The 50,831-nt window shown below is 41.7% G+C and overlaps 2 protein-coding genes across 9 annotated transcripts; both read right to left on the reverse strand.

Annotated features, from left to right (window-relative positions):
• Window positions 1-11,769: 11,769 nt before the first annotated feature.
• fech (ferrochelatase) lies at window positions 11,770-34,194 on the reverse strand. Of its 6 annotated transcripts, none has more exons than XM_080756117.1 (12): window positions 33,967-34,194; window positions 30,876-30,969; window positions 27,793-27,912; window positions 26,383-26,531; window positions 23,407-23,541; window positions 23,154-23,260; window positions 21,477-21,575; window positions 20,427-20,534; window positions 18,334-18,498; window positions 16,812-16,871; window positions 13,597-13,758; window positions 11,770-11,879 (listed from the first exon to the last, which is right to left on the reverse strand). In XM_080756117.1, exons 1-11 carry the CDS (start codon window positions 34,031-34,033, stop codon window positions 13,624-13,626), a joined length of 1,239 nt encoding a protein of 412 aa, XP_080612243.1. In that variant the 5' UTR covers window positions 34,034-34,194; the 3' UTR covers window positions 11,770-11,879; window positions 13,597-13,623. The 6 variants fall into 6 exon arrangements, with proteins under 6 accessions (XP_080612243.1, XP_080612242.1, XP_080612244.1 ...); XM_080756116.1 differs by having other exon boundaries at window positions 11,770-13,497; XM_080756118.1 differs by having other exon boundaries at window positions 11,770-13,758; window positions 26,383-26,528.
• A 1,620-nt stretch (window positions 34,195-35,814) lies between these two features.
• On the reverse strand, window positions 35,815-50,435 carry LOC308309490 (asparagine--tRNA ligase, cytoplasmic-like). 3 transcript variants are annotated; one of them, XM_080755362.1, is made up of 15 exons: window positions 50,280-50,435; window positions 48,301-48,398; window positions 47,159-47,224; window positions 45,515-45,607; window positions 45,093-45,182; window positions 44,522-44,600; window positions 44,284-44,354; window positions 43,889-43,975; window positions 43,326-43,547; window positions 42,312-42,511; window positions 41,810-41,945; window positions 41,321-41,434; window positions 39,801-39,932; window positions 38,292-38,423; window positions 35,815-37,521 (listed from the first exon to the last, which is right to left on the reverse strand). In XM_080755362.1, exons 1-15 carry the CDS (start codon window positions 50,320-50,322, stop codon window positions 37,390-37,392), a joined length of 1,695 nt encoding a protein of 564 aa, XP_080611488.1. In that variant the 5' UTR covers window positions 50,323-50,435; the 3' UTR covers window positions 35,815-37,389. The 3 variants fall into 3 exon arrangements, with proteins under 3 accessions (XP_080611488.1, XP_080611489.1, XP_080611490.1); XM_080755363.1 differs by having other exon boundaries at window positions 35,816-37,521; window positions 48,301-48,383; XM_080755364.1 differs by having other exon boundaries at window positions 35,816-37,521; window positions 48,301-48,383; window positions 50,301-50,431.
• Window positions 50,436-50,831: the final 396 nt, after the last annotated feature.

Raw genomic sequence — 50,831 nt, forward strand, 5'->3', positions numbered from 1 at the left:
CTTTCTTTCCTCTGAGACATTGCAACAGGCACAAAAGATGTAGTTTTTAATTCTTGGTGGTGCAGAGCGTGATGCTCTAACGACGGCCACATGTAAAAATATGAATAGAAGCTCATGGGAAGGTACGGCTGCTCCTGTGCGAATAGACTTCCTGGGGAAGCGTTTGCAGCATTGTTTGTTTTGGACCACATTGTGGAGTACAAAGGGGTGAAGTTTACAACACTTAGTGGTATCCGATTTGTCATGTATATTGTACCCTCAATATATCCCCTCTGGCACTACAAGTGGGCCAAACCAAACATTTTGAAGTGTTTGCAAAATGCGCCTTCTATCCAGGTGTGATGGAGACGAAGTTCTTTGCCCTCTCTCTTCATTTCTCTCTTCAATTCCATTATTTTCTTTGTCCCTTTCTCCCTTAAAACGGTTGAAAAGCTTTGTACGACGACAAAAAGAGACAAACGTTTGTGGCATGTTGAGTGTTCCGCGCAGACCGTGCTCTCCTTACCAAACTGTTGCAGATATACCTCATAGACACTAGTTGTTAGGATGATGTTATTATAGCGTATGTCATAAATTATTCACTTCCTCTTCTTCATCATTATTATTATTTCTATTAACTGTGACTTTAAAATGAAAACAAGCAAGCGTGGGTAACAAAAGAAGCTTTATACGGTTTTCATTTATGATTCTCTGTTTTGTAATATTTTAAGAAATGCGCTAAAACCAAAAATTCTCTTATGCTCTCTCTCTCTCTCTATCTCGCTCTCTTTCTTGTTGATGTATAACTATCCCTCTCTCTCCATCTCATCTGCTGAGAATGGAGGTTTTGTTTTATTTATTTAATTGCTTTTCTTTTTCCTTTTTCCTTTGGTCACACTGGTCTTAAGGGCATTGGGAACACTGGTGGTACCTATACTTTACTTCTGCCTGGAATAACACCGCCATTTTTATTCCACTGGCTTTACTTTTTGTATACCTTAATTCAACCATTTGTGAATCAATTTACATGCATCATTTTTTATATATATAAAAAAAGAAAAAGTTCCTTATATTATTTATTTTTTAACCTCTTTTGTGTTTCGGTGTAGCATTTTCAGTCAGTGAACACAAAGCGCTATAGCCCAGATTTTATGCATGACTATATTTACAGTTAGCTAGCTCTGTGTAATGCATTGTGATTATGGTTACTATTATGGTTATGGTTACTATGATTATATTATGATTATGAAAATAACTTCCCCTGCCATTTAGAAATCCATGCACTACACCGTTCAAAGATAACTGCATGGCATCTCCCACTTTGTGTGATAGGCTATTTGATCAGTTGTCATACAAACCGTATAAATCTGCTTACACAGAAACAACTTCATGAAATTTGCTGCTTACACCGTGAACGTGTTATCCCTTTATTAACTCTGGGAGAGTACAAAGTAAGACCCTTACGCGTCCATTTGGTTATGCTTGTACTCTCTCAGAGTTATATTACAAACATTTTCTGTGTGATTCTTGCTCCCTAGAAATTAGAACATTCATTTGTATATACGCTAGATACCGGAGGCAAGTTTTATCGGTTGTAAATAAATACCAAACAGATCCTCCCAGATCAATTGAGATCATTTTGAATAAGTATTATGTGCCCAACTATATCACATGAACCCATTGACCCCAAACCCCAAGACCTGAGGACTATTTTACAAATGTATTCTAAATCAGCTAAAACAGTTTTCTGAAAAAGGGTTGCTATATCAGTGGTGCTCAAAACCTTTTCAGGTCAAGGACCCCCAAACATTATATGCAAATGGCCACAGACCCCCATCTCAAAATATCCCAAACTATATGAATTCAAAGATTTGCACATCTTTTTAAGATCTTTGAATAGCCAGAGTATAAAATATGGTTTATTGATTAAAATCTAAACTTACACCCGGTTTTATTGGATTAAATTACTACAACGTGCCCAACTATATTATTGCAAAGTCAATGACATGATCAAGAACACACACTCAGAATTTCATTATGTTCAACTAGCACTATTCCATGTATCTACTATACATGATATGCTAAAGAAGTGTAACCTGCTGAATACACATTGATGGCTTAAAGTGTTGGGTGTTGTGACAGTCAATGCCACCCCCTATCAAACACGGAAATGTGACAGTGGACAATTTATGGCTTTTAAAACTTTTTTCAATACTGTACCTCAACAAAAAACTAAGAAAGAAAAAAAAAAGACCATTGCTGCATCAAAAGTAATCAACAAAGTATACTATCAAAACTGGTCAGACATTGCCCAAATAGTCAAATAATATAAGAAAGAGGCAGAAATTGTGGGAAATATCCAAACTACACGCACTGCGAGGCGTTGTGAGCTTGTAGATCAGCTATTTTCACAATATTTATTTGTAGAACCGAGTTAAACGAAATTGAATGCCTGCACTCCTACATATCCAAGTGCTCGTCAGGATTGGGGGGTTCCCAGCTCAAATATGATAATTTTGGGGGGGTCACGGCCTGAAAAGGTTGAGAGTGGTTGAAGTACAGGATATTAATATGTAGAGTCGGTATGCAGCCTGATAGTCTGAGACATGTACTAGTGTACTAGCCTGGCTTTGGCCAGACTCATATCCTCCCGGAAGCGTCAGTGAATCCACGTTATGAAACTACTATAGTGTACCTGTAGGTTGTCTTGGCTCAGCGTCCTGGCGCCGTGGCTGAGTGGGCAGAGCGGCAGTCTGGTGGTCAGAAGGTCACCGATTCTCCTCCCGGACTGTCCATCCTTGAAATAAAAATAAAAAAGTTTGAGAAGCACTGAAATCCAAAGGAGGCGTGTGTTTGAGTTGTTGTGTGCTGTCAACTCATAACGCCGGAGTTGATTCAAAGGCACACAGTCCAATCAGGTGTGACGTCGATTGTGAGTTGATTCATTGGGGTTTAAGCCACATGAAATGTAAACAATTCACCAGCCACCGTCACTTGCTTTTGACAAAACGGATGAAGGAAGGGCCATAATATTAATACCTTCTGACATTCTTAATTGATGGAATACTTATTTAACTTTTCGTTTTTTAAAGGTGCCAAAGAACTTGAGTCAAATCACCATTTGGGGAGCGGGGAATCACTTTATTTTTCTTTCCTTTTATGTTTACATTCCTCCAAACCCGCCAAAGTACACAATTCTTCTAAACGAACTGCCCCACTACTGCGGATGCAACTGAATAACTGTGAAGATATAGCGCTTTTTTTATTATACGCCAAAAAGAAGCTTTATTCCAAAGACCAACAACTTTGACCAAATATCCAATAGTACACTGTACCCTTAAGACCCCAAGTATCCTTTCATTTATTTCTGCTTTGATTCTTTTGTTTTGTTATCTTCTTCTCAATCTTGATTTCTTTCAAAGTTGTCGTAATCATGTCTTAATAAAATGATTTTTTTTTGTTGCATTGGTTGGAACAGGAAAAATGGAAGTGATTGAATACCTGTGATGTGGAATTAAACGATGATCAAAAACCAGAAGGCGATACCTGGAGAATTCATGTTGTTCCACTCTGTGTATAAATAAAGAACAAAAATAAAGAAGTCACAATGGTCTTATCCATGTACCACTTGTTCCCCTGTCTCATTCAATCCTGAATCCGTCCACTTCCATTATAAGCGCAATCTAGTAGGCCCAACTAAAGTTTTCAAATAATAGTGGAGTAAAAAGTACAATATTTGTCACTGAGATGGAGTGGAGTAGAAATATAGAAAATTGGAAATAAAAGTAAGCCTTTACCTCAAAATTAACTAGGCCTAGATGGACCTTGAGTCTGCAATAAAGAGACTCATTCATTTACATACACCACTGTAAATAGCTGCAGCCCCTTTCTGTTCCTGTACACCAGAGGTTCTCAACATTTTTCAGATCGAGTTCCAAAACGTACATTTAATGACTCCTCTGGAGAATCCAAACTATATAGCTGCACTATGTGACCTTTCCTCTTCTACCCCAGATTTCAACCCCAGTCTGCTGGGCAAGCGCTGAAATTGTATCAGACACGCAGGGCCATGCAGAGCACTGAGGCGGCAGGGGCTCAAACCCCAGAAAAGGGCACATGTTTGTCAAATGTTTGTCTTGATGGGCCAATGGCCCTTATTGGCCCCCCAACATAAGCACATTATTGGCCCCCCACATAAGCCTTATTGTCCCCCACATGCCCTTATGTGGACAGAAGAATATAAAAATAAATTATGATTTTTAGGGAAGGGGCACTTTGAGGAAGCCTCAAACATGTGAGGTTAGATTTGTGTGGGGAAATAAAACATTAACTTTTTACTCCATGTAAATACATTAATATGTAGGCCCAAATCATTTATTTTTCATTAATCAGCCGTTGTTAGAACCTACATGTACTCAAGCAATTGGCTCAAAAAGAAAGGCCAATAAAGGATGAACACCACAAAAAGGATCAAGGGGTTTTATTTTCTTACCCCCACAGGAAGTAAGGCAAACCAGGACGATTCAAACTGAGATCAATCGCTTCAACGGAATAAACTGGAACTCAGATCAATAAGATACCAGCTCAGGAATGGATGAAAATCAACCTAGAAACCTGGAGATCCCGGTCAGGCCAAATTGAAAATAATACAAGTCAACCCCTATAAAGGCTGTCAAACCAGCACCCCTACTTAAAAAACAAACAAAAACAACCTCTAACAAAAATCTACCGAACGAAAATTACAGGATTATCGGTCATCCTCACGTCAAACTACGATAAGACTGTGAGCCGTAGCCCTGGCTGGATTTATGTCTGACTGTATACTGAACTGAGCAGCTTTTAAAGTTTGGTGAGGTGCAGCAATCAGGGATGAGCTGCAGGTGGTGCAGCAATCAGGGAATGAGACGCAAGTGTGCTAGCCTGGTAAAAGAGGAGAGCAGTGTTGCCAGCCCGGGGTCATGCAAACCAGCCTAAAAGAAGACGAGATTAACGCCAGGGCTCCACTGGGCGCGTCTGCGTCGCGTCAGCGTCACCGTCACAGAATGTTCCCTTTTTAATCAATGAAGGGTGGCTCCACTGCCCGCGTTGTGCGTGCGTGCCGCGTGCGTGCGTCACCATTCAAATTGAACCGGTTCGTTTTTTGACGCACGCGTCGGAGACGCAACGCGACGCAGACGCGCCCAGTGGAGCCCTGGCGTAACACATTAGCACTATACTACCTAATATATTATTTAAAAATAGCTAGTGAACCTGCATGCAGGGGTCCCTGGCACAAAATGTGCCAGCAGGGATGGGGATACGTGTACAATTACTGTACATATTCATTTTGATATGAAAATGTTTGAGTCACTGGTTTAAACAACATTTAGGAAACAAGCCCAAATAAGCAACAACACTTTAGAAACATGTCAAAAACAGAAAAGCAATACGCAAACTAGAAACTATACCAATATTTACAAGCAACTTTAAGGAAAAACAAGCCCAAAGTCGCTTATAATAACATGGCAACACTGGAGGAGAGGCCAATTAAATAATTAAAGACAGACCTGTGTCTACAGTAGATGAGACTGTAGGTGAGACATGAGTCATGTCACGTGACCTGATGTATTTCTCAAATCTGATCTTTTGGCCCGGCAGTTGGGGACTGCATAAGTCTGACATTGGTTTATCAAACACAGGATAAGATGTAAATTCCTTTGTGCAAGCACATACCTAAGAGTGTCGTCGTGATGAATGGTAGAATGTCTTGATGTCATCCTGCCGTCTTGGTGATGAGTGGTGGTGAATGGTGGGAGCTGGATACGCATCATCAGTAGTGTATCCTTGGATCTTGGGATGTTTCGGCCCTAACACTATACACCCTCCCCAAGGTGGCCAGCTACAGGCTGATCAGACCTGAGCTTGCGTCAATCCAGACTCGTCACGAGAAAGAGAGCCATGCATGGCAAACTTCTCGTGGGACTATGCATGGCAGGGGCGTCCTATTCCCTGAGTCAGGCCAAAGCTGACCGCATACCTCCTGGCTTGCTACTTCGGTGCCCAGCAGGGGTCTTTCCTCCTCATGAAAAGCCACTGGCTGCTTCTTTCGGCTGCCTCCGATAAGGCTTTGATGGCTGAGCGCTGCTTCTGGCCTCTGACTCCCAGGTCTGCAAACAGTCTGCATCCCACCTCTACTGGGCGGACCTCAGCGTTCCAGCCACGGTGTTGTGCTTCAGCAGCAAGCTCGGCATAACGGAGTTGTTTTCGCTCATAAGCCTCATCCACTCTGTCCTCCCATGGGGTACTGTGAGTTCGATGATGTAGACCTTTTTTAGAGAAGGGGACCAGAGCACCAGGTCAGGTCTCAGGGTGGTTGTTGTAATCTCTCGAGGAAAAACCAGCTGTCGGCCAATATCAGCCAGAATCTTCCAGTCACGGGCTAAGCGTAGCTGGCCTCGCTCAGATGTTGTGGAGCAGCTCCTGGTCACCTTAGCCCCCTCCCGGACAAAGGTAGTTGTCCGTTGTTGGTTGGATGCTGGTGGTGGTAGAGAGTTGGTGGCAGCTCGTTTGTCCTCCAGGGTGGATGCAAGGACCTTTAGGACTTGGTTGTGACGCCATGTATAACGTCCTTGGGTGAGACTTTATTGGCACAGTGCACACCGTTTGAGAACCACTGCCAGCTTCTTCAAAGTGGTCTTCATGTGTAGGCTACTTTGGCAGTAAGTGCAGTGTGGTGCTGTGTTGCTCTCAGCAGTGAGTGCAGTGTGGTGCTGTGTTGCTCTCAGCAGTGAGTGCAGTGTGGTGCTGTGTTGCTCTCAGCAGTGAGTGCAGTGTGGTGCTGACATGCTGTGTTGCTCTCAGCAGTGAGTTAGCTTCACACTGTGGCAGTGTGGTGCTGTGTTGCTCTCAGCAGTGAGTTAGCTTCACACTGTGGCAGTGTGGTGCTGTGTTGCTCTCAGCAGTGAGTTAGTTTCACACTGTGGCAGTGTGGTGCTGTGTTGCTCTCAGCAGTGAGTTAGTTTCACACTGTGGCAGTGTGGTGCTGTGTTGCTCTCAGCAGTGAGTTAGCTTCACACTGTGGCAGTGTGGTGCTGTGTTGCTCTCAGCAGTGAGTTAGCTTCACACTGTGGTGGCGTATTGCTAGATCAAAGTCTTATTGATGGTTCCCACTGAAGCAGTCTGGTCTCCTGAAGCGCTTTTTGGTGAGATATGATGTTTTCGCCTCAAAGAGACACACACACACGCACGCACGGTCGCACAAAGAAGTATAAGAAAGAGAGAGAGGTAGGTGTTAATGCCTGTCTCTCTCTCTCTCTCTCTCTCAAGCTAATGTATTGCTCCAGTGTCTCGCGCCTAAATAGCAGACCTACAAGCTCACAATGTGATGCATGCCAAGCATTGCGAGCTTGTAGTTGTGGCACGTGACACGTACAGTACCGTCAAATTGGGCATCACACCTAGCTCACATCCCTCTCTCTCGCCCTCTTTTCTCCCCCTCTGTCTGTCTCCCTCCCCCTAGCTCCCCTTTGCTCCCTCTGTCTCCCTCATCCCTCTGTCATGCAGAAATCAATGGTGGTCTTCTCTATTAGAGGTCACAGGGTGAGGGGTGCCGCTGTCCCCAGCTTTTCAATTACCAGCAGGAGCCTGCAGTCTGCTGCTGCTGAGAACACACGCACGCACACATGCACTCTCTCTCTCTCTCTCTCTCTCTCTCTCTCTCTCTCTCTCTCTCACACACACACACACACACACACACACACACACACACACACACAGAGAGAGAGAGAGAGAGGAGGAACATGTCATACAAATACAGGGGCATGATGTATATATAGATACAGTAAATGTGCGCACAGCCACACACTGTCTCTCTCTCACACACACACACACACACACACACACACACTGCATACTGTATCTTGTACGGACAAATATCTGCACATACTGTACATGCACTTTGCACACACACACACACACACACACACACACCACCACACGAGAGGAGAGGAGAGGAGTCGAGAGGAGAAAAAAGAAAAGAGAAAAACAGAAAAGAGATTAGCAGAGTGGAGTACAGAATCACAGGGAAGAGAAGAGAGCAGAGGCCGTGCGCCCCCCAGGGGGCTGTGGGGGTCGCAGACAGCCAATCTCTCTCAGCTTAATCAACACAAGCAAGAGGTGATTGGAACACTGCGGGGGATGGGCAGAGAGGGGGGCAAACGGAGAGGGGGAGGAAGATGGGATGGGGGGCAGGTGGGGTGCAGGAGAGATGGGAATGGATAGCGGGAGAGGTAGAGGATGGGCAGTAGATTGGAAAAAAGATACGAAAAGTGGTTGAGGAAAAGAGGGATGGGAAGCGGGCGAGGGAGGGAGGAAGGAGAGAGGGACGGCTGGAGGGGAGGTGAAGGGGGAGGGGATGAGACTAGGGGAGAAGAGGGAGGGATGTGTGTGAACCACTGGAGGCGTAGAGAGAGACAAGAAAGAGAGGCCAATGGAAAGATGAGAGGAGGAGGATCTCAGGAATGGAGGAGATGGAGAGAATGAGGAAGAGATGGATGAGGCAGAGAGAGCTGGGATACCACGCTGACAGTCATACTGCACTGTCTGTACATGTATAGGCCTTCTGTACATACAAATAGAGAAGTTACCATTAAATAAACACATTAGAAAAATTGCTGCTACGTTGTTCTTTGTTCTCTCTCTCTCTGGCTTGCACGCACGCACGCACAGTATTCATTTATATACTTATTTATATCAATAAATATAGTTTTGTAACCTATATACCTGGCTTCAAAGTTGTAATGTAAATAAGCTCTGTGTATTTCCTTATGCTAGAGAGCTGTGAATTGAATTGTGTGTGTGTGGGGTGGGGGCAGTGGGAACCAGTGGTCCAGAGAAGGGAAGGTAGGTATAGAAGATTAGAAAAAAAAAAGATGGAAGAGGAGGAGACAGGAGAGAAGAGGGGGAAAAGCAAGGGAGAGGGGGGCAGGGTGGAATTGGGGAGAGAGGACAAGGAACGAATACGAGGTCAGTTGGGGGGGGGGGGGTACTATAGGAAAGGAGGGAGGACAGGAGGTGAATTTGTGTGTGTGTGTGTGTGTGTGTGTGTGTGGGGGGGGGGGGGGTAGACTAGAGGGAATGCAGTAGATTGGTTGAGGATGAGAAATGTGTAGGGTAACAGAAAACAAGAGCCAGAGATGGGAGGGGTAGAAGAAGGGAAAGAGAGAGACAGGTATAGACACCAAAAAAGTGAAACAACAAAAGAAAGAAATACATACTTTTGCGAGGGGCTAATAGAAGCAGAACTAAACTGGGGAATGCGATAGGAAAAATAAATAAAAGGTTTGGCCTCCGACAGGGCCTGCGCATTGTCACCCGTCGTGTTTCTGATTTTCATGGACAGGATCTCGAGACGCAGTCGTGGAGGAGAGGCTAGGTGGGCCGAGGATTGCATCGCTGCTTTTTTGCAGATGCTGTGCTCCTGATGGCATCATCGGCCTGTGACCCTCCAGCTCTCACTGGATCAGTTCGCAGACGAGTGTGTATAGCAGCCGGGATGAGGATCAGCGTCTCCAAATCTGAGGCCATGGTTCTCAGCAGGAAACCTGGTGTATTGCTCGCCCCAGGTATAGTTAATGAGGTGAAGGAGTTCAAGTATCTCAGGGTCTTGTTCACAAGCGAGGGGAGGTCAGAGCGAGAGATCAGCGAATAAGAGAATGTGAGCGGTTTTGCGGTCGATGTACCGCACTGCTTTGACCAAGAGAACCGAGCCATGAAGGCAAAGCTCTCGACACTCCAGTCAATCTTCATTTCTATACTCTCACCTGTGGTCATGATGAAGTGTTGAGTCATGGGTTAGACTAAGGTTGCAGATACAGACATGAGTTTTCTCAGATGGGTGGCTCATTTGGTTGAGGACTTAGTTCAGTCATTCAGGAGTGTCAAAAGTAGAGCCGCTGCTCCTTTGCGTGGAAAGGAGCCAGTCAAGGTGGTTGGGGTTAGTAAGGCGTAAAGGACACTTACTCTAGTCTGGACACGTCTCACTGTGAGGCCACAAGGCAGACCAAGCACCAGATGACCGGATTATGATCTCCACGCTGATCTTGGAATGCCTCTGGATCCCCCAGGATAAAGTTGTTAATGTGCAGTGGTGGAAAAAAGTAGTGCTTTGTCTTTGTTGTACATCAAATAGTGAAAATAGCCAAGATAATAATTCACAATGTGACGCGTTGGGAGCTTGTACATCTGCTGGTTTCTCCACATTAAAATAAATGACACAAACAGTTTCATTATTTTCACTGTAGCCACTTTAATATCTCAAAAGGAAGACTTATGCTGTGTATAATTCCACGGATACTACCACAGATGTAAAAAGGAGAAATGGTTTGTGAATTCTAAACAAAACTAAAAGGAATTAATAAATACATTCTCAAAAAAGTTATAATTATGCTAAGCTGTAACACAGTGGTAGCATGTCTTTATATATGTACAAACAAAAGCACTTCATCAAAGCGCTTTGATGAACTAAAACATACATGACAAACCCAAAACTTAGTACAGAGAAAAGCTGGTTAAAAAATAAATTAGAAAACAATGTTATGTTTACATATTGGAGTCCTTAGTGTTCATTTCAGTCCGAATAGAGAACAAATGGAACCAATGATTTTTCTGTGTGTAGAGGGTATAGTCAGTTAAGAGGACGTGGAAATGTCTCCTTGTTTGGAAATGTAGGCATTTATAAATCCCAAACCCTGTACAAAAAGTCAGCCCAACCCATTCATTATCAATGGGACAACTCCAATGATATGATAGTAGCCTGGCCCAGCCTGTGTGCTTCCTGGTCAAGAGCGGCGGGTGCCGGTCGAAAACAGACAGTGGATCCTATTGGCTCACTGAAACTTTGCCTTTACAGTTAGTTATTATGTTGTGGCAACCATATGGTATATCGTTGCTGTCACGCCTGCCAGGCTCTTATCTCCATATTTTTCCTTCATAAATTAGCACTCTTTTTGACAATACTACAGCATCACAAAAACATCAATGGTAACAGAGAGTACTGATCTGATTCTCTTGCTAAATATGAGGTGTCCAGAGCTGTCCACTTGACAGAGATGATATACGTATACATATTATGAACAGATTTTAGCCACAGATGGGGTGATTTAAGCTTGTTTCAGCACAAGATGAAGTTTCAAAAAGCAACCCAGATTACCTGATTTAGCAAACTACACTATTTCACATTGTTCATTTTGTCTCATGTGTATTTGTAACCGACAACTTAATTTGTGGCAGTTAATGTTGCAGAAGCTATCAATGTATTCAGCCACACTAGCCAATCCAATTTATCTTACATCTTAACGCCAACTGCTTAATATACTTTAACCAAATTCCAGTGAAATCACCAGCTGAAGCCATTTAAAAACAAAGGAAGTGGTGCCGCGGGTTTGATTTCTAAACAAAAGGAGACAGCTCAGAAAGAAAACCCTGGCACTCATCCAGAGAGGAGAACAGACATTCAGCAGTTTAGTTGTAAAGGCCAAGGCTTATGAGCACGGCACGGTTACAAGAGGTGGGGCAGGAATTATTTAACTTCCAGAGGGCTAATGCTATGAATGATTCAGTTGAAAGTTCACTGCTTCCCTTAATTCTGTGTCTGTGTTAATTAAGCAGTGTTTCCTATGCAAAGTGCAAACAGGGTTTCCTATGCATGCTTACACAGGCAGAGCATAAAGGAATGTAAGCAAGGGTGTAGAAAAACGAAAACTGAACAAATATAATAAATAGTGAAATGATTTTTTTCCTGTAGCTTTGATGAAATTGTGAAATCTTTGTTTGTTTGTTAAAATATTCTTGTCCTAATGGAGGGGTGGGTCGACATAGGACCAGGGATGAAGGCCATGGCTACACGACACTGGGCTGGCCATCTGACCATACATGAAAGAAAGAAGAAAGGGGTGGGGTTTAAAATTAACATATTTTGTTTAAGTTTAAATCACTATATTCTGATAGTAATCATTGATACTTGATAGAGTGTCTGTTCAATAACAGCGGTATCCCTGTCTATCCAGCTCTTTAGTAAACAGGAAAAAAAAAATCAGGTAGATGGCAAAATGTCAGCCAATCAGGAGAAAGTAGCCATTTATCAGCTCAATTGTTCCAGATCCAAATTTGTCTGCTCATTTCTTTGAGTCATTACTTAAAATTCCACTTGTTTAATCTGTATCCTGACTGCATTCTCCATCCTGAATATTTGGTATCCCGACCTGAAAATGATGTTCCGTTTAATAAAAAGCTGGAGACATGGAGACATGTTACTGAACCAACTCTATAGCAATGAGTACTATCACAATATAGAGCTATTTATCACTTATTTAACCAAAGAAAACGTACCCTACCTTTAACCAAACAAATCAATTTAATCAATGAAAAAAAACTAAAAATAATTATTTAATAAAATAATGAATCCCAATTTTGGCCAAATATGTGAAAATCTGTTGTGCAAAAATAGTGAAAATAGCAGATGTAGAAGCTCGTAGTCATCGACGCATTGTGAGCTTATAGATTTGCTATTTTCAAAATGTTTCCACGACACCATTGTATGAAATAGGGCATACGTCGTTAATCGGTTTGCTGAAATATATACATTTCTTTAAAGATTATTAGAAGACAAAAAAAAGCTGCTTCCAAGTAATCTACAGAATAATCTCTAAGGAAATAATCGATAGTTGCAACCCTATTTGCAATTCAGCCCAGAGCCGGTAAGAGGTGTGTAAGTCGATGTACAGATTGTACAGTTAAAGCCGACGGGAAGAATGGGATTCCACTTGGCGGCGACGCAGCAGGTCATTTATAACACTCTCAAACAGCACATGACAAGATGCTTTCCAGCCTCCGGCCTTCCTCAGCCAAAATGGATCTATGATTCACTCCACCACTAAGCAGGGTACAGTGCACTGCAAAATCACAGTGCTTCTCAATGCGGGGGTGCAGCATATCTTCAAACGGGGGTCCGCAGAAAAATAAAAATTTAATCTGGGGTGTCCCGACATGAAAGCGGTTGAGAACTACTGGTTTTATGTGGTCAACTCTGAGTGTTAAATTACCACTCTGGATTAAGCAGGGTATGTCAAAAGTGAAGGCAGAGGGAGAGAGGGGGAAAAACACGGAGCAAATGTTTTGTCGTCTACACATATCTGCCATCTACATAAAGAATGATCATGAAAGCATGATCATGAAGTCGTTGAATAGCTTTAAATTGTTTTTAAAGGGAGGGTTGTCAGTTGTGAGTCGTGTGTCTCGGTCTGTGTTGCTTACGTATGTTAGTTAGTTAGGCGGGCACGGCTGTATATGCATGAGCTTGAATGTGTAAAAGTGTTTGGGTGTGTGTGTAATGTATATTAGAGCAGTGGTTCTCAAAGTGGGGACCAGGGACCCTCTGTGTTGCTTGAGGAGGAAAGGTCTGTAACTCTGAGAAGGTACAAATGGAACCAACACAGGTCCATTTAGGTTCCATTTGCACGCTCTCAAGAGTTATGGAGGGTCCTTGAAATAAAAAAAGGTTTAAACCTGGAAAGCATCCGTGCCATTTTTTGATTTTATTTGTACATCTGCTATATTTGAACTTTTTTTAGTTTTTTTAACCTTGAAAGTGTGAGAAGACCTAGTGCGTTAGAGTTTCTGGTTGGCGAAAAAGGCCTTGGCAGCTCCACAGGTGGGGTTGGTGCACAGCGGGCAGCGCAGCGTCAGCTGGCGAGAGCACGGCTCGTTGGCGCTCAGGTGTGACTGGACCAGGTCTGCCAGCGCCTGCAGGGACCACAACAAAGACTCATGATGATGGATTAACACTTCAGTGTCTGTGAGGTCTTTCTGACCCGTGAAGCTCTCAGAAGGTTCCCCTTCCATGACTTCTCCTAAATATTCGATTCAAATCATCTCTGTTGGGTTTTTTTTTCTGTTTTTTTCTGTAAGCATACAGAATTACCCCTGTCACCCTTCCTCCCCCACGGAGTGGACACACCTCCAGACAGCCCATTGGTCAATTAAAAAAAAGACAATGGCTTTATTTATTTAAGCAATATTACACAAGAGGGTGTGCTTTACTGTCAAGGGTCGGAACTTGCCGACCCTTGAGTGTAATATTGCGATTAAACAACAGTTAGTTTTTATTTCTTTATTTTTACACGTCAACTTAATTTCATTATAACTAAGATATTCGCTAAAAATATATATTTGTTAATGATGTTGTAGTTACTAGACCAACAATGTTCCAAGAAAATCGCTAGCATAGCAACCCAGTCGACTCCGCTCTGGGACATCAGCACAGCTGATTTTTATGTTTTGACTATGTGGCCCATCGTACTCGTTTAAGCACGGCTAGATGGCTACTTCAACCAATCCAATGTATAATGCTAGTTTGACCACTTCAAATATTCTTTCATTTAACCAATACCATAGCCAAGAGCCAGAAACCTATAGAAATAGTGCAACGGTAGTACTAGTAATCAGTAATAGAGTAACAGGAATGTGTGTAATCAGTAACAGGGTAACAGTATTAGATTAACAGTAGTAATACTGTAGTAATGTGTGTAATAATCAGCAATGGTGTCAAGAGTGTTGCCGACAGCTGTAGATTGATGAGTTTCACAGAGACAACAGAAGCTCAAACCTCACCAGGAAACAATCCCTCAGTAACTACCAACTAATCATCCCCACCATATTGATTCACACACACACACACACACACACACACACACACACACACACACACACACACACACACACAAACACACACACACACTTTGACCAGCCAGTGGGCCAAGCAGTTCAGTTCTACTGTAGTCAGCTCAAAGATTTCCATTGATCTGGAACCTTCCTTTAATAAACTACACGTGCGCTCACACACGAGCGCGCGCGCACACACACACACACACACACACACACACACACACACAGTTACTGACTGTGAAGAAGCAGACCAGTGGTGGGAGAGGTTTCAGGGTTGAAAATAGAGAGAAAGATGGCTGAATGGATGGAGAGAGAAGAGTGGAGTGGAGGTACAGCAGGATGGAGGGATGGATAGACAAGAGGAGGTAAAGAAGGATGGAAGGACGGAGAGGAATGGAGGTAGAGAAGGGTGGATGGACCTCTGTCACAGGGTTTTCCGGAGGATGTATTTTATTTAAGAAATATTACACGAGAGGGTGATCTTTAGCGTCATTAACCCATTTAGGCCTGACCTCCAAATTAAAAAAAAAAATCTTCTAAATCCTTCAGTTTTCTGAAATAAATATTTTCACGATTTTTCAAAAATAGCAGTCCTACAAGCTATGAGCTTTTAGATCTGCTATTTTTCAATAGCTAAATTATAACAATGTTTAAAACACCAAAAGGGGTTCCCGCCCAAAATGGGTTAATGCACTTCTGCGCTGCTTACGGAACTCGCCGACCCTCGAGTGTAATATTGCGATTATACAACAGCAAAAGCAACTAAATTTCATTATAACGTGGATATTCGCTAAAAAGAGAGGGGGCTCCGCATTCATTGACAAGCTCCTTCTTCTCTAGGGCTTTACTTCCTTCTGAGTAACACATCCACTCACCTCTCTTCCTCTCCACAGGGTACCTGTCTGTCTGTCTGTCATGTCAGGGAGTCATGGATAAAGGTGAACGTTTCCATCATACACATGATGAAGCCACGTCGGTAGGAAGGGAAACTAATATTTGGCGAATCAACAATAATCAGTAAACTACTGATAGAACAACAGATTTGTATGAAAATCAACCGATAATCACTAGTATGTTACTTAGAATCATCACTCGAATGCAATCGAGCCAGTAGGGTCGCCTGGAGCCTACGGGCTGCGGAAACACGTTGTCCGACGATTACTAACCTTAACCGTTTCCTAATTGCAGCAAGCATACATGCAGTCGGCTCCAGGCGAGCCTGCTGGCTCAATAGCATTCGAGTGATAATTAACCTACTGGTGATTATCGGTTGATAAGTGATAACATTCGAAGCAGGTGTTCTTTTTTTTCCCGCCCCTTGGAAATGCAGGTTCCACAGAGATTGCAGACTAATATCTACACAGTGATAGTAGTCTGGCCATGCCAGGCTGCTTTTCAATGTGTTATGGATGAAATAAATATCCAATGAAAAAGTGAACACACACACTTGTAATTCTGGTGCAGTGCTGACTGCTGAACACAGGCTACTAGAACAAAATCATTGGCCAGCGGAAACCTTGCATGTCCAATTATTTGAAGGGGAAAAAAAGGAACCCTAGAACACTAAACACGGGTGATTTTCACACAGAAAATTATATTTTTGTAATTTTCATAATGTTGCTGATGTCTGAGAGGTGGGACTGGGTGGGTCTTTCAGTACCTTCATGATGCTCAGTGACATCATAGAGGGTAGGTTTGTTTCCCTGGGAATAGAATTCAAAAGGTGCTGAACAAAAAGATACGTACAGGGAAAAGGACACTGTTTTACAGCTCCCAGGGTAAAAAAGTGCAACGTTTCGGACCACAACAGGTCTTTGTCAGGTATGGGTACACAAAACAAACAAGGTTTGTTACCCTGCCCACATCCCTGCTTTTTTCTACAGGCTGGTGTTCGGGTGAATTTTTCTTTCACTGGACCAGTCTCACATGTCCCAGGAATGGGACATCACCAAAGTTTTTCATGTCAAGGACCCCCAAATTGACACTAACCACTGCTCTAAAGAACACAACTGGCCATGTTCATGATGCTGCAATAGTGACTCCTAGTGGTGTGTGTGTGTGTGTGTGTGTGTGTGTGTGTGTGTGTGTGTGTGTGTGTGTGTGTGTGTGTGTGTGTGTGTGTGTCATCATACCCTCATGAAGAGAGGGTCCCCGTTCAGTGACTCTGCTCTCCGAATATTTTCCACCCCACACTGAAAAGAAAAAGAGAGATTAAAGAGATTACATTTGTATTAATAAAGATTATCACCATTATCCACTTCAAACTAGAAGCATAAGAGTTTAAATTGAACACTACAGTGTAACTGTAAGGTTCCTGGTGTGTATTATTTTATACTTTGGCTATATAAAAATAGCCGTTATACAAGCTCACTTCAATTCGTGCCACGCTATGAGCTTGTAGATCTGCTATTATTTAAAGATGCGTGAACATTTGTACAAATGTTTGAATTTATATTTTGTAAAGCGGGGAGGGGGGGGGGACTGTTATTCGGTCTTGATAAAAAATAAGTTAATTAAGTCCTTTGAGCGGACTCTGACAGGTATAATGGATAGTTATACTGTCTACATACAGGTTCTACATACGACCACTGATACACAGTGGATAGAGCTAGGGAAGTGGAGTAGACACTGTGTGTGCATGCATGTGTGTGTGTGTACTGGCTAGGCACCAGCATAATTGATCTGATTCTGTGGTCACCCCACCTGTGCCCTCAGACTGTCTGACACACGGAAGGACGAACGGACGGACAGACAGACAGACAGACAGACAGACAGAGTGACAGACAGACAGGGCATTGGACTGGAGCCGATGCAGCTGCAGTGTCGATTTCGTCGACTAAAAATGTCTGTCGACTACCTATTTTCACTGAGGAACGCTAAATAAAAACCATCTAAAAACTATGACTTTATAAATATGACAATTTTGTCAACAAATAAAAACTAGACTAAAATGTTAGGGAGGGACTAGTGGAGTTCTACTATATCTCTTGAACTAAAACACAAGTCATTTTATGTTTGGTTGCGCTCTAAAAATAGCAGACCTATCAGATCTACAAGTGAGCGATTTTCGTTCGTAACTACAGTGCAGAGGGGCGTTGCTCTCAATATAGTGACATCAGTTTCTTCCGCTGTCTTCTACCAGGGAGAGGAGGGGCGGAGGGCGGCAGGGGGGTGGGGCTCTGATCAGTGAACCAATATTTCTCCTATTTGCTCCATGCGTGCCTGCCCGCCCCTGCCCGAGAAAGCACTTTTCAGCATGCAACCAAGTCATACATTTTAGTCGACCAAATCAACTTTATATTTAGTCAACTAAAATTAGACAAAAAGGAAAACATCCAACAGTTTGACTGCGGATCAGGACATTCCCAACGTAATCACCACATTCCCGTCTTTTGTTTTCATTGTTTAATTGTTTGATATATGGTTTCCAGCGGACACAGTAGGACACGCAACACGTTTGGATTACGTGACCGGAAGAAAAAAAAGGCAGGCAATGGCCTTGGCATCTTCTCCTCCACACAGACAAACTACCTATAACAGCCGAAACAGAGCAGAATTTGACACATTGGTTGGCTCTGCTCTTTGTCATGCCAGCTATTGATAGGCCACTAGCTTGTGGTGTCACACACACACGCACACAGGCTGACCCCTCACCTCTTCCCCCAGCACCTGGCTGTATTCTATGTCCAGTTCGTGCAGCGTCTCGATGTGGTCGGACGTGAAGGCGATGGGCACCAGGAGCAGGTTCTTCTTCCCACGCTCACACAGGCCCTTGATGACAGCGTCTGTCTGTGGTCCAAGCCACGGCAGTGGGCCCACCTGGAGGACCGAGGCAGGGGGACAAGAGGAGATTCAACTCTGTTCAAAAGAACAGCCTGCAGTGTGCTACACCGGCAGTCCGGCACTGCCCCCTTGTGGTGATGTGAAGTAAAACAAAGCACCCCCCCCCCCACACACACACACACACACACACACACACACACAACAACGAAAGTTCCTCCCAGAATGATGCATTGTATGTATATATATTATTTGTGTATTATCACAATTATTACAGTATCAAGTCATTTTATTTTATATTTTTCAGGGCTAGAATAGTCAATGACTACCGGTACTCATTTAATTAAAAGAGCTTCAAACACTTCCTCATGCAGTGCACAGCAGTGGTTCCCAAAGTGGGGTCTGGGGACCCTAGGGGTCCTTGAGGGAGTTCGAGGGGGTCCCCAGCTAAATCATAGTTTGGAACTAGGGATGTCCTGATCAAATCGGGTGATCGGAAATCGGAGGTGATCGGGATCAATAAATCGGATATTTTCTTTTTTATTTCAATAAAAAAGTGTGTCTAAATAGGCTTGTGTCTAATGTAAATCTCAAAGAAAGATGTATAAACAATGATATTTTGTGAAAACTGTCATGTATATGCTTGATGTTTGTCCTCCTGGGGCACTATAGTTACAGCAGTGGCAAACACTTGGGGCTGTATTTTGCGTGTCTTAAGTACCAGGTCTTATTCCCTAACTTGAGTAAACTAAAGACCTGGAGGTGTGATCAATGCCATTTGGCTATTCTGAGTGGCCAAATGGCATTGATCACGCCTCCAAGTTAGGGAATAAGACCTGGTACTTAAGACACGCAAAATACAGCCCTAGGTCTCAAAGATCATGACAGTCACAGAGGTGTGAAATAGACCCATGATGAAAACAAAGTAATGCAACCTCCACTATGCATGATATGATAATGTCCTGTAGCTGTAGTAGGCCTACTATCGATCTCTGAATGATAGCCAAAGCACTGCTTTCTCTACAAGAGTTTTAACTTTTACTTCAGTTCCATAAGCTGTAGTTCACTCAGTCTAATTAAACAATAGATCATTATTTTTGCTACGATTCCCTGGTTTAATATGACATGAAAAAAAAAATCCACAATGACAGTCCTTCTATAGTTCTAATAAAAGTAGTCACATATTTTTGCCTTTGAATAATTGAAAGGCAACAGAATAGACTAGACTAGAGTGACATACATTTCTCACATGGCATAAGTGTTGTATAAAATATATAGATTAGATCGGGAAAATCGGTATCGGCATGTCTCAAAATCAAATGATCGGAATTGGATTGGGGGACATCCCTATTTGGAACCAAATGGACCCTTATGGGTTATTTCTCTTGAATCTAGGGGGGGGGGGGGGCACTGCACCGTCCCGTTCAGTCCCTGCACGTGCACGTCAAAAGATTACTGCCACCACGGCGTGGTACTGCGTTCTACGAGCATGACACCACTGTGGGTTTGTAACTCTGAGATCCATTTGTACACTCATGGTTAAAATAACATTGATTTTACGATATAAATTGGGGTCTCAGAGATAAGAAATGTCATTAAATGGGGGTCTGTAGACTAATGCATGTCAAACTGAGCCCATTGACTGATGTTTATTACTACTAGATAATATACTTACTGTACGTGTACATCACTGTAAATCTTATATAATATACCAAGTACTTATTTTCTCCATGGCATGAGTGCTCCTATGCAGTCATTTGTTATTGAGGTACAAAAACGACCTTTAATCCTTTCAGTGGTAGATTTTCGTGAGGTGCCATGTCTATCAACAACCACTAGATGGTAGAGTGGGACAACTTATAACTTGATCAACATGGTTAACATGGTGTGTGTGTGTGTGTGTGTGTGTGTGTGTGTGTGTGTGTGTGTGTGTGTGTGTGTGTGTCATAGATAGAGAGAAGTCTTACCTTAGACTGCCAGACCAGGCGGTAGGGGTTGCAGTGTCCTAGTCTGTCCATCACTCTCTGTACTGTAGCTCCTACTTCCTGAGGGTAGGGGTCTCCTCTGTTCACCACCTATAGTAAACACATGCACAGTGAGTACAGTAGCACAAGGACACCTTTTTTATGTTTAAACACGAAAATGCTACTCAAACATCTGTTAGTGTAGCTGTTGTAGTACTAAGACAAAGCAACTTTATGTGTAAAGAACACTCACAAAGGTAAGTCAAAGTGCTTTACATAAGGCACCAAAAGTGCATTTAAGAGCATATACAAATACAATGCGTTTAACCCATTCTGGGCGGGAACCCCTTTTAGTGTTTTACCCCCTCAGGCCGGGAACCCATTTTTGGGTTCTGTACAGTATGTACAGTATTAAAAAAAAAAAGATGCTGCTATATAAATATAGTTTTTCAGAAAACTTAGGTCAGGCTTTAGAAGGCGTTTTTAGAAGAGCCTTAAAGAGAAATACAGAATAAAATAAAATAAAGAAATAAAATAGCATAAAAATAAAGGTTTTAGTTTTTCTACTGGGTCAGGTTGTAAACGGTATTGATCAGCAGTAGCATTTATTTCTAGTTTCTTCTGTTACTTACAGCCATGGGTAATGATATAGTTGATGTTACTTACAGACCAGGGAAAATAATATAAAAAATGGCAACTAAAAAATACGGGGAAGCAGCTTTTTGCTTCTACGGGCCGTCGGCATGGAACAAGCTCCCACTTTACCTTCGTCAGGCAGCCTCTGTAGACATTTTTAAAGCTCAGCTTAAGACCCACTTCTACAACATTGCTTTTAATTGATCTTTTATTTTTTATTTTTGTTATTCATGTCATCACTGTATTGCATTCCTGCTTGTTCTTAATGTTGTTGCCTTGCTTTTCTTTTATTCTCCATTTTTCTGTAAGGCACTTTGAGCTGCATTTCATGTCATGAAAGGTGCTATACAAATAAAGTTTTATTATTATTATTATTACAGACATGGGTAATGAATATATATAGTTGATGTTACTTACAGACATGGGTAATGAATGTGCAGAGAACAGAATGACCACCTCATCTCTCTTGTCCTCTGGGAACTTCAGCAACTCATTACGGATATGTTCTGCAAAACACTAAATATACAATATATTCAATGTATACATGTTCTATAAAACAGGGTTCCCACAAATGATTAACAATGAATTTTCTAAACTTTTCCATAACTTTACCAAAGCATTTTACCCCATTTCAAGGCCCATAGCAATGGTGCAACTACTAAGATGCAATTCTGGTTAAGTGCAATTGTGGTCACGAGCCCTGTTTGCCTTTTCATGTATTTCCTCATGTTTTTCCTTCTTCATGTGGGAAGCCATTTGCACTTGTAATTCATGGGTTTATATTTATACTAGAAAGGTCTGTTCTTGATTAATTCTGTCTTGCCATTTATATTACATATTGATAAAATAAATCAGTAAAGGGACTTTTGGGGTTACAGAAAAGTTCATCCATTGAACTCAATGAACAAAAGGTTTAACAAAAAACAGGTTGACAAACTTGACATAAAAGTTCTCTGACCTAGTGTGTTGCCTACAGCCTTAACCACACTAATAATGAGGCTCTTAAACATGTGTCCTATCAACGCAACCTGGCCCAGAAAGACTCGAGCGAAGTTGTCATTTGACAAAAAGAACAGTTCTACAACTAAGCTAAGAACATATCACGGTGCACTGGCATGTTAGCTTGTAGATCTATTAATTTTGTCGCATACTGTACATTAGGTCACATGTATGCGTTTGTTTTTGGGACACGTTTTTTTACATACATGTCTGAATGTTTTTACATCAACCAATGTTTTTATATTAGGTAAACACAAGTCCCTTCCCTTGTAGTAGTGAGCTGACATCCATGTATGGGGAAAAAAGTCAAACTTCAAAGAAATTCGAAGGTACTCCGCTCAGTTGAGCATTAAAAAGCCTTTATTGTTGTTATGGCTTAGCTAGGCAAAAGGTTTTGCCTTTTCACACTTGGATGTCAGCCCACTACTACAAGGGAAGGAACTTAAATATGTTTACCTACTATTGAACCCTCTCCAATTAGCACCTGTTTTCAGTTATTGATAACTGCGGCCCACGCAGCGCTTGATCTTCTCTCTGTTCAATGTTTGTATATATTTTAAGACGTGATGCATTAGAAACTGAAAGGGAATGGGCTGGCAAATTTGTTGTTTGTATACTGCAGTTGTAGTTGTCTATATTACCTATTAGACCTAAAGGGATTCATATTTATGTTTGATTTCTGTTCATTCTTTGGTGGAAAGAATGTTTTTGAAATAAAAACAAAGTAAAAAAAAAAAAATACCTGAAAGGGATCGCCACCCGTACATAAACAAAGTAACTGATTTAGTGCAAACCAAAAAGTAAACATGGCTGTTCTGGGCTATAAATAACAGGCGCAAGGCTAGGCAGTTAATATACCATCCTTAGTTATTAAATTAACTAAGTCACTACAGTAAGTACTGATCAATTGTTGATGAGTGCATTTATTTTGTTAGACGTTATGACTGTGGACAGTGTACTTTACCGCCATTATTGCCATGACAGGAACAAGGGGCATGCACAGAGTTCTTTAAGCATCACAGAATGTTCTCTAAACTGTGTGGTGTGTGTGTGTGTGTGTGTGTGTGTGTGTGTGTGTGTGTGCGTGTTCCTAACCTCAACCAGTAGGGGGTGTGTGGGCCAACGGTCGATGACACTCCAACGCATCTTTGGCCGGTCGCCTCTGTTTTTGTAGTGGCGATAGATGGCGTTCAAGCTGCTGCCTGTTGAAAACAACAACAAAAACAAACAACTATTAATCTACAGATTTATTTTTTTACTATATTCATGAAATGCTTTTGAAAAATGTCGTAACTGTTTTAAATTGATAAAGAGTTGTGATTTTTTTGGAAACATTTGAAATAATGACCTGTAGTGGAGCAGCTGTACTGGGGGTACTGTGTGAAGGCTACTGCTCGCTCTATCCCGTCTTTCTCCATGTTCTCAATGGCTTCTTCTGTCAATGGATGAACGTACCGGAAACCTATATAAAACTTATGAGGGGCTGAGAGGAGAGAGAGACAGACAAAAGTATAAGACAAAAGTGCAGTGGAGAACTGGAGGCATTTCTGTGGCCGCTAGCCTGCTACTGATTTAAAAGATTTTACAGGGGCCAGTTTCGAATTGCAGCCGTCCGTAGGTGCCCTTTGAGAGCGGTTTTGAAGGAGTCAAGGGATTCACATGTCTTAATGACTGTTGGTAGGGCGTTCCACATTTTGGTGGCATAGGAGCGAAAATAATTTAGTCCCTTGTTTGTGCGGAATCTGGGTTGTACATGGTTTGTTACACTCCCTCTGGTGTTGTGGGTGTGGACTTCGTTTACATTAAGGAAGTATTTAGACAGGTACATGGGTATCTTGGTGGTGTATTGAATCTTGTGGACCAGACCCATTGCAAGATGCTGTACTCTGTCGTCGACACTAAGCCATCCCAGCCTGTCAAAGTGGGCAGGGGTGAGGTGGGTTCGGGGGGTGAGGCCAAGTAAGAGCCTGTTTGTTTTGGGAGGTCTGGAGCCTTGTTTTAAGGGCCTTTGAGGTGCTGTGGTACCAAGAGGTACATGCATAGTCAAAGAAACCTTGTACGAGGGCTCCTGTTAAGGTCTTCAATGTGCTTTTATTGACCAGTGAGGAGATCCTGTAAAGGAATCTTGTTCTTTGATTGACTTTTTTATTACGTTGGTGGCCATTTTATCACCGGAAAGATTGGCCTCCAGGATGGAACCTACTGTAGGTAGGTAATTTCATCTTTTCGTGTGATAATATTGTCACCCACTCTAACCAAGAAGCCATCTGCCTTGTTGAGATTACTATTTGATCCGAAGAGAATGGATTCAGTTTTTCCCAGGTGTAAGGATAGTTTGTTATCAGCGAGCCAGGTGCAGATTCTACCGAGTTCAGAGCTGAGGGTCTTTTCAACCAGCAGTTTGTTCCTGTCCGAGACCAGCAGTGCTGAGTCATCTGCGAACAGGAACAAGTTGCAGTCACAAGCTGATGTCATGTCGTTTATATATATTAGGAACAGTAAAGGCCCTAGTATGCTTCCTTGTGGAACGTCACAGCTCACTGGGGGGGGGGGGGGGTGTTCTGAAACCAGATTGGAACTCGTACTCAATTTATTAGTGGCAAGATACTTTTCAACCTGTTCATAGACAATTTTTTCCATCACTCGAGATGGAGCTTAGAATAGAAATAGGGCGGTAGTTGCCGGGTTCTAATTTACTCCCTTTTTTGTACAGGGGGGTTACTTTGGCCAGTTTAAAATCTTTGGGGACCTGTCCCTGTTTGATAGAGAGGTCTACTATATGGGTGATGACTGGAGCTATGGAAATGGCTGAGTCACAGTGGCCGAAAATGATGCAAGGACCCAGACAAAGGTGTTTGTTGAGTTTGGTCTTGGTTGATAAGGGCGCATTTGTGTTATCAGCGACATGTATCGAGGGCGTGTTGTGAGACACTCCTCCATATCACTATCAGCCACACACAGCCACACACACACACACACACACACACAGAGGTCTGGATAAATATTCGTTTCTGATCCGCTGGAAGGTGTGGGTTAAAACAGTTTGAACATTAAGACCTGAGGCCGATTCTACAAATGTCTTCCAAATCCTAGCAGTTTTCTGAGAAACAGAAATAGCAGATCTACAACAGACAGATTGCAGATCATTTATTGTCGAGATTTGGTGTAAAGGCACAAAATAATGGGGGATTCTGGTAAAGGTGTAAGTGTGTAAGTGGTTAAAAAAAACTTCCATCCAGTATCTCAGTTAGTTATAAGCATTTTGATGTAGCCTGGTTAATTTTGATGTATAAACAATTTGATGGATTTAGTGAATGCCACCATTAACCATTGGCTACAATCCATCACATTAGCACTTGTCTAATCTCTCAAGACAGATTGAGAGCTCTGCAACTGAATCTCACGGCAACTCCCGTTTACAACGTGTAGAGTTTAAACAAAGATGTAAACAAAGATGCACCAGCAGAAGTGGAGTGCTAAAGGACCCGATGGGTTCTCAGATTGGCACTTGTCAAACTATTCACTGGAAAACATTCTGGTGAGCACTGCAGTGAGCACACTCCATGCCATCTCCAGATATGACTGGCCCTGCATTTAACCCAAGACCTGAGGCCAATTCTTAAAAATAAATCCTCCTAACATCCTAATAGTTTTCAGAAAAACGTATGTTGCGTAGTGGTTCTCAAACCATTTCTATAAAATGTATTTAAAATGTAAAAGTATTTTGTTCGAGGGACCTCCAGAAGCAAAGATTAGAGTAAAGAAAATGTTTGTTTTAAGATAATATATATTCAAAGATTTGCACATATTTTCACGATTTAAAAACAATAGTACAGGGAGCTCCAGTGATGCATACCGTATTCCACACTCACTATTATTCATTAGCAGTGGATATGGCCTAAGCCACCTGAAAGAAATAATGTGTCTTCTTGTTTTTTATTTAGAGGCCCTTTAACCCACTAAGATTATACAAATGCCTTCTAAATTAGTAGGCCTACTTCTCACACTTTCTGTGAGCATGTATATCTGCTGTTTTTGAATAGCCAACGTCAAAATCTAAAATGACAGATGCTTAGATGCTTTCCTAGTTTCTAAAGGAGGCTCTGTTAGAGCATACATGGAATACACAGTCCCGTGACTCCCGTCCGATAAAACATTATCAATGAAACACTCAATGAGGAGACTTTAAAAGATCTCTGCAAAAGCTTAAAATTAACTGCCCCAAAGCTGTTTCTATAACCACAGATGAATGGCAACTATAAATTATTGTCTGGTGCCGTGTCTGGTGGAGTGTCTGTCCTGTTTCTCTGGTGGAGTGTCTTACCTGTTTCGGGGCACATGTGGTCCAGCAGTTTGACCATGCCTTCCCCCTGCATGGAGGTCCAGTGTTTAATAGGAGACCCTCCTCCAATCCTACTGTACTGCTCCTGGATTTTAGGGGTCCGTCGTCTTGCTATGAGCGGGCCCAGCCTACTGCCAACAGCAGGGAAGAGACAACGGGAAAGCATCTGTGTCATTTTAGATTTGAGCTAACAGAAGAAACAAATAACGTTATTTTATACTTTGGCTATTCAAAAATGCAAACATATTTTTATACTCATCATTTCATTGTACAGATATTCTACTGTTAGACGGATGTTGGGTTCTTAGCTTGCTTATGATCCTTGATGACTATTTCTATTTATTTGATGTATTACCATGTGTTGTTCTTGCTTGTTGTAAATCGCTCTGGATTAAGAGCATCTGCTAAATGCCCAAATTGTAAATGAGGGAAGGTGGCCAAATGGTAAATACCTATAATGTTGGGGGTCCTTGACATGAAAATGTTTGAGAACCACTGATATATAGCAACATACGTTTTGCAAAAAACTGTTTATGAGGCATTTATAGAATCAGACTCAGGTCTTAATGGGTTAAAGCCTATACTTAGTTGACTGGAGTCTCCCAAGTTGAAAATGGTCATAATTATTTATTATCCTCATCATAATGTAACAGAGTTTAGTGGGTTCCACTTTCTCCTTCAGTAAGGGCATTTCTTATTGGTTATAGTGGGCGGCACCTCATTGAGTAACACTGGTGCTCACGTTAGAGCAGTGCCAGTCTAAAATGAGATATATGCCCACGGTAAGATGTGTTCCTCAGCACACAATATTGCTATGATGCTTTGTACATGTTTTCAATTAGTCATCTTGTCATGCTAAACGGAAAATTGTTTACAAAAACGTGCTCTTGGTCACGCTGCTAATTCTGTTACTGACGTGCTGAGGAAGTGACTGACCAGATACTTCTGTGTATTCTTACCAGGTACATATTGTTTTGTTTTATTTTCTTAAACGTTATTGTGTTGTATGTTTATGGATTGTTGGCCAGTCTAAAATGAGATACGCCCAAGACGTGCTGAGGCTTGGGTATTTAACACTAAAAGAAGTGACTGACCAGATACTTCTGAGAATAAACTGTCAACAGAGAGAGATAAGTGGTCTGGAACCTCATTAAACCACAACACAACGCAGATCGAACATTACAATGGCATTGTTCAGCAGCACACAGAAGATGTCAAATTCAATAGAGACAGAAAAGACATTATTATTACGAAACAAGTCAAAAAGATGTGGACACCTTGCAAATGGCCTTCCCCAGTTGTTCCCACTATTGTGTGTGAGTGAGTGAGTGAGTGAGTGAGTGAGTGAGTGAGTGAGTGTGTGTGTGTGTGTGTGTGTGTGTGTGCACATACTTCTGCACAGGAAGCTTCATCAGGTCTGTGTCCAAGAAGAGTCGAAGCAGGAAGTCATGGACGTCTTCCAGCTTCTCTGGTCCTCCCATGTTCAGCATCAGAATGCCTGTCTTGGGTCTCCTACAGACACACAACAGTGATTACACCAACACTTAATTTCTCAGTGGCTCAGAGATAGAGTGGCCGATATAACAGGCAACAGCAGGGTGGTAAAACCGTGAGGTTCCCAGTTCGAACTCGGGCTCCCCCAGAGTTAGTGTTGAAGTGTCGAGCAAGTGTTGAGCAAGACACTGAACCCCTAATTGCACCTGATGTGCAGGTTGGTGCCTTGCATGGTTTCCTCCCCCATCGGTATATGATTGTGTGGGTGAATGTAATGCACAATCTATGTAAAGCGCTTTGGATACAAGCACTATATAAATGCACCATTTGACTGGAAAACGGTAAAGCGCTTTGATAAAAGCAGCGTCGCAGTCCCGCCCCCTTTCATGACGCCAGGCCCAGGAAATAGCTTAATTGGTTAAGCTAATGTTCTGTGACTATTTCCTGGGCCTGTAATAAAACCAATAAAATAAAACCTACTCGGAATTGTTAAAGGTTAATTTAGTATATGGCTAAAGCAGTGACCACTCGCGAGTCGTGATCACATCAAAGACACAAACTGCTACAGATGAGTGCACGTTGAGTCAATGAACACATACATAGGTGTGAGTTCCCATAAAGCATGTTGCTCAACGTTACTGAATGACTGCACTATCCTCAGCGTGGAGAACACCACTACAATGGCAGGCACGCTGATGTCATTGCATCACTTTGCAGCGCGAGCTGCTAACCCACTGCTTCCTCCATTCCTCATCGCAACTGCATGCTGTTCCCAAACACTTTAGAACTGAAACACTGCTCGCAACTCTCTCATTGCATCTCTCTCTCACTGACACGGTTTGCTACAGCCGCATACGGAAGCGTTTGTTCCAACTGCCTTCGGCAACACTGAAATTCATGTTGACGCCAGAGACACGCCCACCCTACCACATCAATATGGGCAAAGAGTTTTTAAAAAATGACATAAGAATGATAAGTAAATAAATCAGTTGCAGCCCTATGTCAAACAATTGCATTCTGCTTGATATGGAGCCAATGAAACTTACATGTCCAGCTTAATAAAAGCATACAGTACATCCCCCCACGACCTCTATATGCTCCCAAAATGCTGGAAAACTCACACCACAATAAAATAATGGTTTGGGGCAGAGCATTCACACATCGTGCCCCCTGTCTCCCACAAACTGTTAGAGATGCCAACTCACTAGACATTTTTAAATCTAGACTTCTCTGCATTATGGTTCCCCCTAGTTTCACTGAATTCACCGTGCTTTTTTTTCAGCATGGTACTTATGTCAGCCATGATGTGTATTGACACATCCTATTATGCTTGTTATTGTGCTATTGTATTTTTTGCTGTTTTTAGCTGTGTATTGTTGTGAAGGGCACAGAGACCCCTTGGGGTGATGTTGCACTATAAATAAAAATAAACTGAAACTGGCTCACTGAAAGATCAACTCACTAACATCCCACATTTCTGGAAGAATTTGCCATCTCATCGCAGGCTTTGAATTTGAAACCACAGATAACTCAAATGAAAGAACTCTGGCTGAGAAATGCAGGTGGTCAGATGGATCTGCAGTCTCACTTTGTTACCAGGAACACAATGACAAAGTAGAAGAGACGTACAGTAGGAAACCAGAGATGGAGATAGTGTAGGAGAGACAGTATAGGACAAAATATATGGCAGTGTAGTGTAGGAGACTGGAACGCTGAGAGGGAGACAGTGTAGGAGACAGACTATACTTTTATAGTTACTGTGTGTGTGTGTGTGTGTGTGTGTGTGTGTGTGTGTGTGTGACAGCAGGGTCAATAGGTCGTAGACTCTAAACAGCAGGGGTGAATGGGTCATGCTCATACATACATACACTACAGACCTACAGACTGGCTCACTTAATGTCAACGGGTGGTGCTCATACATACAGCCATACACACTCATACATACAGATATGCCACAAAGTCACTTAATAGAGGTGGTTGGCACCCCTCAAAAATAGATGACAGACAGTGTAGGAGAGATAGACAGCAGGAACGCTAAAAGGGAGACAGTGTAGGAGAGACAGACAGTAGGAACGCTGAGAGACAGACAGTGTAGGAGAGACAGACAGTAGGAATGCAGAGAGACAGACAGTGTAGGAGAGACAGTAGGAAAGCTGAGAGGGAGTGTAGGGGAGTCTGGGGAGACAGATAGTAGGAAAGCTGAGGGAGACTTCCACATAACAGAACAGAAGTTTATGATTCAGTACAACTGGAATGTTGGGAATGTCTTATCAATCAAACAGACTCATAGTGGATTACAATTTTGAGTCTTTCCTGACTTTGCCAGAAGGACAGGGGTCTGCATGCTCTCAGGGTTGGACAGAAGGAGAGGGCCTGATCCATCTTGGGGAAGAATACCAACTTGTCTAAAAAGCTGTGGCCTGTTCCAAGTGAAGTTGTTTGACATGGCAAATGCTCCGAGACTAGAAGTAAATGTAACATCCACTTCATTGCATAATATGCCCTTGACAAATGTTGCCAACACTTGCCAAATGTGTCTCGTCTTTAAATGAGTATGACGAACACGCACTGCCAACACTATTGACTGCTGTTAATTGGCATGATCACATTGGCCCACATATCGGACACAGCGGCTGTTATTCAGTTTAATAACTGCTGTAATGAATGTATTGCTTACGTCAAACTGCTCCAAGGTCAACCAGGGTGGTGACTCATTCGCAGCGGGAACTTTGTGGGGTGGGAGGGTTTAACATACTCCCTTTTGCATGGTATTTTGTTTTTATTTGACCCAGTGATTTGAATAATGTTAATAAAGAAACTTTTAACAAAAAATAAAAAATGTACAGTCAATCTCTTGGGACATAATACCTCTGTTTTTTTGGAGCTCCTCTTCTAAGTGTGCGTGTTTGTGTCCATGCGTATACGTGCGTGTGTATGCACATGTGCGTGTGTGGCTGTGCATGCATGTGAAGAATACATACCTGTTTTCCTGTGCTTCGGGAGCAGCCGGCTGGACTAAGGCAGCAGCTGCTGCTGTGGACTGTCGTCTACACAGACTGATCCTGGTCCTGCCGACTGGAGAGGAGACATACGGATAACACATTAAGAGACAGTCACATGGTGTATCAGTGTTGATTTAGTTGAAACTATGACGAAAGTTGTCTGTCTGTTCACTGACGTAAACTACATAAATAAAAACTATAGATATATGGCGATTGGTGACTAAAACTAAGAGTAAATATACTGACCTTTTCATCGACAAATAAAAGCTAGACTGACTTGTTTGGTTGCGCTCAGGTGTTGAAAATCTCTGAAAATAGCAGATCTACAAGCTCACAACTTGTAGATCGGTAATGCAACCAAGTGTAAAATCAGCTACGGAGTAGGTGTGCACGAGGTTATAGAGAAAAGTTTTCACCCATCTTATACTGACTTTGTGATCTGTTTTGTGGTTTGCCCTGTCAGCTCAGCTCGCAATGTTGTGAGCTTTTAGATCGGCTAGTATATTCAAAATATCTTGAAATAAAATGTAGAAGATTTAGATTTTTTTTTAAACATTTTATCAACACAATCTGGTACGGGCCTCCCTGGCAACAAAATATTTTCAGATGGGGGTTATGTTCAAATACATTATATGGGGGTCCAACCATGACATGAACATATTTGAGAACGCAGCAAGCCCAAAATAAGCAACTACACTTTAGAAAAAAGCCCCTTTTTACAGAGAAAAAGACCAGTGTTGCATGGCAACAGCATAGCTTCTCTGAGGACACAATTCCAGAAGCACGTCACTAAACATTCAAGTCCTCTGAATGTATATATATATTAAATCCAAATAATTGATTTCAAAATACTACTGGTGGTCTATACATTTTTGATCTTGTATGATATCCTGAACCATCCAAACCTCTCAGATCATCTGGGAAAGGTGAAGGTCTGCTTTCTGACTGTCCCGACAACCAAAATCAAACGTGGGGAAGCAGCATTTAGGTTTTATGCACCACATATCTGGAACAAACTCCCAGAAAACTGCATGTCTGATGCCACTCTTATTTCTTTTAAAAGTTCAAACACAACTAAAGACAGTCCTTTTTTGTTGTTTATTAGGACTTTTGGTTTACAAAGACCGGCCTTTCCTCCTTTTCTGTTTGCCGCTGACGTTGATTGAGTTACTTTTTCTATTTTTCTTTTCTCTTCTGCCCTTTAACTGCATCTATTACATTTTACATATTTTGTTTGATTTGATTAGCATTAAATTGTTGATTTGCACAACAGAAACACATATGCACATACATAATACACTCGTTCTTTCCATAGATGCCGGGTGAGGTTAGAAACCCTAGAGGTGCTTACCGTTTGCATTACATACACTTAGAATGTATTCATTTATTGTATGCATCCTGATGTACCGTTATAATTGCTTGATGTTCTGTGTAAAGCACATTGAAGTGCCTTGTTGTTGAAATGTGCTATACAAATGGCCTTGTTGCCCCCTTCCTTTTTTTAGACATGCACAATTGTGTTTAGTTTACTGTAAATCGCTCTAGATTAAGAGCATCTGCTAAATGCCTAAATTGTAGAGAGAACATTAAAGGAAACTTGTAATGTAAAGTGTTTAGGATATCTAGGCTGTTTTATGTACCATAATTATAATATAACATAATAAGAACCAGGTCAAATTGCAGGTTGAAAAGGAAATCTGCCCCTGGCTCGCTGATAACTAACTTTCACTACACTTTCAATTCTCTTTGGATCGAATAGTAAACTCAACAAGGCCGACGGCTTCTCAGTTAAAGTGGGGGGCAATATTATCACAAGAAAAGACGATATTATCTACCTAGGCTCCAGCCTTTCCTGTGATAAAATGGCTACCAATGTAATCAAAAGGGTCAACCAAAGAACAAGATTCCTGTATAGGATCTCCTCACTGGTCAGCAAAAAAATGTTGAAGACCCTAACAGGAGCCCTCATAGTTTATTAGTTTTTCAACTAAATATGCATGCGTCTCATGGTACCTACTACCAGAGCATCTCAAAGGCCCTAAAAACAAGGCTCCAGACATCCCAAAACTACCTCACCCCTGCTCATTTCGATAGGTTGGAATGGTTTAGGGTTGACAACAGAGTTCAGCAACTTGCAATGGGTCTGGTCTACAACATTCGCTACACCACTAAGCTGCGCATGTACCCGTCTAAATACTCCCTTAAGGTCAACAAAGTCCACGATCACAACACCAGAAGAGTTCAACAAACATGTTCAACCCAGATTCGTCTCAAACAAGGGGTTAAATAAAGTTTGCTCCAATGCCACTAAAATGTGGAACACCCTACCAACAGCCACATTTACTGGCGACTGCAAAAAAGTGAATGTGCCCGGCCCCCGCCCTATATTTTTATATACTGTTCACATATTCCCTTTTTCTATATGTATTTACTATTTGATGATTTGAATTTCTATTTTGCATAGATGTGTATATTCATATGTGGGCAATGTGGGTTTTTGAGGGTGGTGGGGTTTACAGCATCAACACAGCTAAAATAAATCAAATATATCACTTAATGGTAAAGTCTATTGCTTTTTAAAATTATTTTTAAAAAGATCAATCAATCAGGCGTTATTTTGGCCTGCAGTACTCCCACGCCGCCGCTGGGTGGCCCCGTTGTGATAATTACGCAAGTGGAGAAATGTGAAATTGTGTAATGTGTAACCTGTAACGGGCCAAAAAACAACCTAAAACGTGTGTATCTTGTGCTCTCTTTAAACGATTTAAACACATTTCCTTCAAGCTGACGACACATGTAGCCAAATAAGTAGAGGAGGTTATATTAAAGAATACCACAGTTTTATGTAACGTTTGGTTTGGCTACATATAAACGTCCAGTAGGCACGTGCATGTTTACAGTTAAAAGGTTAGTGATCAATCATCAATAGAGATGAAAATGGTAGACCTACAAGCTCACAACGCTTGTGAGCTTGTACATCGGCTATTTTTCGGCGATTTGAGACGATTATCGGCTATTTACGATTACAGTATGGCATGTCATGTCATAGTGTTGTAGAGAGTAGACTTACACAAAATAAGTCGAGTGGCTTGGCCCAGGACCGCCATACTGCTGCACATCCTCCTCTCCAGATACATTTAGGGTCAAATAAGACGCAACATCAAAAGCAAAAGGAGGTTTTGTTGAAACGGCTTTCGGGGAATGACACTAAAATGTCACTAAATTCCTTCAACCAACACACGACTGTCAGTCTGTCACTGAATGTGTGTGTGGCTCTCCCATGGTGGCTGAGGCTCTGCTGTTGGGGTTATTGTAATGAAGTGGTTTGCCTGACGTCAATCTAAGCGGTTCCGTATACGTCACGGATCGACACGCCCCCCAGCCTCTGCGACACGCCCACCGACACTGCACTTACTCAAGGCTCTGCACTCTCTTAACCTCGCCAGGCTAGGTAGCCTGGCATATAAACCAGACCGAAAAAACTGCCTGCCCCACACGACAGTGTGATTTGAGTCTGGCTTATTAGCCAGGCTAGGAACTCGCCTATTTACTCAAGTACTGTACTTTATAACCACTTCAAGCCATATACATTTCGGCCATTTGAAAATAGCAGATCTACAAGCTCATGACATTGTGCACAGATCTGCTATTTTCAATTGAAAACTATATGGAACATTCTGCATAATGAGTAGCCTACTTTCTGCTTTTGGTACATTAAGTAGGCTACATTTAGAAGCCAATACTTTTGTTCAAGTACATTTTGAATTCCTAACTTTTACTTTATTAACAGATCGAGTACTTTTACATTGCAGTAATTGATAGTTAAGTAAAATATGTGCAGTACTTACTGTCAGTCACTCACATCAAAATCTTGTTTGCAGATTTAATTTTATTGTTAGAAAAAACTGAGCGCTGCATAACGAGCAAGCCTTTCTGTATTTTATGTGCGTGTGTGCTTAGGGATAGTTCACCTCAAAATGACTTTATTTCTATTGATTACTCACCCCATGGAGACTTGAATTCATATCGTTTTGTTTTTGTCGCATTCCTAAGCCAATGATTTGAGTCTTTGTGTCTCCATAGGGAACCACTGCTGGTCATCACAGGTGACAAAAACAAAAAGAAAATCCATGAATTCTCCATGAAGTCTCCATGGGGTGAGTAATCTATAGACATTTTGTTTTGGGTGAACTATCCAGATTATTTTTTGATTGTTGTGTTGATTTGTTTGTTCGATTCTCTCTCTCTCTCTCTCTCTCTCTCTCTCTCTCTCTATTCAGTTCAGTTGAGTTCAGTCAATATAACATATATGAAAGATAATAGCCCTACTGCAATACAGAATGTGCAAACAGAGCTTGATAACATTGTTAAAATTAAAATAGTAGGTAAACTTAACTAAAACATACGAACAGAAAAATGTGTGCTTTTGCTGTAAAAGAATCCTGACACACCCATCGAGAAGCAGGTGGAATTATCTTGTTTCTGCGTTCACAGATAGATTATCTGGAGGACACAGTCTGTACTATAGGCTATGCTGCTGGTTTATTGGTGTTCATGAATGTAATGTTTGATTGAGAAACAGAATATTACTCTGGGTAAAAATAGCCCATCATGAAGTTAAAATAAACCGATAGGCTATAGTTGAATGAAGCATGATTATGTAGTAACTTGGATGACAAAATGTGGCATATAGTGGCTGAATAATTTATAATGGGAATTATACGTGATTATGACCAGACCACAATGAGTGGAAAGGAAACATAAATACATTTGTAGCAGTTAGGCCCTAAGCCCCCACCCACAACATAGAAATGTAGTGATAATACTTGAACTTGGGAAAGAAATAAAGTGCTACCATGATGACACATCGGTTGTGTCTTAAACAATATAGTACTACAATGTTGTACATTTACTAACAAGGTTTTATTTATTATACAAGCCTACCTAACTTTAGTGTCAGCATCGTGTCGTTCCTTTTATGCAACATATTCTAACTGATCACTTGATTGAGTTTAAAACGAGACAAATCTCTCCTCAACTATCTCCCTCTCATTCTTCAGTGAGTGTCAGTCCGTCCCACAGTCCCTCTCAGCCATCCTGCTGTTTGTCTCTTCTACATCGTCTCCCTCTGCTCTTTTAAATGAGCATGCAGGCAGTGAACTCAGTCTGAGTCAGTGTAGTGTTGCAGCCGTTGCTCAAGAGTTGTCAAGCAACATTTGAGTTAAGCTGTGTTCTCTTTCTTGTACTGAAATACAGTACAATAGTACAAGGAAATAGACAAGTTAAAAGGAACAAGGAAGTTATAACAAAAAAATAAACATGTTTATGGCTATGTATGTTAGGCTATATATGTAATGAATGTATGTACTGAAAATGTTGTATGACAAAGTCGTAAATAATGTTCAATTTGTGAAACAGTATGAAAGGAGATATATCAATTGTTGCAATGAAAACAAATAACGAATCAAATGGCCTACATGAGTACTTTAAGACGTAGTCAAAATAACCCAGACTTGTCGACTCGTAGAACATAAATACATTTATTGAGAACAGAGCGGAACAGTCGGGTCGTTTAAGGAAACATATCAACTTCTGAATTGTATTCATTTATTGTATCTTTCCTAATATTTGAATGCCATTATAGCCTACAATGTTTAATTATTTTGAAAACACGTAAGCTGCATGTTTCCAGGTATAACTAAGAACTAGTGTCTCCTAACATTCCAGAGTACACATCCATGCTGGAGCTGGGTAATAAAGTCAAACGTAACCTTGTTTTAAATGTCAAATCTTAACTCTCTGCTACATTGTCCAGCTGAAAATATACAGTTGTTGTAGACCTTCCTTGTTAAACTTAATTTATACTCCACTAGGACTACCAGTATGTATAAATTAGGCTACACCTGCCAGGGATGCACAAATTAGAGCTCACTGAACAAAGGCAAAGGTCCTTCAACAAGGCTTAACCACTATTACATTTTTCAGAATCACTTGGCTTGACATGTGATTAAATGCATTTGGCACCCCTTGTGTGAGGTTTATGGAACATAGAGGTATCCAATAAACTAACTAACTGTGAGACAATCATCCTCATAACTGGCAGGGATAAACAGTATAACACAGGAAGAGATTAAGGTGGAGAAAGGTGTGTGTGTGTGTGTGTGTGTGTGTGTGTGTGTGTTATTGAGATGCCTCTGATTTGCCCGAGGTGACTGTAGTCCGTTTCCACAGTGCAGTAGCACTGTTCATGTGTTCTGTAGGTACGTTTGGATTCATGGTCAATATTCTTACATATACACTTACGGAACACACGCACCGATTCACACTGAACTGTGCATGGGCTACTGTTATGTGTATGTGTTCACGTTTGGCAGCTTTGTATAAAGCGGTAAAGACATATCTGATGTGGTTGTCTGTTGTTGAGCAGCAAGGGGTGTGTGTGTGTGTGTGTGTGTGTGTGTGTGTGTGTGTGTGTGTGTGTGTGTGTGCATGCTCATGGTCGGCAGCGCTGTATGAAGCGTGGGTACAGACACACGTCTCTGATGTGGTGTCTGTTGAGTAGCCAGGTGAGAAAGCGCTCTAGGCCCAGGCCATATCCACCGTGGGGACAGGTACCGTACTTCCTCTGTGTAAAAAGACACCGAACGTACATCAGTGGTGGGGAAAAAAGCATCCAAATGTTTTACTTTACTACTAACTAAAGTTTTGAAATAATTGTAGTGGAGTAAAAGTACAATTTGTCTCCGAGATGTAATGGAGTAGAAGTTAAAAAAAAAAAAGAAATTGGAAATACTCAAAGTAAAAATAATAATACTACTCAAGTGCAATACTTAAGTAAATGTACTTTTTATTTTCCATCACTGAACATCCTCATAAGCATCATTTAGATTGGTTTGCACGCTCACATAAAATAGTGGTTAATCAGACTTATCAAGTTAGTTGGTTATTTAAAAAAATCTATTCGCTTTTTCACATTGATTTGTTGATATACAAGATGTACAAGTAAAAATACATTGTTGATTATTCCGTTATAAGTTATTGGTTCTAAATATCGGTTTCGATATAATTTCGGGTAATTGCCCTGGCAGACCTACGACAGAGTATGAATTGGTGCTGCACGATTCTTGCTCAAATGTGAATCTCGATTCTTTAGTCTGTAGTTGCTGAACATTACTACATTAAAAATGTGGCACGTGAACCCAACTACTGTGGCTTCTTGACTTAAACCTCTCTTAAAGTCTCTCTATTGTAGCAAAAACATAGGAGTAAATAAAATGATTTGGACAGCCAAATTTAGAAATGAGATTGCATAGACTTGTGTCTGAATCTAGATATAGCACATATAGCTAGAAACATGCACAGCTCATGCACTGATAGATACAGTAGACACAGTACCTGGTCATTGTACCAGTAGTAGGGTGTTGGGTCGATTCCTTCTCTCTTGAATCCCTCTAGAAGCTCTTCTGCATCCCAAGTACGCATGGAGCCTCCAACGATCTCACCCACATTGGGCATCAACACATCCACCTAAAACACACCAGACACGCCAATTAGATCAACACATCCACCTGAAGCACACCACAGACCAGCCAGTCAGATCATCACGACTGCTGAAAAACCTTTACAGACAAATCACTACATCGGCAGATAGAAATACTGATACACGTACCATGTTGTGTGTTCCTAGATCAGTAAGTGTCAATTCAGGAGATGTGTGCAAGCGCAGCCACGCACCAATGTGACAATAATGCACCTATATTCATGTCAGTGTATGTGCTGCTAAATGCCTAAATTGTAAATTGTGCTTTGTGTGTTTGCATGGATGGTCATGGTGTGCCGTTAGTTGTTAAGGACATTCACAAGCCTGTCTATTGACACCCGGGGAGACATCAAATTTGTCTTTTGGGTCTCAGGCTAAAAGGCTTGGGGACCCCTGCTCTAACTAATGGTGTGACCATTCGTGCGTAGCACTCTCCGCACTGACATGATCGGAAAGACAAGCCCAGTCCCTCACTCTGTTCATCTCTTTAGCAGGTTACGATAGCAACAATGAGTCACAACTCTTTTCACCCTCTGTTTAATGTATTTTCTCTCTCTCCTCGTTTTGGCTATATTTTTCCTGTCTTTTTTTGTTCCTTTTGTATTTCTGTCTGTGTCTAAACTCTGTCTCGTTTTGTCTGTGTGCTTTACGTTGTATTTTGTCTTCTATTTGTAAACTGTATGTAAATGTCCTTAATATGTGTTTATTTTGGGTCTTATTGCTTAATGTTTTGTATAAAGCACTTTGAATTGCCCTGTTGAAATGTTCTATACAAATACCCTTGCCTTGTCTTACAGTCTTTCTCTGCCATCTATAGCTCTGATAGATCATACTTGTGGACTCGCGGCTTCATATCAAACGTTTACAAGGAACACGACTGTGGACTACTTTGCAATATACATTTATTATAGCTGATATTATTGTTGCTGCTTGTATGTGATTCAGCACTATAATAAAAATGAGGTGAAGATATTTCTCCCTCTCTACTCTTGCTTCTCTCCACTTTTATCTCCTGTCTCCAAGTCTGTCTGTCTGTAGCGTGATGGCCGGAAATAGCAGATCTACAAGCCCAAAATGTGCCACTTCTGTGACGCCTTGTGAGCTACATGCCAGCTGGTATAAAGGTTGTTGATGCCCTACATGCCAGCTGGTATAAAGGTTGTTGCTGCCCTACATGCCAGCTGGTATAAAGGTTGTTGATGCCCTACATGCCAGCTGGTATAAAGGTTGTTGATGCCCTACATGCCAGCTGGTCTCTCCTGGTACTGATTGGGTCAGGCTCCTGTAGACAGTATAGTGAGGTAAGAGTTGGTACTGATTGGGTCAGGCTCCTGTAGAAAGTATAGTGAGGTAAGAGTTGGTACCGATTCGGTCAGGCGCCGGTCGTCAGCACAGCGCTGCATGTAGAAGGACTTGATCTCGGCGGGGAAGCGGCACAGAAGGATGGTCTCACCGATGCTGTCTGTCATCAGCCTCTCTGGAGCCTCTGGGATGTCCTGAAACCAGAACACACAGTCAACTCTAGAACAGTACTTCTGCTCCCCCAAAATAATCACATTTCAACTGGGGACAACTTCACCCTGACAAGCACAGCGTTTCATTTAGTTTGACCCGGCTGTGAGCTCTGCAAGCTCACAGCGAGGCTAGTTTCACAATTTCTGCTTCTTTCTTCATTATAGAATTTGACAATTTGGCCAATGTTTGACCTGTTTATATAGTATAGTTTGATTACTTTTGATGCAGTAATGTTTTTTTTCTTCCTTTGTTTAGGTATTAAAAAAAGATCTTAGAAGTCCTCTGGGGACGCCCAGTGGGTCCCGACCCACAGGTTGAGAACCACTGCTCTAGAACAGTGATCCTCAGCATTTCTTTTTCATCTCAAGGACCCCCAATTTGATAATGTAGTACGCCAGGGACCATTTGATACAATGTTCTCTCTCTGATCTCTGAGACTTGACCAAATGGACCTGTAAGGGTTCATTTGGTTACAACTGGATGAACTATGGTGTAGCTTCACTCAGCGAAGTTTGGCAGACAAAAACCTGTGCAGAGAAGCCAATGGCTCCACCTTGTGGTGAGACATGAGTGGTACTACAACTACAGCAGGACCCACATGAATAGTAGAATTACAATATATTTAAGATTTTATAGCGGTTCGTTTGTAGGGTGGAAATGAGGAGATGCCACGATGGCAATGGTAACTATTAGTACTAGTTACAGTGCTATTATTAGTGGTGTAGAATCGAACATTTTAAGCAGCTTTATTAGGCAGAGAAGAGAGAGAGACAGGAATGACATGGTGGAGACTAACAGTAATAGTAGTAGTTAGGGCTGTCATGATGACAAATTTAAGTTGACAATTAATTGTTACACAAAATAATTATGATTAATGATTTAATTGTATTTATGGCAGTAACATTGGAACATTATGAATACATACTTTCATTTCTGGCTTCATAATCACAAATTGCACAGGGCAGATACAGTATGACAAATAACTGAAATAATACATCTAAATTACTGACACGTAATATTATACTTTCAAAGATTTTTTTTAATAGCAAAAATAGCTGATCTACAAGGTTACAGCACAAGCTTGAAGATCAGCTATTTCTGCTATTTTTGGAAAATGTTTCTACATGGAAATGACTATTCTGCCAAATGATTGCGCTTATCTCAAATAATTGCGATTAGGCGATTATGTAATAATTGTGACAGGCCAATAGTATTTAGTGGTACATTACAAATTTATCATCCTAACGTTTTAATGACATTGGGCTGTGGAAAAACTTCACTGAGTACATTCTTAAAAAACATAGTTCAGTATTAAAGTTGTACGGTTATTTTCCGGTCTGATCGTGAACTAAATTAAATTTGTCCTTACCTCTCCAAACTCGTAGTATGTGCCGTCATCCTTTTTGACATCATGTTCTTTAAGCCAATCAATGGCTTCAGTGTATTGCATCCTCTTAAAGGGTCTCTTGGGGGGCTTGAAGTCCTGAAATATAGATTATTACTATTATTAATATCATTGATTGACGAATAGAGAATGCGTTAGGGGAACGCAATGTTGAAGAGCACAGTTGAAGTAGGGGCGGACATTATATATTTAATTGTCCTAATGCTCACTGGCAGGTGAGCCGGCAGGATACAACAGCAGCGACAACAAATAAACTTGTTTAGGCAAGAATTAATTGGCATAACGACTAAATTGTGGGAGACAAAGAGGTAAAGGTTGGTAATTGCTAATCAAAATTTTAGTAAAATAAAAAAAATTGTAATCAAGTCCAATGTAAAAAATGTTGGACAGTGTGTGTGTGTGTGTGTGTGTGTGTGTGTGTGTGTGTGTGTGTGTGTGTGTGTGTGTACATACTTTGTTCAGATCATAGAGCAGGGAGGCAGCAGAGGACTTGAGCACACGGTCGACCACATCACACACCAGGTCCTCCAGTCTGTTCAGCAGGTCCTCAAACGACATGAAGGGACATTCAGCCTCAATGTGGGTGTACCTGAGAGAGACGGACCGACAGAGAGAGATGGTTAACAATTCTTAATTTACATCGTCTACATATTTTACTTTCAAAGTTTCAACATGGCGTTCCTATTTTGGGCATAGACAAAACATTGGGATCGGACCCAAAAATGTGTCATCGGGCAGATGCTTCTATCATCACCTCCTCTGAACACTCTTTTCTGCCCAACTGAATTCCATAGAGTTAGTGTCGAAGTGTCATTGAGCAAGACCCTGAACCTCTAATTGCCCCCGATGTGCAGGTTGGTGCCTTGCATAGTTTCCTCCACCATTGGTGTATGAATGGGTGAATATAATGCCTTAGATGAAGGCACTATATAAATGTACCATTTACTCAACTTACTCGGATAGATGTCTGCGTGTGCGGGACTGCTCAGCTCGGTATGACTGGGCGATGCAGAAGGTATCTCCCAGTGCAGGGATGCAGGTCTCCAGGTAGAGCTGGGAGGACTGGGTCAGGTACGCCTGCTCTCCAAAGTAGTCAAAATTGAACAGTGTGGAGCCGCCCTCCACTTGGGTCTGGACCATGGTGGGAGGGGTGATCTAGAGAGGGGAGGCGGGGGTAAGGAAACTAGGAGTTAGAGACCATCAGACCATTTGTAAAATCAAAAATGAAATGTTTTAATATTTGTCATAATATCGTAACACTCGACAAAGGAGGGAAGGGTCCACGGTTAGCCATTTATTTGAAAATATATTTAATGGCTTATTGGTTAATTTGCATAATAAATACATGCATGTTCTGCATAAGATGCAATTCTGCAGCAGGTCTAGATCAGAGACAGTCAGAGAGTGAAGGAAAGGGATGCACCGAATGGGAAATTCTTGGTCGAAACCTAATACTTAATATAGGAAACAGCTGGCCGAAAACCGAATAGCCGAATATGATTACCATTTTATATATAAAATATGTTGTTCCTGGAACGACATATTTTCAGATGGGGGTGGCGGCCAAATACAGATATTCTGTGGGTCCTTGACATGAAATAGTCTTAGAACCACTGCTATAGTTTTTTCCAGAAAACTCTCATGATTTAGAACTTAGAAGACATTTGTAGAATCTGGTCTCAGGTCTTAAAGAGTTAACCCATTTTGGGCGGGAACCCCTTTTGGTGTTAGCATTATGTTATGCTTTAGCTATTGAAAAATAGCAGATCTACAAGCTCATATCGCGCCATCGAGTGGTGCGCTATGAGCTTGTAGGTCTGCTATTTTTGAAAAATCGAAGAACGAAACATAGCTTTTTCAGAAAACTGTCAGGATGTAGAAGACATTTTTAGAATCTGATCTCAAGGTCAAAATGGGTTTTAAGCAAAACATGGGAGTACTTTCCCCCCACCCAGCGCGGGTTCCTTACCTCACAGTACCCGTGGCTGAAGAAGTGGTCCCTGAAGCACTGTGTGACGGTGGAGCGCACCCTGAGGATCTTGGACAGGCTCTCTCCTCGGATCATCATGTGCCGGTTGTTCAGTTGCACGTCCACGTCAGACTCCTCGTTGACCAGGTTGTCGGCGCCGCCTGCCGGGGCTAGGCCAATCAGCTCCCAGAAGTCACAGTTCAGCTCGTGGCCGCCGGGGGCCTATTGGGAGGACAGGAGTCGGCAAGACGTACGTTGAGCGTCGTATTTCTCATGGAGGATACGCCTGAACTATTGCCGCTGTCGGGCAGAATCCTTGTACTGCATCTCCACATGTTCTTTTAATTTGTCATACAAGTGTCAAGCAAAAGTAGTGAAAATAGCTGATTTTAGAACGAGTTAAAATTAGCAGATCTACAGGCTCACAATGCTCACTTGCATGATTCTGCACTTATGCAAAAAAAGATTAACTGTCCATTATCCACTAGCGGAAGTACTTTTTAACCAATCTTTTATCAGATGGTTTATCGTTTAGTGCTGGTGCTTATCTTATGTACATTTACCTGTTGGCCCTCTTTAACGGGTTCTACCGTTCCATACAGAGCCACTGTGCTCTCTGTGGACAGCACCACGGCATCATAACACTGACACTGAAACACAGCAAGGAGGAACAATCATGTTATATACGATTAGTCTGTTGTAGACTAGAGGCAACACAGGGAGTAACGCATAATGACAATGATCTATAATGATAATATATAACTCACAATATAAATATGACCACATAACAATTGGGAAATGATATGCATCAATGTTTATTTTATATATATACCGGTATATTATATTCCAATTAAGATGGTGGTTAGGTCACATGAATGAAGTAGTTACAGCTCTAATCTTTAGCTAATAAATAAACAAATTAAAATAAATGAGTTTAATTAATAAAGGATGGAAATACCAGGTTGTCATTCAGAACACACTGGAGGTAACCAGTGCCATCTCTCAGTATGATGAACAGCAGGTTCTTTCCTGAGAAGAAAGAGAGGGTTGACATTCAGTGAGGAAGACACAATACATCCGTCCACGTGTTCAAGTTCAATCTGATGTAATATTTCACTGCATGTACTATTTCACTACATTTATGCAATAGAATATAACAAAAAAAGGGGGAGTCTGGGGCGGTCTTATTATTTTACCTTGTTTCCTCAGTCGATGAACCCATCCAAAAACCTTCACTCTCTGACCTCTCATGGATTCCATGCCACTAATCTTCACCTGGATAAACAATGTTAAGAAATAAAACATATGTAAGAAATGTGCAGAGACTAAATCATCATTAAATATTTAACAATTAGACAGACATGCATGCATAAAGTTTGACAATGACACGAGCAGACATGTCACAAAGATGGTCATGCGAAGCAGGCCTCTCTTGGCCTGTGCTGTGTCCACGTTTCATAGTCACTAATTACACAGAAAGATTAGATGGAACCATAACACGGTAACCAAATGGACCCTTACAAATGTAACCAGATGGTTGGTTCCATTTGTACGCTCGCGGCTCTCAGAGTTACAGCCCCAGTGTCCATTTGGTTCCCAACTACATTCATCATTTTGATGGGGACCCCTGGAACCCCCTCAAGGACCTCTGGGGGTCCAGGGACGCCACTTTGAGAACCACTGCTCTATTAGTCAGTCACTAACGGACAACCATGAAAAGAGACAGGCAAACGCAGACAAAGACCAACACCAACTTCATCAACAGACCGTTTTTGGTTCAGGCAGGCTAGAATCCATCTCAATAATGATTTTCTTGGCGTCTTCCAAGTTCTTTTCTCTCTTCTCCATGTCGTCGGCCTGTGGGTCACACAGGAAATATCACTTTATATGCCGTTTTGTAATATTATTATTATTAACTTACGTTTATTATTTAACCACATTAGCCCTACCATCTGTATTCTGGGCATGTGATAATAGACGAACAATGTATCACATTGCAACATGTTGAGATCTTGTACATCAACGATTTTTGGCAAAGATATTCGCCGATTAGGACTGCCCAAAATAAGGATGTTAGGGTTCATGAGGTTAAGCTTGTATGCTAGAGCTTTGTCACACAACATTATTATACCCCTAACCCAAACAGACTTTGAGCAGTTGCATGATGCCTGCTTACTGATATACAGTACCTCCTTCTTGTCTTTGGAACCAGTTTTCTGCTGCTCACGGTTGAAGGCTTTCTCGGATTTCTTCATCTGGGTCTTTGAAATAACTGCCCAGCGCTGCAGGGATTGGAGGGAAGGAAGAGGAATTGAACACTTGATCAACAACAACACAAGAAATTTGCAGGTAGGGCGTAATTCTTTTTTTATGATCAGTACTTTATTTTAGATTTTTTACAAACACATAAAACAGAGGGAAAAAAATCAAAATCAAAATCAAATTAAAATGTGAAAATAGTTTACATTATTTACACGACCAAACGCAGCATCATCAACCGTATCATAATGTGTAGTAATACAATAAACAATCAAGAGGGCATTGCCTGACCATGGATCACACCAAGGGACCTGCAACATGACTGAGGAACACGTCCCACTTCAGATCATATTTATCCAACTGATTATTCATCTTAAAGGATAACCTCTCCAGAGCAGCCACAATACCGAGCTGAGTGAACCAAACATGTGCTGGAGGTAAAACCTCAGACTTCCATTCCTTAACAATGATTTTCCTGCCCACCATTAATGCTGTTTGAATCCAGTCAGCTAGAGGTGCAGGGAGGTGTTTTAGTGGCGATGGATCACCCAGAATAAAGAGAGCCGGTGTATAAGGAATATCCTGGTTTGTGATTCGCATTATATTCTCATGAATAGCACACCATAGCGTCTGTACCCTAGGGCACTCCCAAAAATTCAAGTGTACCGAGGTCCTCATCACACCAGACTATCTCTGAGCTTAGCCTTGAACAATCTTCTCGGAGTCCAGCAGACTCTATTCATTCTTTTAAATTGAACTAATCTGGTTCTAAATTCACGGGACATCTTCTTTGAGTTCCGTAGAATCATCTTCCATTCACCATCAGTAAAGGATTGATTTAAAGCAACCTCCCAAACACTCTTTACGCTTGAGGGCTGACCTTGGTGTGCTATCATAATTGAATAATATGTTGACGCCTCATGCCCAGTTCCAAATATTGCTAACACCGTTTTCAAAAGGTCAAACTCTGTCGGCATATTGGGGTGAGCTCTTACATTTGTCAATAGTAAATGCCGAATTTGAAGATATTTCCAGAAGTGATTACGTGGAAGACCATAGTGATCAGCAAGTTCTGTGAAACTTTTAAATGTATCTCCCTCATACAAATCTTTTAGAGCCAGAATACCTCTTTCTACCCATAGATTCCAAATGAATGGTCTTCTATCAATAAGGAGTTTGGGATTCAGCCAAATACTGGAAGATGGGTTAAGGTATAAGTTAAATTTGAGAAAAAGCAACATTCTCTTCCACACCCAACGTAAGTGGAGAAAAATGGGATGGTCACTAACAACCTCACGTAGTTGAGCAGTGGTAAAATATACCAAAGGTAGGCTATCAGAGAAGTGGTTCTCTATCTGAGACGACGGTGGGGCTCGTTCAGGAGGGAGAGACCAGTGAGCTAGATGTCTCAGGCTGAAAGCATAATGGTAGAGCAGAATATTTGGGATTCCCAGACCTCCCTGGTCCACCGGCCAGGTAGGGCGTAATTCTTAAGTATTTGTATTGTAAAGTTATTTGAAAATAGCTAAAATAGTACATAAAATAGACATGGCCGATTAATAATTTCTCCTTACCTCTCCTTCCTTCTGTGAGTCCACATAGATAGTTGGGAAAGGCTCCTTCCCAACAAACAACAGAGCCTGTGGAAATAAAAATGGGATCAAGTTAATTAACATTTGAAAAATGTACATGGGTCAGACACATACTCACTAAGAATGGAGAGGCAAAGAATTAAATTAAAAATAAGACACACGGTTAGGCCATCCCAGCCTAACTGTGATCTTAACAAAACCAAACCCATGCCTAAACATCTTCCTTTTTTCTTGAGGGGCGATAGCCCCTACTATGTCCAGCTTTTGGTGTGTGTAAACCGAATTTTGCCCTAACACAAATTGACAATGAATGGACAATTTTGCGTGTTTGTGTAACACAAACATTGATGACGAACTGCCGAAGGTGAGGACGCGAATTGTGATTGGTTCCAGCCATAAACTCATTCCAATGAGTTAATGTATGATGATGTACGATGATAAGGGCGCCCCTCACTTCACACGGTGGGATTTTTTGTTTTACATTTTTTACACAATTTAGAGTAGCCAATTATTTTTTGCCCTTTGTTCTCCAAATGTAGCCATCATGCCAATCAAGTCCTCCCCATGCATTTCTGTGTTGCCACTGCTGTTGTACCCTTCTGGCTCACCTGCCAGTGAGGAGCCCCCACTGGGAGGACGTACTGTTGTACCCTTCTGGCTCACCTGCCAGTGAGGAGCCCCCACTGCTGTTGTACCCTTCTGGCTCACCTGCCAGTGAGGAGCCCCCACTGGGAGGACGTAGCGCCTCCGTTCTACTCCTCCAGCCTAGAACTTCCTGCCGACAGGCACTGCCCCAGCCAATAGGAGTATGAGCAGCAACAAAGATAACCCTCCCTTGAGTCTCTGCTCGGCTTCCCTCCCCCAACACGGTCAATTGTGTTGGACACTCGGTCAAAGCAGGTGCACTGCGGTGGATTCGAAACCCTAGACTCCGCTGTAGTCGACACTGTCTGACAGGTGATATACCCCTGCGCCACCCTATCACTAAACATCTCTAACCTACTCCCTAAATACAACCTTATATAACTAAACATAACCATGCGAGACACGGGGAACAGGGGTTGTACATTTAACCATGTCCATTTACTTTGTCCCATAATTATCAAGCAAAAATGAGTCACTACCTTCAGAGAGGTCTTGAAGGGCTTCTGCTCACTTCCGTCTCCATCCTGATCACTGCCCTCTTTGTCTGATACATACAGCTTCCCTGTAGAAACACAAGCAGACAAAGCCAAATACAGATTAGGGCATTATTTTCTTAGCGATTATTCTATAATCTATTACCTTTTTCAATTAATGTCATAATCGATAACTAAGCTGTGTTTTTTCCCCATTCTGTATAATCAACACATCTTATGCCCAAAATAGGGATTGATTATTTTAATATCTACATACTGATTATAGATTTTTTTTTAACACAATAGATTCAATTAGATAGATTAACTGTTGCACACCAACACAGATCCTTTCATTACCACAAAAGACATGACAGGTGGACATGGCATTCATCTCGGTTAAACACAGAATGAATAGTTTCACCAACACATCGTTGGAAAGAGCATGTTACAGATTACATTTTACAGGTGTTATAGGCTACCACTTCCCTGTTCCAGTTGTTTAATTGGCTTGACAGTAGATTTGAACCGGAAACATTTGACACCTTCATATGGAAACACATTATGTCACCTTCATAAACCCTGTAAAACCCCGGAAAGCAAGCTGACTACGAGCTTGTAGATCGGCAGTGAAGCTAAAACTGGAGTAATATGTTCGCTCATCTTAGTTTTAGTTCAAACTCTGGCTGCGCATTTTGGACAAATTGTAATCTGTCAGTTGTTTCCTTTGACTGTATGTCTAAGTTAGACAGATGTGTCTAAGTTAGACAGATCATGTTAGATGTTACATGCAACTGGGGGTACCAGAGGGGGCCTGGCACCCTCAGTTGCAAATTGTTGTATGTACATATTCTATATTGTTTTACTATATAAAAATGAGATGTGCCTGTCATTTCATCCTGGAGCCGAGCATGCATAGAGCCGATTATACTCTTTACCCTGTTACGGTTTGGAAAAAAGTGATATCGTTATCGGTTTTCAAATTACTGTTGCTTTGATTTAAACTGCATGAGCATGTGTGTGTGTGAGCTCATGCAGTTTAGTTATGATGCCCTGAACCAGTATGGATAAAAATGTGATTTTGATTATGCTGTAGAGACAAGGGACATTAATGATCAACTTGACTCATCTTCAGTCAATTTCCCTCCCTCGTCATGACTCTGATGATGTTGTCAGATTCCCGTAAGTGGGGGGTAGTTATAGTTTCATTTAGAGAACCGAAACTGACCTACGGCTTGGATGCAATGCATAATGCTTTGATTTCAAGAATCCTCTAGTGATAGTCTGAAAGTCTCTCCCTCCCTCCATCCCTCTCCCCCCAACTTGGCTCACATCACTTCAAAATACTGTCAAATCAACAGCAAATGTAGCCCCACAAGTCAGAACCCAATGGTACTGAAGTTTCTGACAGTTCGGATTGGGCTGACCCATGGGGGTTCCGAGCAAATGCAGCATCAATAAGCTACCTCGCAACCTTGTTGCCACTGCTGACAATGACAACCATAAAGTAAAGTAAAATCCAGTGTTCTTTATTAAACTCTTGATTATTGTACACACGTCACCAAATATTTGAACACGTTTAACACGTCCAGGTTTACTGCAGATTGCAGAATGAATAAAGAGTTGTAACCATGTACGCCCATATGTTCAACAGCTATAGCCGCGTGCTACTATGTGAAGTTAACGGTTATACCGGAATTGGTGACCTATTGACTACGGCGACCCCACAGGGCGCCGTTTATATCGTGCTTCAAACTATGAACAATAAATGACAAACATTTTTTCTGACTGCATCTGAAATGATTGAGTCTTGAACAACAACCTCAATGTCATCCGACAGCGACAGCGACGTGAGTGGTCGCAAATTTAGACGAGTCACCGATTAAGGCGTAACACTTTAGCGTTAGCAACCCGGACTGATGCAATACTGACGTTCACACACCTGACCAGACACACGAGTTCAATACACATCCCTCTCCTCCTCTTACCCACTGCCAGCTGTTCCACACCTTTTGTTATGCCTTCTGCCATGACTGGCCAAAGAACACTCCAACAAATAACCAAAGGAAACCGAATTAATTGCGTTTAAAACGATGAATGAATGACAACTGTCACTGCCAAGCCAGCCTGCTCCTTCCTTCATGCGAGTTCTGAGTTTTACGTCAGCTTCCGTGCTAACGCCGCGTCACCACCAGGGCTGGAACAGAGCAGGCTCTGGGCTGGAAAAGCCTGGGTTCTATGGGTTCTATTCACTGCACAGAGCTGAGATCCGGTATAGAGCCCGCCTACTATGTCCTGTAGTACAGTACCATAGAGTATTTTATGTACACATACATGGACGCACGCAGACCGTTTCCTAGACCGGATCTGCAACGTGCTGCCCAGGATTTCTTTAGGCTTTAAAATATCTCGATTTGCCAGATATAAAGCTGCAAGCAGCAATACGGGGGCCAAGCTGTGTGTACTGACAAGGCCTCTTTAATTCTGCTTTCTACTTGTTTCATGAAATGTGCAGCAAAGTTCACGAGAAAAAACTATAG

This window comes from Protomyctophum bolini, assembly GCF_963924005.1.
Source record: "Protomyctophum bolini genome assembly, chromosome: 22".
Lineage (NCBI taxonomy): Eukaryota > Metazoa > Chordata > Actinopteri > Myctophiformes > Myctophidae > Protomyctophum > Protomyctophum bolini.

What these genes read in the sequence shown, in the direction of transcription:
- LOC308309490 (XM_080755362.1), bottom strand. Translation starts at nt 50,322, where the DNA reads ATGGCAGAAGGCATAACAAAAGGTGTGGAACAGCTGGCAGTGG. An exon ending in CCTTCAAGACCTCTCTGAAG is followed by an intron (nt 47,225 to 48,300) that starts GTAGTGACTCAT and finishes TTATTTCCACAG; the next exon opens with GCTCTGTTGTTTGTTGGGAA. An exon ending in GTGTTCTGAATGACAACCTG is followed by an intron (nt 43,976 to 44,283) that starts GTATTTCCATCC and finishes GCTGTGTTTCAG; the next exon opens with TGTCAGTGTTATGATGCCGT.
- fech (XM_080756117.1), bottom strand. Translation starts at nt 34,033, where the DNA reads ATGTATCTGGAGAGGAGGATGTGCAGCAGTATGGCGGTCCTGGGCCAA. An exon ending in CACATTCATTACCCATGTCT is followed by an intron (nt 20,535 to 21,476) that starts GTAAGTAACATC and finishes TGTTTACTATAG; the next exon opens with GTGGTGAACAGAGGAGACCC. An exon ending in GCCAGGTGCTGGGGGAAGAG is followed by an intron (nt 16,872 to 18,333) that starts GTGAGGGGTCAG and finishes TTTTCTTTTCAG; the next exon opens with TGTGGGGTGGAAAATATTCG.